The sequence below is a fragment of the Bufo bufo genome, chromosome 4, assembly GCF_905171765.1.
Source record: "Bufo bufo chromosome 4, aBufBuf1.1, whole genome shotgun sequence".
Lineage (NCBI taxonomy): Eukaryota > Metazoa > Chordata > Amphibia > Anura > Bufonidae > Bufo > Bufo bufo.
Window position 1 is genome coordinate 102,586,294 of NC_053392.1, and position 72,089 is coordinate 102,658,382.

Here is a 72,089-nt window from a genome sequence, read left to right on the forward strand (position 1 = left end):
CAACGGTCAAAGCTGAACTTCAATGAAAATTCAGTGTATGACATGATTTGCCTACAAATAATGAGCTCAGTATTTCTGTCCATATATGTTGTATAGTTATACCAAGTCCCTAAGTGAATGATTCATGAGTTGACTAGCGCCATCTAGTGTAAGGAAGCAAAAGAACATGCTTTGCTGATTGTAGCTTATGAAGTAGTATTGGAAATTGATTAAGAGTCATTCAATAATCGCATATTAGGAGTTTGCTATAATACAGTGATTGCCATAATACATGTGGAAAACATGTACACAATATCCTTTCAATTTAAACATGGCGTCCTGCACTGCCATAGTACTGAACAGTATCAGTGTTCTGAAGATGCAGATACAACTGAAAGTGGCAAGCCATATGTATCCAAAAATGGTACCAGTCAAAGCTATGTTCCTCAAAGATTATCCCCTTTATAGAGTTACACCAATGATGTAAGAAAAACATATTATGGCTTTTGGAATGTGACAACACAAAAGCAAATAATAAAAAAAAAAAAAAAAAGTAAAGTAGTAAAATGTTAAAGAAAGGACATAAATAAGTGACACCATAATCAAAAGGACCCACAGAATAAAGTTAGAGTAAGGGTCCATTCACACGTCCGTTGTTTCTTTCCTGATCTGTTCCGTTTTTTGCGGAACAGATCTGGACCAGATCTGGACCCATTCATTTTCAATGGGTCCTGAAAAAAATCGGACAGCTCAATGTCTGATTTTTTTTCAGGACCCATTGAAAATGAATGGGTCCAGATCTGGTCCAGATCTGTTCCGCAAAAAACGGAACAGATCAGGAAAGAAACAACGGACGTGTGAATGGTCCAGTTTTTTTCGAAGACTTCTAACATGTCATTGTGACACTTCAGAAGTTTTGATTGGTGTATGTACAGGTGCTGAAACCCCGACTGCTGAAATGAAGGGACCATAGCGCTGTGCCCCTTTGGCTGTGATCATATGTCAGACCTCCTTCAGCTGCATAGAATAGCTAGGTTTTCCAGGATGGTTTTTCAAGATGGGGCTGAGCTGTGATACCAAGCATGGCTACTATCAAATAGACATTGTTGTCCTTGGTAAGCTGAGAAGAGGCCGTGGTGCTCATCGGAGATCCGGTGAGCGCTGCGGCTTCTGTTAAATATGTGATATAATATTAATTGGTATTTAATATAAAGGATGTATTACACTACACACTGACACCATCTATAGTAATACACAAGGGTGACGGGAAGTCTGCATGGGAACGTCAAGACCTATATTTGAAGTCTCCATATATGACAATGTAGAAGCCATACATTAGTTAGACACGTCTGTATCTATAGTATTAATGACTGACAGAGACAGACAAGGGGGTCGTCTTCTTAAACTCAGAAGATGATGGAAGAAACAAATGGAGCCTTAGTTCTCATGCACACGACCGTTGTGTGCATCCGTGGCCGTTGTGCCGTTTTTTTTTTTTCGCGGACCCATTGACTTTCAATGGGTCCGTGGAAAAATCGGAAAATGCACCGTTTTGCAGCCGCATCCGTGATCAGTGTTTCCTGTCCGTCAAAAAAATAGGACCTGTCCTATTTTTTTGACGGACAACGGTTCACGGACCCATTCAAGTCAATGAGTCCGTGAAAGAACACGGATGCACACAAGATTGGCATCCGCGTCCGTGATCCGTGGCCGTAGGTTACTTTCATACAGACTGATCCGAAGATCCGTCTGTATGAAAGCTTTTTCAGAGCTGAGTTTTCACTTCGTGAAAACTCATATCCGACAGTATATTCTAACACTGAGGCGTTCCCATAGTGATGGGGACGCTTCAAGTTAGAATATACTGAGAACTGTGTACATGACTGCCCCCTGCTGCCTGGCAGCACCCGATCTCTTACAGGGGGCTGTGATCCGCACAATTAACCCCTCAGGTGCTGCCCCTGAGGGGTTAATTGTGCATATCATAGCCCCCTATAAGAGATCAGGGGCTGCCAGGCAGCAGGGGGCAGACTCCCCTCCCTCCCCAGTTTTAATTTCATTGGTGGCCAGTGCGGCCCCCCTCTCTCCCTCTATTGTATTATTTTCATTGGTGGCACAGTGTGCGGCCCCCCGGCCCCCCCTCCCTCCCTCTATTGTATTATTTTCATTGGTGGCACAGTGTGCGGCCCCCCCCTCCCTCCATTATATTATCATTGGTGGCCAGTGTGCGCCCCCCCCCCAGCCCCACATCCAGGTTCTAAAGAAATTTTTCTTTCAGAATAGATCAGTCGATTTAGGTCAAATCCAAAACAGTACATTAGAAGGAAAAACAAAACATGATTTAAGACAAATAAAAGGAATATAAAGATGCTCTAAGAAGTGTAGTTAACACAGCCATATCAGAACTTATTCACTCACAAATATGAATTCCACCAAAGCTGAGTAATGCTTAGTGCAGGAACTTGGGGTTTACAGTACATTGAGAAAGTCTTCAGACCTCTTCATTTTTTCACATTTTATTTTGTGGCCTTGTGCTAAAATAAAAAATAAAAAAATCACGTTTCCCTGCATCAATCTGTACCCAATACTCCATAATGAGAAAGTGAAAACAGAATTTTAGACATTTTTGCAAATGTATTAAAAGGGAAAAACTTAAATTTCACATGGATATATGTATTCAGACCCTTTCCTATGACACTTGAATTTTAGCTCTGGGGGCCTCCCATTTCTCTTGATCATATTTGAGATGATTCTCTACCTTGATTGGAGTACACCAGTGGCAAATTCAGTTAAATGGACATGGTTTGCAAAGACACAGACCTGTCTATATAAGGTCTCACAGCTGGCAGTGCATATAAGAGCAGAAACCAAGCCATGAGGAGGAAAGAACTGCCCGTAGAGTTCAGAGACAGGATTGTGTGGAGGCACAGATCTACAGAAGGGTACCAAAACATTATGCTGCACTGTAAGTTCCCAAGAGCACTGTGGCCTCCATAATTCTTAAACGGGAGACGTTTGGAAAAATCAGGACTCTTTCTAGAGCTGGCAGCCCCACCAAACTAAGTAATTTGGGGAGAAGGGCCTTGGTAAGAGAGGTAAGAAACCAATGGTCACTCCAGATGAGCTTCAAAGATCCTGTGCACAGACTGGAGAAATGTCCAGGTCAACCATTAATATAGCACTCCACCAATCTGGGCTTTTTGGCAGAGTGGTGTCACGACCGCTATCCCAGCAGCAGTCGTGTCGCACCAGACGGAGGGGAAGGGGGACCCTTATCTACGGATGGGAATAGTATGGCCACCCCTGACTAACCCTAAGCTGGCACCTGTCTGCCCTGATACCCTAGACGGGGTGTGAACCCGTGCGGCGAGCAGGATGCCTAAACCCTCAGTCACCCTAACAAGCCTAGAGTGGGGAAAGGCCGATGGGAGCACTAGTCACCATCACTCATGTCTAGGAGAACAGCAGGGGAAGACAGCAACAAACAAACTATAGCAGAGATAGACTTATCCAGTCACGAGCAGAGAAGGCGATCCCAATCACGACAGTCCACGCCGGACAAGAGCTCCACAGCAACACCATCAAACGATCTTCTTCAAAGGTCAGAATAGAACTGGAAGTAAGGACTATATCTGGCAATGACTGCAAGTGAAAGTGAAACTAATATAGTAGCTGGGAGTGGCAGACAGGACTCACCTGAGAAGGATGCCTACAAACTCCCAGTCAGGACAAAAAGGTTCACAAGGCAAAACCCGGATGACATACCCTGAACCATGGAGCAAACTCACAAGCTATCGCGAGTAGCAAGTCGCTGCGACCTTCTCCTCCCAGACCTGTCTGGATCAGTCACAGTCGTGACAGTACCCCCCTTTCTACGAGGGGCCCCCGGACCCTCAAGACCAGGCCTCTCCGAATGGGAGCTATGAAAAGCCCGAATGAGTCTGTCCGCTTTTATCTCTGAAGCTGGAACCCACATTCTCTCTTCGGAACCATAACCTCTCCAGTGCACCAGGTACTGAAGAGAGCGGCGAACATATCGTTAGTCAACAATCTTTTCTACCTGAAACTCAAGACTGCCATCAACAACCACCGGTGGAGGCGGTAGTGGCAATGGTTCAGGAGGTTCTACATATCTCTTAAGCAGAGATCTGTGGAAGACATTATGGATCCTTAGAGTCTGAGGTAGCTCCAGACGAAAAGCCACCGGGTTAATGATCTTAATTACCCTATAAGGACCAATAAATCTCGGACCTAATTTCCACGAAGGAACCTTCAACTTGATATTTCTGGTAGACAACCACACCAAGTCATTCACCCCAAGGTCCGGACCTTCAGAGCGCCTCCTATCAGCCACACGTTTGTATCTACCACCCATTCTCTTCAAACTTTCTTGCACACTCTGCCACACTGAAGAAAGTGAAGACGCAAATCGTTCCTCCTCGGGAATCCCAGACGGCCCCCCCCTCACTAAACGTACAAAACTGAGGATGGAAACCATACGCACCAAAAAATGGTGACTTATCGGTGGATTCTTGACGACGATTATTAATGGCAAACTCGGCTAACGGTAAATAAGATGACCATTCCTCCTGATTTTCGGAAACAAAGCATCTCAAATATGTCTCTAGGTTTTGATTGGTACGTTCAGTCTGACCGTTGGACTGTGGATGGAAAGATGAAGAAAACGACAGATGAACCCCTAAACGAGAACAAAAAGCTTTCCAAAATTTAGAAACGAATTGGGTACCACGATCCGAAACAATATCGGAAGGGACCCCGTGAAGCTTCACGATGTGGTCAATAAAAACCTGAGCCAGTGTGTTAGCATTAGGCAATGCGGCAAGAGCAATAAAGTGCACCATTTTACTGAATCTGTCAACAACTACAAGAATAACAGTTTTCCCCGCTGATACTGGTAGATCCGTAATGAAATCCATTGATAGGTGCGTCCAAGGCCTGTTGGGGATGGCTAGAGGTAAAAGACGCCCTGCCGGACGAGTATGATCTACCTTAGAACGAGCACAGGTAGCACATGCAGACACAAAATTCAACACCTCCTGGCGCCACTTAGGCCACCAGAACCGACGAGACACTAATTCAGAGGTTGCCCTACTACCTGGGTGTCCTGCCAGTGTGGAGTTATGGTTTTCTTTTAGTATCTCCAGGCGTAAATTTTCTGGCACAAACAGTTTACCCGATGGGCAGGAGGCCGGGGCGTCCCCCTGAGCTTCCAACACCCTCCCCTCTAAACCTGAGTGTAATGCAGAGACCACCACCCCCTTTTGCAAAATGGGCTCTGGTACCTCAACATCACCCCCTCCAGGAAAACTTTGAGACAATGCATCCGCCTTAGTATTTTTTGCCCCCGGGCGATAGGTTATTACAAAATTAAACCTAGTAAAAAATAACGACCACCGAGCCTGTCTAGGGGTGAGACGGGATGAACCGCCCCCTCCAAAAAATGACGCCACTCCTCAAAAGCCAACTTAATAGCCAAAAGTTCCCTGTTGCCAATATCATAGTTCCTTTCTGCAGTAGACAATTTCTTCGAAAAGAAAGCACACGGACGCCATTCACCAGGGGACGGACCCTGAGATAGTACCGCTCCCACCCCCACCTCTGAAGCGTCAACCTCTACAATAAAAGGAAGCGAGACATCTGGCTGTACGAGAATAGGGGCCGAGGTGAATCTCTCCTTCAGAGATGCAAAGGCAGTTTTGGCTGCATGTGACCATTTGGAAAAATCGGATCCCTTTCGGGTCATGTCCGTCAGTGGTTTGACCACCAAGGAATAGTTCTTTATAAACTTTCTATAAAAATTGGCAAACCCCAGGAAGCGTTGCAATGCCTTCAGGTTCTCAGGCAGATCCCAGTCTATAATCGCCCGGACTTTCTCTGGATCCATGCGGAAACCTGAATCTGACAACACATACCCCAGAAATGGCAGTTCTTTTACGGCAAACACACATTTTTCTAACTTAGCAAACAATTTGTTGGCCCTTAATATCTGCAGCACTTGTCTCACATGGATCTTATGTGTATCCAGATCCGGGGAATAGACCAGGATGTCATCAAGATATATCACAACAAATCTCCCGATAAGGTGACTAAAAATATCGTTGACAAAATGTTGGAATACCGCAGGCGCATTAGTAAGACCAAATGGCATGACCAGATTTTCATAATGCCCTTCCGGAGTATTAAAAGCCGTCTTCCACTCATCCCCCTCTTTGATGCGAACCAGGTTATAGGCTCCTCTGAGATCCATTTTGGAGAACCATTTAGCACCAGCAACCTGATTAAAGAGGTCGGGAATGAGAGGAAGAGGATAGGGATCTCGGATAGTTATCCGGTTTAATTCCCGGAAATCCAGGCAAGGACGTAGGCCCCCCACCTTTCTTTTTAACGAAAAAGAACCCTGCAGCCACAGGTGAAGAAGAGGGTCTGATGTGTCCCTTAGCCAAACTCTCCGAAATATAATCTTTCATAGCCTTCCTCTCCGGGCCGGAAAGATTGTATAACCGGGTTTTAGGTAGTTTTGCCCCAGGTAATAGATTAATCGGGCAATCATATGGACGATGAGGTGGTAACCCCTGACAACCCTTCTCAGAGAACACATCCATAAAATCTGACAGAAAGGCAGGTAAAGATGTTACAGAGAGTGTAGAGCACCTACTACTCAAGCAGTTGTCCTTACAATGTTCACTCCACTCCACAATCTCCCCGGCCTGCCAATCCACCACTGGATTGTGAGTCACCAGCCAGGGAAGCCCCAATACCATAGGAGCCGGAAGACCGTCCAGGACATAACAAGAGATATGCTCTTTATGGAGGTCCCCTACCTGCAGATGGATATTATGGATGATCTGAGTTAACTCTTTCTGAGTAAGAGGGGAGGAGTCGATGGCAAAAACAGGAATAGTTCTGCGTATCGGTTCCGGAGTAAAACCCAGAGCCTGAGCAAACCGTGAATCCACCAAGTTGACCCCCGCCCCACTGTCCAAAAAGACGGAACAGATCTCAGTCTTATTGCCCGCCTCAACGGTAGCGGACAACAAAAACTGAGACATGCGTATGGAGGAAACGAATACGCCCAGACTGTTATCCTCCGCACAATCTGGGGACTCTAGTTTTCCGGCGGCTCCTTTGTTTGTGGTCTCTTGGGTTCTGAGGGACAAACCTTTACAAAATGACCCCTCCCCCACAACGAAAACAAACCTCTGACCTACGGCGGAACTTAGGAGGATTCACCCGTCTAGTGGCGCCCCCTATTTGCATTGGTTCGACTGGATCATAACAAACCGATCCCTGCCCTATAGAGGCCTCCGTAAAATTGAATAGTCTCTCCCTGAGTCGTCTGTCGATTCTTATGGACAGAGACATAGCAGCCTCCAGAGACCCAGGGACCTCGTATACCGCCAGCGCGTCTTTTAATTTTTCAGACAACCCCTGGCAGAACTGACTCCTAAGGGCCGAGTCGTTCCATAACGTATCAGTAGCCCACCTACGGAATTCGGAACAATATAGTTCAGCAGACCGGTTCTCTTGCCGAAGTCTACGTAGCTTAGACTCAGCCAGTGAAACCCTGTCCGGGTCATCATATATGAGACCCAGGGCTTCAAAAAACTCCTCCACTGATCGTAAGGCCAGAGAGTCTGATGGTAGGGAGAAAGCCCAATCCTGCGGATCTCCTTGCAGGAGAGAAATTACAATGCCCACCCGTTGTTCCTCACCGCCGGAGGATCTAGGGCGTAACCTGAAGAACAATTTGCAAGCTTCTCTGAAGGTTACAAATTGGTCTCTCCCTCCTGAGAACCTATCAGGTAAAGCCACTTTTGGCTCAGGAGTACCTTGGTTTCCCGTAGCAACGGTGGAACCCAAGGATTGCTGCTGCTGCTGCTGCAGCACTGTTGCTTTTAATCCTGCCACTTCAAGGGATAATCCCTGTAATTGTTTCGCCAAAACCGTAACCGGATCCATAGTGGAACAGAAAAATACAAAGCAAAACAGCAAGCAAAAAAAAATAAAAAATGTCACTTTTTTATTTTTTAAAAGGCCAGATATACTGTCACGACCGCTATCCCAGCAGCAGTCGTGTCGCACCAGACGGAGGGGAAGGGGAACCTTATCTACGGATGGGAATAGTATGGCCACCCCTGACTAACCCTAAGCTGGCACCTGTCTGCCCTGATACCCTAGACGGGGTGTGAACCCGTGCGGCGAGCAGGATGCCTAAACCCTCAGTCACCCTAACAAGCCTTGAGTGGGGAAAGGCCGATGGGAGCACTAGTCACCATCACTCATGTCTAGGAGAACAGCAGGGGAAGACAGCAACAAACAAACTATAGCAGAGATAGACTTATCCAGTCACGAGCAGAGAAGGCGATCCCAATCACGACAGTCCACGCCGGACAAGAGCTCCACAGCAACACCATCAAACGATCTCCTTCAAAGGTCAGAATAGAACTGGAAGTAAGGACTATATCTGGCAATGACTGCAAGTGAAAGTGAAACTAATATAGTAGCTGGGAGTGGCAGACAGGACTCACCTGAGAAGGATGCCTACAAACTCCCAGTCAGGACAAAAAGGTTCACAAGGCAAAACCCGGATGACATACCCTGAACCATGGAGCAAACTCACAAGCTATCGCGAGTAGCAAGTCGCTGCGACCTTCTCCTCCCAGACCTGTCTGGATCAGTCACAGTCGTGACAAGTGGCCAGAAAAAAGCCTTTCCCCAGCAAAAGACACAAACATTTTCAAGAAAAAGAAACTAAAGAACTCTCAGACTGTGAGAAGCAAGATTCTCTAGTCTGAAGAAACCAAGATTGAACTTTTTGGCCTCAATTCTAAGCATCATGTTTGGAGGAAACTGCTCATCACCTGCCAAATACCACCCTACAGTGAAACATGTTGGTGGCAGCAAGTTCTCATATGGCCATGTTAACTCCACTTCATAGAGCATCTTTATCTTTATCTTTTTTCCTAATTCATGTATTATTTTTCCTTTTAATGTACTGCTTTGGATTTGACCTGAAGCAAACATTTCTTGTTCACCAGATTTGACCCCTTTCTCCTTCTCTTTCTTCAATGACATGGCAAGGCGAGTTGTTTATGCAGGAACCTTGCCCTGTTAATCAAGAAGCTGGGGCTGGCAGTGAAACTGAAATTAATTAATAAGAATTAAAACTATTTTTTTCTCCAGGATGAAGCAACAGATCGCTAAGTGAAAAGTATCATTAAATTCAGATGAGCAAGACCTACAATGCATTGTGCCTGGTTTATCAGTGGATTTTCTGGTGACAGTAAGTATCATTTTATCTTTAATCTTAAAGTGTATGCAGATAATTGAAGAAACTTTGGCACCATTTTCCACAATTCTTGAAATATTTGCATTCATATGTTCCTTTCTGTATTTCTTGCAGTTGGTCTTTACAGCGCTGCCACTTCTCAGGATTACGTCAAGATACATCATATGGACATAAGTATTGGGAAACCTACACATTACATCTACAGGAGTTTTTATGACATCCCATTCTAAATCTTTAGGTATTGATATGGAGATGTTCCCACCCCCCTTAAAGATAAAACAGCTTCCACTCTTCTGGGAAGGCTTTCTACAAGATTTTGGAACGTCTGTAGGAATTTTTGGTGATTCATCCAGAAGAGCTTTTTGTGAGGTCAGACACTGATGTTAGACAATAGGCCTGGCTCGCAGTCTTTGTTCTATTTCAAAGGTGTTTGATGGGGTTGAAGTTGGGCTCTGTGCGGGTTAGTCAAGTTATTCCCCAGCAAACTCACCCAACCATGCCCTTATGGACTTTACTTTGTACAGTGGGGCACAGTCATGCTGGAACATAAAAGAACCTTCCCCAAAATGTTCCCACAAAGTTGGAAGCATCCAATTGGCCAAAATGTCTTGGTATGCTGAAGCATTAAGATTTCCCTTCACTGGAACTAAAGTGCCTAGGCCAACACCTGAAAAACAAGTCTATAGCATTATCCCTCCTCCACCAAACTTTACAGTTGGCACAATGCAGTCAGGCTGGTAATTAGGAATGAGCGAATCGACTTTGGATGAAACATCCGAAGTAGATTTGCATAAAACTTTGTTGAATACTGTATGGAGCGAGTGCTCCGTACAGTATTAGAATCTATTGGCTCAGATGAGCCGAAGTTATTACTTCAAGAGGTCTCACAAGACTTTGGTAATAACGACAGAAATTAATTTCTACTGTTAAAAACCTCTTACCGAACTCGGGTTCGGTTCCCAGGTACCACTTGGAACCGAAAACATGTTTGGTAAAAGGTTTTTAACAGTAGAAATTAATTTCTACTTTGCATATTGCTTCTATTTGGTCCCAGAAGCATTATAGATCATATTATTGCCATTCTGGCAGATGATGACAGAACATACCACTAGGTGGCGATCCCATACTTCCCAAAACAGGTAAATGTGTTTAATCCTTTCTGCCCAGGCCATTTTTAGCAAATCCGACATGTGCCACTTTATGTGTTAATAACTTAAAAACACTTTTACTTATCCAGGCCATTCTGAGATTGTTTTCTCGTCACATATTGTACTTCATAACAGTGGTAAAATTGAGTCAAAAAATGTCATTTTTATTTATAAAAAAAATACCAAATCTACCCCAAAAATTTTAAATTTAGCAAATTTCAATTTCTCTACTTCTATAATAGATAGTAATACCTCCAAAAATAGTTACTACTTTACATTGCCCATATGTCTACTTCACATTTGGATAATTTTGTGAATGCCATTTTATTTTTTGGGGACGTTAGAAGGCTTAGAAGTTTAGAAAGTAAGTGAATACATCTAAGGTACTTTTTAGTAGTTAGTGATTGTATATAATTATTTAGATTATAATCAAATATCCACATGACAGGTTCCCTTTAAGGACCAGGCCATTTTTTGCAAATCTGACCAGTGTCACTTTAAGTGCTGATAACTTTAAAACGCTTTGACTTATCCAGGCCAATCTGAGATTTTTTTTCCGTCACATATTGTACTTCATGACACTGGTAAAATGAAGTCAAAATAATTCATTTTTATTTATAAAAAAATACCAAATTTACCAAAAAATGTAAAAAAATAGCAAATTTCCAAGTTTCAATTTCTCTACTTCTATAATACATAGTAATACCTCCAAAAATAGTTATTACTTTACATTCCCCATATGTCTACTTCATGTTTGGATCATTTTGGGAATGATATTTTATTTTTTGGGGATGTTACAAGGCTTAGAAGTTTAGAAGCAAATCTTAGAATTTTTCAAAAACCCAATTTTTAGGGACCAGTTCAGGTCTGAAGTCACTTTGCGAGGCTTACATAATAGAAACCACCGAAAAATGACCTCATTCTATAAACTACACCCCTCAAGGTATTCAAAACTGATTTTACAAGCTTTGTTAACCCTTTAGGTGTTCCACAAGAATTAATGGAAAATGGAGATGAAATTTCAGAATTTCCCTTTTTTAGCAGATTTTCCATTTTAATCAATTTTTTTTCCACTAACAAAGCAAGGGTTAACAGGCAAACAAAACTCAATATTTAATACCCTGATTCTGTAGTTTACAGAAACACCCCATATGTGGTCAAAAACTGCTGTACGGGCACACGGCAGGGCGCAGAAGGAAAGGAATGCCATACGGTTTTTGGAAGGCAGATTTCACTGGGATAATTTTAAGCTGCCATGTCACATTTGAAGACCCCCTGATGCACCCCTAGAGTAGAAACTCCAAAACAATGAACCTATTTTGGAAACTACGGGATAAGGTGGCAGTTTTGTTGGTACTATTTTAGGGTACATATGATTTTTGGTTGCTCTATATTACACTTTTTGAGGCAAGGTAACAAAAAATAGCTGTTTTGGCACCATTTTTATTTTTTGTTATTTGTTGTTTGTTTCAGTTTTAGATAATAAAGCATTTTTGAAAAAAAAATTTTTTTTGTGTCTCCATATTCTGAAAGTCTTATGTAGGGGCTAATTTTTTTCAGTATGAGATCACAGTTTGATTGGTACTATTTTAGGGTGCGTATAACTTTTTGATCGCTTGCTATTACACTTTTTGTGATGTAAGGTGACAAAAAATAGCTTTTTTGACACCGTTTTTTTTTTTTTTTTTTTTTTCTTACGGCATTCATCTGAGGGGTTAGGTCATGTGATATTTTTATAGAGCAGGTCGTTAGGGACGTGGCAATATCTAATATGTATACTTTTTTTTTTAATGTATTTTTAAACAAAAAAAATCATGTTTTAGTGTCTCCATAGTCTGAGAGCCATAGTTTTTTCAGTTTTTGGGCGATTGTCTTAGGTAGGATATCATTTTAGCGGGATGAGATGACGGTTTGATTGGTATGATTTTGGGGTGCATATGACTTTTTGATCGCTTGCTATTACACTTTTTGTGATGTAAGGTGACAAAAAATAGCTTTTTGACACCGTTTTTATTTTTTACGGTGTTCACCCAAAGGGGTTAGGTCATGTGGTACTTTTTATAGAGCAGGTTGTTACAGACGCGGCGATACTTCTAGACTTCTTCTAGCTACTTCTTGCCTCTGCAGTTTGCCAGACATCTTAGATTCCTCACATTTCTATCATTGTCCTCCTCACCCTGATACCCCCAATCCTGTGCCCGCTGTGCTCCCCAATACCCCCAAATGCTATGCTTACAAAATAACAGTACCATACAGATAGTTCCACCATAGGAATACAAAAGTCCCACCAATAGAAATCATTTTCTCCCAGAGTTCCCTCATTAGAAATAGATTCCCTCTAAAACGCCCCCAGTGGAAATGACTTTGGGGGCCCACCCTATATATGCAAATTCATTTTTTTCAGCCTTTAGAAAGCTGTTTGTTAGATTTTTCATCCTAGCATTTCAAGATCCATCTTTTTATTTTCCCACTTACTTTATTAGTGCCACAATGTGGGGGTACATATCTTTTATTCATTAGCCTTTATTATTTTTTATATTTTTTTGTTCAGGGGGGCGAGACAGTAAATCTGAAATAGTTTATTATCTTTTTAATGATATGAACTGTATAGTATAAATAACTATATAACTTGTGGCAATACCAAATATGCCTACGGTACTTTGTCACATTTTACCAATTTTGCGATGCAAAAGCATCCTTTATGGAAAAAAGTTAGATTTTGTGCATATCATTTTCATTTGTCCACCAATATTACCTAATGACGGCTTTTTGATTCCTTTGGTAATACTGCCGTATTGTGATAAGTTGGGTTACATGAGCACAACAGCAAAGCCAAGCCGCAGTGAATGGACGTCTATGTTACATGGACGGCCTGAGTCTTCCAGATTCACTCTTACAGGGCGGGTCTCCGCTCTTGCTGATGGAAAAATCACTTCCATATGCTCAAAAAGGGCATGTACAGAGATTGTTCCATTCCATTGTTTCTAATAGGCACGTGACATTTTGCTTTGTTTTTACACTATTTCCTGCTCACGTCCAAATTTCTTATAATTCTGCAGAATTTAGTTCCATGCTTGGCGTGCATGCTGTACCTGCGCTCCCTGGATTTTGTGTGGCTGTCATGGCCCATAACAGGTAGGAACTAGTGTTAGGGACCACTCAAATGGAGGCGACCTTGACGTGGTGAGTGGCTTATTACGCTTTGGCCAAAATGTACACCAATGCCTCATTCAACATCCAGCATAGAGGCAGGGCGGAGTGCTGGTTGCAGAGTGCGATTGCATTTGTGTTTTTGCATTTGTATATGTATTTCGCCATAGCGATGTGCACCTGCATACAGGGTTGTGCTGACTGAACCCCCCACATTAGTTCCTTATATTACCACTGGAAATTAACAGTATTTTTACATAAATTTCACAATAATCATAGCAAAAAAAAAAATGAATGTATGTTACTAAATTGGTCACTACGCTATAGTCGGTATTGCTATGTGTATTTAGTAACCTTTATTTAGTGTAAAAATTGAGGACTACTTTTTCATTAGGGTTGCCACTTTTCACAAAAAATAGCCAGGCTAAGGCCTCATGCGCACTACCGTATTTAGCATCTGGGTCCAATCTGCAGTTTTTACAGATTGAACGTTCTTTCCATTTATTTCTATGAGGGTCCACAAAAAAAAAAGGCAGCACACAGATGACATCCGTGTGCTGTCCATATCCATGTGGCTGTCCTGCAAATGATCTGTGGTTTGCAGACTGCAATATGGATGTGGCCTTGTGCGCGAGACCTTATACAGGATAAAAAAGCTGAATAAATGGTGGGCTTAATAACACCATGTTATTGCTCTCCTTGCTGTGTCACATACTGAAAGTAATGGCCTATAGGCCCAACCAGTGCACACAGAGGCCTCCCAGCTGTGGCTGAGACGTTCCATCTGCGATGAATGGGCCTGAATGCCGCTGCCATTTTATTGAATTATTTTAGCAGTGTCGCTCAGTTCAGCGCTGTATGTGACAAAGGGGAGGAGATCTTTTTCTTATTTTTATGTATTGTTACACCAGCTTCACATTTGCGTTCAAAAAGTCTGCAGGCTGTAGGAGATCTGCGGTGAACTGCCGGCATGTGCAACTTTTTGCCTGACTGAAAGCCAGCATCTCTGCCAGAAAGCAGCCGGATCCCGGTGGGATCCCATGAAATTCAATAGGGATCCAGTGGATCATGGTATTATCCATCTATGCCAGATATGGTAGATTTATGAACGTAATTTGAACTTAACTAAAACTCACATATTCTTCTCAAAAAGTAGGTCTAAATAAAGGAAACTCATCTCCAAAGACCAGGGAGGGGGCTGCTGTGTCAGTTCCAGGTCAGGGAGGTTATCTTCTATACAAGACGTTAAGGGGTGAAGAGACCCGGGGCTCAGGATCTATACTTTGTGCCCAGCCTGACTGACATCAGTGAGGACCTCAACTACTCGGAGTGCAAGCTCACTGATCTCCCTGCACCGGCAGAAAAAGAATCATGGAGCCCAGAGTCAGGAAGGTCTGGTAGTTTAACCTGTATAACATTAAAGGGACACTGACAGGCCCAAAAAGCATATTTAGGTATATATATGACAGTACAGGTCTTATAAAGTGTATTAGAATCATCTAAGTATCCCCCCTGTCCACCTTATAAATACAGTAATCTGAAGTTTTATAACCTGCTTGAATCGTGTTCAATCTGCCCAAGGGGCGGCGTTTCATCTCAACTTGCACCCAGCCAACCTCCCCCAACTACCGTTATAAGGTGGACAGGGGGGATACTTAGATGATTCTAATACACTTTATAAGACCTGTACTGTCATATATATACCTAAATATGCTTTTTGGGCCTGTCAGTGTCCCTTTAAGTTGTGTCTGTCCACCCAGGTAGGGACGCGTCTGCCTTTTCTTGACAGCGACTCCACCTGTGGGCAGCCGGCAGCAATTACAGCCACCCTTGTGCTGCCACCACCATCACACGCTGGGGCTGAACCATAATGGAAGCGCTCACTAGTCTGCAGGAGGAGGGGGAGAGAAAAGAGCTGCGAGCGCTGTAAAGTACTTACCCCTCCTCCTGCTCGCTCTTCTCAGGGCCCGCGCTGCTGTGTCCTGGCTGCCTGCAGCGTCAGGACGTACAGAGCGCACTCTGACCTGACGCTGCAGGAGGTCAGGTGACTGCAGCGCAGGCCCTGAGAAGAGAAGACAGTCAGGACAGGGAGAGTGGCGACAGGAGAGGTAAGGTACTTTATTATTTTACAGTCTGATATGGAGGTCTAATGGGGGGTCTGGAGAGGTCTAATGGGGGTCTGGAGTGGTCTAATGGGGGTCTGCAGGTCTGACTGGGGGTCTGGAGTGGTCTAATGGGGGGGCTGGAGGTCTGACTGGGGGGTCTGATTGGGGGTCTAGAGGTCTAATTGGGGGTCTGATTGGGGGTCTGGAGGTCTAATGGGGGTCTGATTGGGGGTCTAGAGATCTAATGGGGGTCAGATATGGTGGTCTGGAGGTCAGATATGGGGGTCTGGAGGTCTAGTGGGAGTCTGGAGGTCTAATGGGGGTCTAGAGGTCTGATATGGGGGTCTGGAGGTCTGATATGGGGGTATGGAGGTCTGATATGGGGGTATGGAGGTCTGATATGGGAGTCTGGAGGTCTGATATGGGGGTCTGGAGGTCTAATGGGGGTCTGGAGGTCTAATGGGGGTCTGATTGGGGGTCTAGAGATCTAATGGGGGTCTGATTGAGGGTCTGGAGGTCTAATGGGGGTCAGATATGGGGTCTGGAGGTCTAATGGGGGTCAGATATGGTGGTCTGGAGGTCTGATATGGGGGTCTGGAGGTCTAATGGGGTCTTATATGGGGGTCTGGAGGTCTAATGGGGGTCTTATCTGAGGTCTGAGGATAGGTCATCAGTAGTAAAAAGAGGACAACCCCTTTAACAGTAGGACTGGAGGGAAGGGGGAGGCCATTTCAATATTTGCCTTGGGCAGCAGAAAAGCTAGGTGCACCAGCGCTGAGTGAAGGGAGGGCCCAAGCTGAACTCTTGCACCAGGGCCCCTGGTGGTGATGCCTGCAGACCACCTGCTGCTTTATCAATGGCGTGTTTGATGCAACCCCGCTATGCTTCCTGGTGTGCCCCCCAATAATGATACTGCTTCCCAAGAGTGGGCCCATAGTAGTGCCCTCCATAGTGTGCCCAATAATAATGTCCACCATAGTGCACCCAGCACTAATAAGGCCTCTCTATAGTACCCCCAGTAGTAATAAAGCCCCCTCAGAGTACGCTTAGTAGATAAAGGGGTTGTCCGGGTTCAGAGCTGAACCAGGACGTCTCCACATTTTCCCCCAGGCAGTTCTCCTGATATTTCATGCTCTGATGCTCTCTTTTGCCCTGCTTTTTCTGGAGATCCAGTGAAGTACCGGGCTCTCCATGGGGACTGCTAGGCAGAGGCTTCTGCCTACCAGTGAGCCTGGTGACGTCACCGGCACTAATGGTCTGGATTTAGTGCTGCGATACAGCTCAGGGCAAGGGAGAGCATCGGATCAGCTCTGAACCCGGACAACCCCTTTAAGAACCCTCTACAGTGTCCTGAATAATAATAAAGCCCCATGTAGTGTCCCCCACTAGTTTAAATGCCCCTATAGTGCCCCAGTAGTTATACAGTCCCTGACTCCCATACTGCCCCAAGTTATAGAGCCCCTAACCCCTATAGCAGCCCATTAGTCATGAAGCCCCAATAGCAGCCCAGTAGTTATGCAGCCTAAAGCCTATAGTGCCCCCGGTAGCCATGCAGCCACAGTGACAAAACAAAAAATAAAATACTTACCTCACGTCCCTCCACGGCGCCATCATCTGCGATGACACACAGACCTCTTCCAGCAGCAGCATGTGTCCGGATGCAGGCGGCGCGATGACATCATTGCGCCGCCTGCTGATATGTCCTCTAATAGGCTTCAAGCCGAGTAGCCTATTAGAGGATACGATAGGGCGGGGCAGGGCTGCATGCAATATTCAGCTATATCGCTGTCTTGAGGATGGCAATACAGTGGAATGTGCCACACTGCCGCAGTCGCGATATCCAGGGCTCTGGGCAAAACATCTGGGGCCCGAGCCCCTGACCACTACACTGGGTATATAAATACATTAACTAAGGACAATATTACACGTGGTATATGAATACTACACTGGATATTATAATAAACAAGGTATAACACACTGGAGTACACGTATCAAACTGGTGTAAAGGAAAACTGGCTTAGTTGCCCATAGCAACCAATCAGATTCCACCTTTCATTTTTCAAAGGAGCTCTAAAAAAAATGACAGGTGGAATCTGATTGGTTGCTTTGGGTAACTAAGCCAGTTTTCCTTTTATTCCAGTCTGATATATCTCCCCCCGACCGTTGCAGAAAGACGTTTGCATTGAGCAGTAAAGACACCGGCAAAATGAAAACATACCCATGTGGTAAACGTCACATGACCAGCAGCCAATAACAGCACGTGTAGAGGCGGTCTCCGGGTCCGAGAGTCAGCCAATAATCTGGCTAGTGGGCGGGGCCGATGGCGCTATTTCCATATATAGAGAGATTTGCGAAGACTTCCGTCAACAAGCGCTCTCTCCGCCGTGTAGAGCGGATAACGGAGTCTCCGGTAAGAGGCTGAGACAGGGTGTGGGGGAGGGCCGGCGTATTGTGCTAACGTACTGGGAGTAGTAGTTCCCCAGCGGAAGAGAGGCGCAGCATAGGTGTCAGTGTGTAGTATTATGCAGGTTTCTTATTGTGGCTGTTATGTAATTATGTTTATATATATATATATATTCTTTGTTACTAGATCCTGAGTCCATAATATTTACTACTATCAGAGCGCCTCCTCTGCAGTGCCGTCTGGGGCCAGCCTCCGCAGCGCCTCCCCTCTGCCGTCTGGGGCCAGCCTCCGCAGCGCCTCCCCTCTGCCGTCTGGGGCCAGCCTCTGCAGCGCCTCCCTTCCGCTGTCTGGGGCCAGCCTCTGCAGCGCCTCCCTTCCGCTGTCTGGGGCCAGCCTCTGCAGCGCCTCCCTTCCGCCGTCTGGGGCCAGCCTCCGCGGCGCCCCCCCTCTGCCGTCTGGGGCCAGCCTCTGCAGCGCCGTCTGGGGCCAGCCTCTGCAGCGCCGTCTGGGGCCAGCCTCTGCAGCGCCGTCTGGGGCCAGCCTCTGCAGCGCCGTCTGGGGCCAGCCTCCGCGGTGCCTCCCCTCCGCCGTCTGGGGGCAGCCTCCGCGGCGCCCCCCCTCCGCAGCGCCTCCCCTCCGCCGTCTGGGGCCAGCCTCTGCAGCGCCTTCCCCTAGGATGACATGACCCATGAACATGCATATCTATCCTCCAGAAAAACAAGTGCACGTCAGCTATGAGCAGGCATTGATTTTTGCCATTGGTTTCTGGTGTAAGTAATGGTAAATCTGTCCCACAACAAGAGGTCGCTCTCCTCCCTCTAAACCCAAAGCAAAATGTCAGAATAGTCTGCTTAGAATTGCTCAAAGAGCAAGAGCAATGCCACAAAGAGCAGCGGTAATATTGTGGTTTGGGCCCGATCCTGGGGGGAGCTTTTTTAGGATTGTAGGTGACCTCAGAGGTGCCCTATTACACTAGACCAGGCATGCTCAACCTGGGGCCCTTCAGCTGTTGTAAAACTACAACTCCCATCATGCCTGGCTGATAGCTGTAGTCTGTCTCGGCATACTGGGAGTTGTGGTTTTGCAACATCTGGAGGGCCTCAGGTTGGGCATCCCTGCACTAGACCTTGGATCAGGTCCTGCTATCTTGTAGATCTCTACCTCTCTCCTATGGTTGTATCACACGAGGTCTCTGTCAGGTCCCACGGTCTTGTAGAGCTCTGCATTGTCTGAATACACAGCACAGCCTGATGGTAGACCTGGGGACCATTCTTGGAGATGTTCTGATGCCATATGGTCAGAAAACAAAAACGTGCACGCTAGACTCTGAAACCAGATTGCACATAAGAAGAGAATTGTCTATCGCCCTACTTGTCTGAATAACCCAGTGCTGGTCGGACTTGATACGTCAACAAGTTGAAGGCAAAATTGTGGTTACTGCACGGCTTGAAGTATTGCAGAAATTTCAGCCCCCTCAGGATTTTCCACCATAGTTGCTCAGTGTTCTTCAAACATAATGGAACAAAAGGAGCATGAAAACCGTTGGAACCCTAATTTATGATATTTGCTCTTTTAGTTTTTCTCCAGTAATGTAACGGATACACACGTTGGTGCTCCTCAGAAAGCTGCCCTAACGACAGGGCAGTCAGTAAAAAATAATCGCAGCGCTGCATTGACTGAAATACATCGGTTATGAGCAGTGGAGTAAATGAGATTTGAAAAATGGTCTAGTCCCAGGCCTGGTCTATAAAGAGTTAATGTGTGTGGCAATATCGGGCAAGTCTATTACGTTTTATAACCAGAGAAGGACTAGCCTAGCAACCAGTGTAATTCATACTGAGCTGGTGCAAAGTCCAGTGCTGCCTGTAGCACCTGTTATGTAACCTCAAAGGGGTTCTCCAGGAATTATTTAAAATGGCCGCCAGCACCCTGTCCTGGAATGTGAGGAGGAGTGGTTACCACCACTTTCAGAGCTGCCTAGGAGGGGTGAGGCGGTGGGTCCTCTCTACAATAGATGGTAATGATTTGATCCTGCCATCATGGCTGAGCAGCCTGACAGGGGCGCTCACCTATATGTGGTATTACAGAAGGACCCGGCTTCGCACGGGTATATTTCATTTAATGTTTGTGTGTCCTTTAAAAGATATTGACAGTATCCCCCACAACAGTGACCTCCACAGCGCCCGCCCCTTTAATGCTAGGGCTACCAATGACATGTTTTGCGCAACATTTTGTCTCTTTATAATGATAGTGTCGCGCTGCGACACGACAGTCGGGAAAAATCCATCCAAGATGGATGCGTGTAGCAGGATAGTTGTGCGACTTAGGCTAGGTCTACACAACGACGTTTTGTCTCGCCAATGTCGCGCGACAATTTTTATAATAGTCTATGGAGTCGCACAGTTGAAAAAAATCCATTCAAGATGGGTTTTTGCTATCATTCGTCACAGCGCGACACCATAGACTATGATTATAAAAATTGTCGTGGCGACAAAATATCACGCAACAAATGTTGCAGTGTAGTTGTGCCGTATCTGTCGCGTGACACATGTCGTCGTGTAGACCTAGCCTAAAACTGACCTACAGCAGTTAAGAAAAATGGCTGGGTTGTTATGGAAACCTGGAGTAAAACTGTGTGTATGGCAGTTGGGATTTGAAGAGAGAGACTTGCAGGCTTGTATTGGCTAATGTGGGTCATTTTTTGGGAATATCTCTTAGAGACCTGGGACCCGGTCTAAAACCTTTTCGGACACCTGATGTGCCAAATTTGGTGAAGATCGGTTGATCCGCACATAAAGGACAGACTCCTTTTTATATAGGGAGGCCCTGTCACCTCACCCCTCTATGCAGCTCTGCAAGTGGAGGCAAATTCGAGGACATGTTGCTGGTGGCCATTTTGAATCATTCCTAGAGAAACCCTTTAACTACATGTAGACCGCCAGATAACTTATGACAAAGATATCTCTGTATGTCCAAGAGCAGGAAGTCACAGCCGGGCTCCCCATAGAGAACACAGATGTGTATCCTTGGCTTTCTGATCAGTGTATACTGCTTCTGAAAGAACACTGTGTATACAGTTCAGAAAGGGACCATGGTGCTTCCTGCCCCCATCCTAGAAACTGCACGGCCGGGTCGTATTGTGGTCCGCAAACAGTGGGTCCGCAATATGCGGGCACTTGCCGTGTGCTCCCCCGCATCATGGATGCGGACACATTCACTTAAACATGTTCTATATTTATTTTTACGGTGCGGAGGGATCACGGACGCACAGATGTTGCTCATGCAATTTGCGGTCCCCAGTGCACGGAACATTCGCACAACAGCTGTGTGCATGAGGCCTAACTGGGAGTAATGTGTCACACCAGTTAGAGGAAAGCAGCAAGAAGAGAGAGGGGAAGGGGGAGAGTAATGTTAAAGGGCTTCTGTCACCCCCCCCCCCCCCCCCCCCCAAACTCATTTTTCATTTTCGGGCATATTAAAATCCTTATTGGACGACTATTCCCTATATAGGGCTCTTACCTTGTTCTGTTGCTTCGTTTCATAAAAAAAAAAAAAATCGAGCTTTTTAACCACCTCTGGACCGCCTAACGCAGGATCGCGTTCCGGAGGTGGCAGCGCTGCGCACAGTCACGCATATATGCGTCATCTCGCGAGACTTCCTGTGAACGCGCGCACACAGGAACGGAAGGTAAGAGAGTTGATCTCCAGCCTGCCAGCGGCGATCGTTCGCTGGCAGGCTGGAGATGTGTTTTTTTTTTAACCCCTAACAGGTATATTAGACGCTGTTTTGATAACAGCGTCTAATATACCTGCTACCTGGTCCTCTGGTGGTCCCCTTTGTTTGGATCGACCACCAGAGGACACAGGTAGCTCAGTAAAGTACCACCAAGCACCACTACACTACACTACACCCCCCCCCCCCCCCCGTCACTTATTAACCCCTTATTAGCCCCTGATCACCCCTGATCACCCCATATAGACTCCCTGATCACCCCCCTGTCATTGATTACCCCCTGTCATTGATCAACCCCCTGTAAAGCTCCATTCAGACGTCCGCATGATTTTTACGGATCCACTGATAGATGGATCGGATCCGCAAAACGCATCCGGACGTCTGAATGAAGCCTTACAGGGGCATGATCAATGACTGTGGTGATCACCCCATATAGACTCCCTGATCACCCCCCTGTAAAGCTCCATTCAGATGTCCGCATGATTTTTACGGATGCACTGATAGATGGATCGGATCCGCAAAACGCATCCGGACGTCTGAATGAAGCCTTACAGGGGCGTGATCAATGACTGTGGTGATCACCCCATATAGACTCCCTGATCACCCCCCTGTCATTGATTACCCCCCTGTAAAGCTCCATTCAGATGTCCGCATGATTTTTACGGATCCACTGATAGATGGATCGGATCCGCAAAACGCATCCGGACGTCTGAATGAAGCCTTACAGGGGCGTGATCAATGACTGTGGTGATCACCCCATATAGACTCCCTGATCACCCCCCTGTCATTGATTACCCCCCTGTAAAGCTCCATTCAGATGTCCGCATGATTTTTACGGATGCACTGATAGATGGATCGGATCCGCAAAACGCATCCGGACGTCTGAATGAAGCCTTACAGGGGCATGATCAATGACTGTGGTTATCACCCCATATAGACTCCCTGATCACCCCCCCTGTCATTGATCACCCCCCCTGTCATTGATCACCCCCCCTGTCATTGATCACCCCCCCGTCATTGATCACCCCTCTGTAAGGCTCCATTCAGACTTTTTTTTGGCCCAAGTTAGCGGAATTATTATTTTTTTTTCTTACAAAGTCTCATATTCCACTAACTTGTGTCAAAAAATAAAATCTCACATGAACTCACCATACCCCTCACGGAATCCAAATGCGTAAAATTTTTTAGACATTTATATTCCAGACTCGGAAAGAAGACACCCCCAGGTATTCCGTGAGGGGCATATTGAAATTTTTGTCCAAAGTTAGCGGAAAGGGAGACTTTGTGAGAAAAAAATTTAAAATATCAATTTCCGCTAACTTGTGCCAAAAAAAAAAAAATTCTATGAACTCGCCATGCCCCTCATTGAATACCTTGGGGTGTCTTCTTTCCAAAATGGGGTCACATGTGGGGTATTTATACTGCCCTGGCATTCTAGGGGCCCCAAAGCGTGAGAAGAAGTCTGGTATCCAAATGTCTAAAAATGCCCTCCTAAAAGGAATTTGGGCACCTTTGCGCATCTAGGCTGCAAAAAAGTGTCACACATCTGGTATCTCCGTACTCAGGAGAAGTTGGGGAATGTGTTTTGGGGTGTCATTTTACATATACCCATGCTGGGTGAGAGAAATATCTTGGTCAAATGCCAACTTTGTATAAAAAAATGGGAAAAGTTGTCTTTTGCCAAGATATTTCTCTCACCCAGCAAGGGTATATGTAAAATGACACCCCAAAACACATTCCCCACCTTCTCCTGAATACGGCGATACCACATGTGTGACACTTTTTTGCAGCCTAGGTGGGCAAAGGGGCCCATATTCCAAAGAGCACCTTTAGGATTTCACAGGTCATTTACCTACTTACCACACATTAGGGCCCCTGGAAAATGCCAGGGCAGTATAACTACCCCACAAGTGACCCCATTTTGGAAAGAAGACACCCCAAGGTATTCCGTGAGGGGCATGGCGAGTTCCTAGAATTTTTTATTTTTTGTCACAAGTTAGTGGAAAATGCTGATTTTTTTTTTTTTTTTTTTCATACAAAGTCTCATATTCCAATAACTTGTGACAAAAAATAAAAACTTCCATGAACTCACTATGCCCATCAGCGAATACCTTGGGGTCTCTTCTTTCCAAAATGGGGTCACTTGTGGGGTAGTTATACTGCCCTGGCATTCTAGGGGCCCAAATGTGTGGTAAGGAGTTTGAAATCAAATTCTGTAAAAAATGACCTGTGAAATCCGAAAGGTGCTCTTTGGAATATGGGCCCCTTTGCCCACCTAGGCTGCAAAAAAGTGTCACACATGTGGTATCGCCGTACTCAGGAGAAGTTGGGGAATGTGTTTTGGGGTGTCATTTTACATATACCCATGCTGGGTGAGAGAAATATCTTGGCAAAAGACAACTTTTCCCATTTTTTTTTTTATACAAAGTTGGCATTTGACCAAGATATTTATCTCACCCAGCATGGGTATATGTAAAAAGACACCCCAAAACACATTCCTCAACTTCTCCTGAATACAGAGATACCAGATGTGTGACACTTTTTTGCAGCCTAGGTGGGCAAAGGGGCCCATATTCCAAAGAGCACCTTTCGGATTTCACAGGTCATTTTTTACAGAATTTGATTTCAAACTCCTTATCACACATTTGGGCCCCTAGAATGCCAGGGCAGTATAACTACCCCACAAGTGACCCCATTTTGGAAAGAAGAGACCCCAAGGTATTTCGTGATGGGCATAGTGAGTTCATAGAAGTTTTTATTTTTTGTCACAAGTTAGTGGAATATGAGACTTTGTAAGAAAAGAAAAAAAAAAAATCATCATTTTCCGCTAACTTGTGATAAAAAATAAAAAGTTCGATGAACTCACTATGCCCATCAGCGAATACCTTAGGGTGTGTACTTTCCGAAATGGGGTCATTTGTGGGGTGTTTGTACTGTCTGGCCATTGTAGAACCTCAGGAAACATGACAGGTGCTCAGAAAGTCAGAGCTGCTTCAAAAAGCGGAAATTCACATTTTTGTACCATAGTTTGTAAATGCTATAACTTTTACCCAAACCATTTTTTTTTTTTACCCAAACATTTTTTTTTTATCAAAGACATGTAGAACAATAAATTTATAGCAAAATTTCTATATGGATCTCGTTTTTTTTGCAAAATTTTACAACTGAAAGTGAAAAACGTCATTTTTTTGCAAAAAAATCGTTAAATTTCGATTAATAACAAAAAAAGTAAAAATGTCAGCAGCAATGAAATACCACCAAATGAAAGCTCTATTAGTGAGAAGAAAAGGAGGTAAAATTCATTTGGGTGGTAAGTTGCATGACCGAGCAATAAACGGTGAAAGTAGTGTAGGTCAGAAGTGTAAAAAGTGGCCTGGTCTTTCAGGGTGTTTAAGCACTGGGGGCTGAGGTGGTTAAAATATGCAAATGACTTAACTACCAGCAAGTAGGGCGTCTACTTGCTGGTAGCTGCCGCATCCTCCTTTTTAAAAAAAACACCCCCTCCTCCAGTTGATTGACAGGGCCAGCGAGCGCTCTCCTCCTCTGGCTGGCCCTGTCTGCAATTCAAATCCTGCGCCTTACATGTCTTCATTCGGCGCAGGCACTCTGAGAGGAGGCTCGCTTCCTCAGCACTCCCTCAGTGCGCCTGCGCCGATGACGTCACCTCTAAACCTGAAAGAGAAGACGTCCTCGGCGCAAGCGCACTGAGGAAGCGAGCGTCCTTCTCTCAGAGCGCCTGCGCCAAATGAAGACACGTAAGGCGCAGGCGCTGGATTTGAATTGCAGATAGGGCCAGCCGGAAGACAAGAGCGCTCGCTGGCCCTGTCAATCAACTGGAGGAGGGGCTGGTTTTTTAAAAGGAGGATGTGGCGGCTACCAGCAAGTAGACGCCCGACTTGCTGGTAGTGAACTAATTTGCATATTTTAAAAGCTTTTTTTTTTTTTTTATGAAACGAAGCCACAGAACAAGGTAAGAGCCCTATATATGGAATAGTCGTCCAATAAGTATTTTAATATGCCCAAAAATGAGTTTTGGGGGGTGACAGAAGCCCTTTAAAATTCCTCTATGACCTTTATGGAGGGGGGTGGGGGGTGGAATATGAACTGTAAATTAAAAACATAGTAACAAAGGAAAAAAAAGAGAAGCACTACCACTAGCCCACACCGCAGGTTCTAACCCTAACCTGTCCACCATTAACTATTTATCCCCTACATGTAAATGACAATAATAGAATGTAATGCAGTTTAAGAAACTATTCTAATTTCAATTTGTGCTATTTAAGTAAAAAGTGAGACACTACGGTAACCCTAAATTTTTTTTATATATATATATATTAGTGGGGTTTCGCTCTTGTAGACAGGATTAGTGGATGCAGTATAGAGGCAACAAGAAGTTCTTTGGATCATGCCTCATGCACACGACCGTTGTTTTATTCTGTGTCCGTTGTTCCGTTTTTCGTGATTTTCTGCGGACCCATTGACTTTCAATGGGTCCGTTGAAAACTCGGCTAATGCACCGTTTGTCATCCGCGTCCGTGGTTCCAGTCCGTCAAAAAAATATAACCTGTCCTATTATTTTTGCGGAAAACGGTTCGCAGACCCATTCAAGTCAATGGGACCGCTAAAAAACACTGAGGCACACAAGATTGTCGTCCGCGTCCATTTTTTTTTTTTCTTATCATTTGCATTGCAAACCTGTCTTGGATTATTATTTTTTTTTTACTTTCCTTTTATGTCTGGTGATCCTCCAAAAATAAAGGAAGACACACGGAAACGGAACAACGGAACCCCATTTTGCGGAACGGAACACAACAACGGTCGTGTGCATGAGGCCTCAAACAGTCGAGTGTTTTATTCACACTTTAGACAAGTGACAAAACAAGAAGTCATAATCAAGCAAAAAGTCACCTTGCAGTGTTGGTGTTAATTCACAGCATTCAGCAATTCTGCCTTAGAGTCCTTGCTGATAGCAGCACCAACCTGTTTTCACACCAAACAGGAAGCAAGCCTTCATCCAGACACACAGACTACTGAGCTCCACTGCCAGAGGGAGGTAAATCCACCACACATGGTAATGCTGGCTGTTTTTTTTTTTTTTTTGGCCTGGCAAAACCCGGCCTGGAACATGGGGAGTAGTCACCCACCCAACACTTTGACTACTCCCAGTAAGAGCCATCCCGGATCAATTAGCAATAGCTGCTGCTGACACACAAAATACCGGCTCTTAATTCACCAAAATGCCCCTGCGTCTTATGTGGTGAATGCTAATGAGCGCTTCCATTATGGAAGCGCTCATTAGTACCGGAGGACCAGGAAGCGGTGAAGGCTCTGTACTCGCTGCTTTCTGGTCGTCGGCTGCGCACTGCGTGAGGGCCCTCTGTGACCGCCAGTTCACAGCACAACCGACAGCAGCAGGAGGAAGAGGAGCTGCGGCGTCCAGGAGCAGGAGAGGTGAGTGGTTTATTTATTTTGTGATCTGAGGCTGGGGGGCTGCTGAATAATGACTGGGGGCTGATTATTTTTATATATTTTACATATGGCTGGGGGCTGATATGAGGCATGGAGGACTGTGAGCTGAGGTCTGATTAATATTGTGGGTCTGATTGGTGGTCTGACCTGAGGTCTAATGAGAAATATATTTTTTTCTTATTATCCTCTAAAACCTAGGTGCGTCTTATAAGGCAAAAAATACGATTCCCAGGTATAAAAATAAAAGCTAAAATTGTCATGATAACTGTAAAGCATCATATATTTTCTAGTTCACCCTGTCTGAATCTTAGACCGGATTAGTAAATCTGTTTTATGTAGGGTGCTGTTCACATTAGAGCTATGGCTACTACCAAATGGGTTCTCCGGGAGTTCCATATGGATTAACCCGTCCTCTGGATAGGTCATCAGTGGGCAGAACCCCGACAATCAGCTGCTTGAAGAGGCTGTGGTGCGTTAGTGAGCCCTGCAGCCTCTTCCTCTGGCAGTGATGTCACATGGCCTGTTTGCAGTTCTGGGCTGCAGTACCAAGCACGGCCACTATACAGTGTACAGCGCTGTCCTGGCTGAGAGGCAGTGCTCATTCAAACAGCTGATCAGTGCTGGAAGTCTGGTCCTCACCAGAGAATCGGCCTTCAGTATTGAGCTCTTGGAAAACCCCTTTAATAAGCCTGTTCCGAGCCATGTATCCTGACCTACCCCATTGACCTTAAATCTGCAAAGACCAAGGGTTCCCTGAACGCGTATGTGATTAAAGCCTTATACAGTATTGAATGAGTAACCTGAACTAACAGGAGTACAATCCCCACAGGTCAGACATGCCTTTTCTCGGTCAAGATTGGCGTTCCCCAGGGTGGAGCTGGATAAAAACAGAGGATGGATGGAAAAGGTGTGAATACCCCTGTGATGACGCTGAAAGCAACAACCTTAATCTCCACCTGTGAGTACAGCATTATTACCGCCACTCATTCATGGCGAACCTGGCTACAAACGGGTGTTCTCTCTGTGTCCAGGCAAATCAGCATCTTAAAGGGAATGTGTCATCAGAAAAACATCTGCTGTTTTAAATCAGTTTTATTTTTAAATTTTTGATATTTTTAATGTGTCACTTTTTTTTTATATTTAACCTAAAATTATAAAATCCTGCAGTTTTCGCTCTAGCCACTGTCTAGAAATTGGGGCCATTTTCTTGGTCTATACAGATCACTTTACTGCAGTTATATACATTCTAGACCTGCCTGTAAAGGATCCACCCTTTACAACAGGTGATTGTCAGATCTCATCTATTCTTTCCTTGTACAATGACCTCTGCATGGTGTCAATGAGGTCCCCTCCTGACCATTGTGTCTATGGCCCAGAGGGCTGCCATAAAGCTATTTTTATATATGTTTTTAAATTATTATTATTGCTTTGTGAACTGAGGCAAGATGGCCGCCCCCATTCTAATTTTAACTTTATTCCCTTTATAATATCATAATGCATGATTTTTACCGTCAAGGATTTTCTCAAATTCTGTTCATCTTTTCTTCTCCTAGATTAAATATCAATGATGGCGAAAGCTTTGAGGATGAAAACTGCTCTCTACCCCCTACCAAAAGTGAAAAGGATCAATTCAACAACACTACAAAGTCGCAGTGTAAGAAGAGTATGCGTGCGTCTCGTGGTGTGGGGTGGAAGTCTCTTGTGAGCTCTACGTTGGAGCTGTCAGTAGGACAGGCTTTGACCAATTCTATCCAAATCTAGGAGCTGCCTACTAAAAGTTACCACCTTGTCCACACACAAATGCAGACCATATTACAGTTTAAAGGGTGTCCTCTAAATAGGTCAGAGGATCAAACAGTTGATCAGCAGGGGTCCCGCTAGTCAGACCTCCAGCAATCGGATACTGATGACCTATCCATCACCAATATTAAGATCTCTGAAACCCGTTTTAACAGCGCCTATCCTCTGGACAGGTCATTAGTATCTGATCAGTGGGGGTCTGACACCCGGGACCCCTGCTGATCAGTTGTTTGAGGAGGCAGCGGCGCTCACAATAGCACTGTGTCCTTTTTCACAGCTTTCCCTAGGCAAGTGACGACACATTCATCGATCAAATTTCCTGGCGCAGCTCAGTCCCATAGACATGAATGGGGCTGAGGGCGATAACGAGCACAGCTGTTATCCAATGTACAGCGCAGTGCTTAATGAGCGCGGAGAAGCCCACAGCGCTGACAGGAGCGATGCTGCCTTCAAAAACAGCTGATCGTCAGGTATCCATGGTGTCAGACCCCCACCAATCTGATACTGATGACCTATCCAGAGGACTGGTTATCAGTATTAAAATCTCGGAAAATCTCTGTAGATAGCAGCTGGAGCTGTATTTTTCTGTTACCTCTTCTTCCCTTCACAGTCAAATGACACAACTGATCAGTCCATCTGCACAACCCTTTGTCTCAGGGAGGATCCGCTGATTGCAGTGGTCTATACCTTTTTAAAGCTAGGATGTTATTGGTGACCTGTGAAAAAGAATTGTGGTATTACATAGCGCCCCCATATAATGTGCAACCATGCAATACACGGTCAAACTGTGTTTACCAGAGCCGCAGCTGTATTTTACAGCAGAGGGACCCCTTTCTATGGCATACAGGATCGTCCTAATAGTTAAGGCTACTTTCACACTAGCGTTTTTTTCCTGATCTGGCAGGGATCAGCAAAAACGCTTCCGTTACTGATAATACAACCATCTGCATCAGTTATGAACGGATCCGGTTGTATTACAGTTGCAAGAAAAAGTATGTGAACCCCTTGGAATGATATGGATTTCTGCACAAATTGGTCATAAAATGTGATCTGATCTTCATCTAAGTCACAACAATAGACAATCACAGTCTGCTTAAACTAATAAAACACAAAGAATTAAATGTTACCATGTTTTTATTGAACACACCATGTAAAGATTCACAGTGCAGGTGGAAAAAGTATGTGAACCCCTAGACTAATGACATCTCCAAGAGCTAATTGGAGTGAGGTGTCAGCCAACTGGAGTCCAATCAATGAGATGAGATTGGAGGTGTTGGTTACAGCTGCCCTGCCCTATAAAAACACACACCAGTTCTGGTTTGCTTTTCACAAGAAGCATTGCCTGATGTGAATGATGCCTCGCACAAAAGAGCTCTCAGAAGACTTATGATTAAGAATTGTTTACTTGCATAAAGCTGGAAAGGGTTATAAAAGTATCTCCAAAAGCCTTGCTGTTCATCAGTCCACGGTAAGATAAATAGTCTATAAATGGAGAAAGTTCAGCACTGCTGCTACTCTCCCTAGGAGTGGCCGTCCTGTAAAGATAACTGCAAGAGTACAGCGCAGACTGCTCAGTGAGGTGAAGAAGAATCCTAGAGTGTCAGCTAAAGACTTACAAAAGTCTCTGGCATATGCTAACATCCCTGTTAGCGAATCTACGATACGTAAAACACTAAACAAGAATGGATTTCACGGGAGGATACCACGGAGGAAGCCACTGCTGTCCAAAAAAAATAAACATTGCTGCACGTTTACAGTTTGCACAAGAGCACCTGAATGTTCCACAGCAATACTGGCAAAATATTCTGTGGACAGGTGAAACCAAAGTTGAGTTGTTTGGAAGAAACACACAACACGATGTGTGGAGAAAAAGAGGCACAGCACACCAACATCAAAACCTCATCCCAACTGTGAAGTATGGTGGTGGGGGCATCATGGTTTGGGGCTGCTTTGCTGCGTCAGGGCCTGGACGGATTGCTATCATCGAAGGAAAAATGAATTCCCAAGTTTATCAAGACATTTTGAAGGCGAACTTAAGGCCATCTGTTCACCAGCTGAAGCTCAACAGAAGATGGGTGTTGCAACAGGACAACGACCCAAAGCATAGAAGTAAATCAACAACAGAATGGCTTAAACAGAAGAAAATATGCCTTCTGGAGTGGCCCAGTCAGAGTCCTGACCTCAACCCGATTTGAGATGCTGTGGCATGATCTCAAGAACGCGATTCACACCAGACATCCCAAGAATATTGCTGAACTGAAACAGTTCTGTAAAGAGGAATGGTCAAGAATTACTCCTGACCGTTGTGCACGTCTGATCTGCAACTACAGGAAACGTTTGGTTGAAGGTATTGCTGCCAAAGGAGGTTCAACCAGTTATTAAATCCAAGGGTTCACATACTTTTTCCACCTGCACTGTGAATGTTTACATGGTGTGTTCAATAAAAACATGGTAACATTTAATTCTTTGTGTTATTAGTTGTGACTTAGATGAAGATCAGATCACATTTTATGACCAATTTGTGCAGAAATCCATATAATTCCAAAGGGTTCACATACTTTTTCTTGCAACTGTATCTTTAACATTGCCAAGAAGGATCTGTCATGAACTCCATTGAAAGTCAACGGGGGACGGGTCCGTTTTCTATTGTCAGAGTTAAACTGATCTGTCCCCATTGACTTGCATTGGAGGTCGCGCCAGATCCGTCTTGCTCCACATCCCAGGACGGAAAGCATGCTGCGGTTTGCTCTCCGGTATGAGAACAGAATGCATTTTGAAGCGTTCCCTTCTGTTCAGTTACGTTTTGTCCCCATTTGACAATGAGTGGGGACAAAACGGAAGCGTTTTTCTCGGGTATTGAGATCCTATGACGGATCTCAATACTAGAAAATAGAAATGCTAGTGTGAAGGTAGCCTTAATGATAAAATTCAGATGGTCTGCATGATATCCTGCTCCCCAGCTGTGATGTTCTGGTCTGCTGCAGATCAGGATTTGTCCCTGAAATAGTATTTCTATCTTGATTCCCGATCACTGAGATCCTCCACTCAGAAATGCTCCCATATGAAGTAACAGGGCTTACTGCTACAGGTTCACAAATCTCCAGTGGCCCATTAGCCGTCTACAGTCTTCTGTAGGACGATGCAGCCTGTTATCTGTAATAAGTGGGCAATGCTCAAAATCCGTATACGTAATCCCTATAGACTGGGGGAGAGCAAAGTGCCAAATGACTCTTAAACTTAACCCTGTGCAGCAGGTTAGAGGCTCTGCTGCGCTCGCTGAGGGACTGTAAATTGTGAGCATCCTATTAATGTTGAACGCCATATGTAATTTATTTTTTTTCCTTGATGCAGACTTTTACCAAGAGAAGTGGATTTATGTGCACAAAGAAAGTACAAGAGAAGTAAGTATCGTTACCTGAAGCATAAGGAGGGCCCTGTGTCAGCCAAAGTCAGGATTATATGGTGCAAAAGGCCAAACCTATCCATAGGGCTTCATTGTCCTGAAGAAAACCAAACAAGTTTCATTTTGGCCTTCTTTGGGCGGTTCTACATCACTATGTTGTTCTACACAGAGGCATACCTTTTAAAGGGAACATGTCGCCCAAAATCTTGCATGTGCGCTGTGTCTTCATTCCCAGGAATGACAAGGACACAGTGCATCCGTGAGATTTCTGGCTCGAATCCGACCTGAAAAGAATACAAGGTCGATCAATCAAACGGTAAGGGGCGGGAAAGGGGGCGCGGGGAGCTTGACATCAACCGAGAAATCCGCTGCCTGCTTGACTTCAAAACCCTAAGTTACATACCGCCTGCAGGGGATCAGACAGCAAGAACAAAACCAACGTTAGAATCAAGCTAAAGACTTCTGGTAATGCTGACGGTTTAATATGCGTTTTGTAGGTGACAGGTTCCCATTAAAAAAATATAATAAATTGCCGCCTATATACATTTTTTACAGTAAGGCCCTATGTATTGAACTGTGTGCATATGAAAGGAGACTTATCACTTTGGCGCCTGGATCGGTGGAGATCTAATTTCTGGGACCCCCAGTAATTATGAGAACAGGGGTCCTGTCTCCGACACATAAATGGAACAGATCAGGCACTCTATCTATTCAGATCTATGAGGATGACGGAGATAGCGGAGTGCTGTCCCATAGAGATAAGTGGAGTGGCAGTGTGTGTGCCCCACCAGTGCGAGACCCCTTTAATACTGTACAGTCGGTGATAAAAACCCTCTTGTTTTACCACAGAGACATGGGTATTGTACCTTGGGTGAAGCCTTCAATCGTTTAGACTTTTCAAGTGCAATCCAGGACATCCGAAGATTCAATTATGTTGCTAAAGTAAGTTGCAGGAGACGGCCATCCCTTCTTACTCCAGGTTAGGTTGCGATTTGTTATGTACCTCCTCATAGGCAAAATGTCTTATTTTATGTGATTCTTTTTTTATTTTTATTTAGGTATGCTTGAAATACCGCTCCCCCCCTCCCCCTTGGAATTCATAAGAGTAAAATTATTGTGTCCACCACTGTAGAGTCCAAGCACATGAAGCTATTGCACGGCACCGTATTCCACAACTATACCGCACATCTGTACTTGGGGAAGTTTAAAGGGGTTGTCCAGGATTAGAAAAACATGTCTGCTTTCTTCCAGAAACAGCGCCACACCTGTCCGTGGGTTGTGTCTGGTATTACTGTCCAGCTCTTTGAAGTGACTTGAGCTGCAATAACACACACAGCCTGTGGACAGGCGTGGTGCTGTTTTTGGAAGAAAGTAGCCATATTTGTCATGGAAAACCCCTTTAAGTGGCCCTCCTGGACTTTGAAGAGGAGCTGTCCCCTCTCCTGACACGTCTGTTTTAGGCCCCTTTCACACGGGCGAGTATTCCGCGCGGATGCGATGCGTGAGTTGAACGCATTGCACCCGCACTGAATCCCGACCCATTAATTTCTATGGGGCTGTTCACATGAGCGGTGATTTTCACGCATCACTTGTGCGTTGCGTGAAAATCACAGCATGTTCTATTTGGTGCGTTTTTCACGTAACGCAGGCCCCATAGAAATGAATGGGGTTTGCGTGAAAATCGCAAGCATCCGCAAGCAAGTGCGGATGCAGTGCGATTTTTCACGCACGGTTGCTAGGAGACGATCGGGATGGGGACCCGATCATTATTATTTTCCCTTTATAACATGGTTATAAGGGAAAATAATAGCATTCTGAATACAGAATGCTAAGTAAAATAGGGCTGGAGGGGTTAAAAAATAACTAAAAAATAATTTAACTCTCCTTAATCCACTTGATAGCGCAGCCCGGCATCTCCTGTCTCCTTTGCTGAACAGGACCTGTGGTGACGTCACTCCGGTCATCACATGATCCATCACATGATCTTTTACCATGGTGATGGATCATGTGATGACCGGAGTGACGTCACCACAGGTCCTGTTCAGCAAAGGAGACAGGAGATGCCGGGCTGCGCGAGCAAGTGGATTAAGGCGAGTTAAATTATTTTTTAGTTATTTTTTAACCCCTCCAGCCCTATTTTACTTAGCATTCTGTATTCAGAATGCTATTATTTTCCCTTATAACATAGTTATAAGGGAAAATAATACAATCTACAGAACACCGATCCCAAGCCAAAACTTCTGTGAAGAAGTTCGGGTTTGGGTACCAAACATGCCGATTTTTCTCACGCGAGTGCAAAACGCATTACTATGTTTTGCACTCGCGCAGAAAAATCGCGCATGTTCCCGCAACGCACCCGCACCTTTTCACGCCACGCCTGTGTGAAAGAGGCCTTAGTAATTACTTGCATTTCCCATGTAAGCCTCTGTTATGATTGAGTTCTGCTATTCTTTTATTATTCCTGCTAGAAGTTATGAATGAATTGCTAGTAGTTGGCAAGGTTGAAGGTCCAGATGGGTGATACCAGTTGGGGGGATTGGGTTGGCCCTGCACAGGCTGACACTGGCAGCACTGAAAGGATAATGTCAGACTATGCAGGGTGGACAACCCCCAATTGGTAACATCCATCTGGATATTTATTGCGAACTGCTAATAATTGATAACTTCTAACAGGATAATAAAGGAATGTTACAACATAGTCCTAAGAATAGAGGCTCTAAAATGGTTATTACATGGGGAATGCAAGTAGTTACCACGGTGACGGCTCATCTTTAAGGCTAGGTTCTCTAGGTGACTTCTTTTTTTTTTGTTCTGGAAAAATAATTGAAGTGCCGGATCCTGCATGTGCTGAACACCAAAAGTGCCCGAAGGACCCCATTGACTATAATGGGGTCTGTCACGTTTCCCTTCTAGTTTACATTATGCTGCCAGCCAAAATACTACTGCATACAGGGGCAGATGGGAAATGAAAGTGGCCCTGGACAAAGAAAAACTAAAAGTGGCCCATGTTGTAGGCGGGTTCAGTTGACCGACAGGGCAACACAAGTAGGCAGGGTCAGCAATACCATGGTGCAAAATACCATCCCAGCAGAACCAAATGCCACAGTGCAGCACAATATACCGCCCCAAAAGCTGTTCCTCTGTGGTGGCCATCAATAGCTGTCATTTTCTGCCCTCCATCAGTTGTCTCTGATTAAGATATGGAGCAGGGGGGTTAGGAGGTGAGATGTGGTCCACAGCAGTTAAATCCAGGAGGGCATGTGTGGTGGCTGACCAAGTGCCTGATTCTCATGGCATTACCGCCGGGAACTCATTATGTACCCGGCCAGTGGCAGTGAAGAGGGCTTGGGCGGTCCCCAGGGCATCGGTCCACCAGTATATTTACCTGTAAGGTGTATGGCCACCCTGGCTGCATACAGTGGAATTTTGTTATGCCTTTATACCAAAATCTGCTAAAAGAACCTCCGCCACAGATGTGAACCTAGCGACAATCGCTTACTCGTCGTTGAAGGTGACCACTGCACGTAAATGTATGGGAAGTAGCGATCATTAACGCCATCACTCATCCCCATACAGAATCCTTGTTTGCCAGCAGCAGATACCTGTTTACACCACACGATCTTCTGCCGGCGAACAATGATTTGGGACACTGCACCAACGATCCTACCACCTCTGCGGCACATTTCCACAGGCAGATTATTGCTAATGAGTGTCCCTATGAGCTCCTGTTAGCAATAATCTGCCTGAACATTGGGCAATTTAAAGAGGTCTTAACAGGTTCCTTTCGTTCTGTGTTTTTTCTCCAGCTGAAATGTATGCTGGATCCCATTACAGTGAATAGGGACCCGGTGGTGTACAGTGGTATCTGACTATGCTGGAAATGGTTAACATCGGCAGTCTGTTCCTCTGCCGGAACAGACTGCCATAGTTTACAGCGCAGATGTGAACCCATCCTAAGGGTCCATTCACACGTCCGCAAAATGGGTCCGCATCCGTTCCGCAATCTTGCAGGACAGGTGCAGTCCCATTCATTTTCAATAGAGCCGGAATGTGCTGTCCGCACTTCCACATCCGTGCTTCCGTTTTCGCCAAAAAATTTAATATGTCCTATTAGGCATTTTCTATTATAGTGCCAGCGATGTGCGTTCCGCAAATTGCGGAATGCACATTGCCAGTGTCTGTGTTTTGCGGATCTGCAGAACACTTACGGACGTATGAATGGATCCTTACACTGTACCTCTGCTGCAAGCTAGATGGTGTGCAGGTAAACGCTGACCAGGACGGGGGTTACCAGGTGATGGACCTGGCAATCTCGTATTGATGACCTATCCTGAGGATAGGTAATTGGTGTCTGACACTGCACAATCCCCTTTCATTACATATGCAGGCTTGGCTTGTATGGGCAGATTGGGAGAGAGCGTTACTGTACGGGATCAGTGTCATGGAAGGAAGAATTGTAAGGCCCCTTTCACACGAGCGATTTTTCCGCGCGGATGCGTTGCGGGAGGTGAACGCATTGCATCCGCACGGAATCCTGACCCATTCATTTCTATGGGGCTGTTCACATGAGCGGTGATTTTCACGCATCACTTGTGCGTTGCGTGAAAATCGCAGCATGCTCCTCTTTGTGCGTTTTTCACGTAACGCAAGCCCCATAGAAATGAATGGGGTTGCGTGAAAATCGCAAGCATCCACAAGCTAGTGTGGATGCGGTGCGATTTTCACGCATGGTTGCTAGGAGACTATCGGGATGGAGACCCGATCATTATTATTTTCCCTTATAACATGGTTATAAGGGAAAATAATAGCATTCTGAATACAGAATGCATAGTAAAACAGCGCTGGAGGGGTTAAAAAAAAAAAAAAAAAAATCATTTAACTCCCCTTAATCCACTTGATCGCGTAGCCCGGCATCTCCTTCTGTACCCTTTACTGAACAGGACCTGTGGTAAGCATTAATTATAGGTCAAGGACCTTTGATGACGTCACTCCGGGCCGCGATCAATTGGACTAAGGTGAGTTAAATGATTTTTTTATTTATTTTTTAACCCCTCCAGCGCTGTTTTACTATGCATTCTGTATTCAAAATGCTATTATTTTCCCTTATAACCATGTTATAAGGGAAAATAATACAATCTACAGAACACCGATCCCAAGCCCGAACTTCTGTGAAGAAGTTCGGGTTTGGGTACCAAACATGTGCGATTTTTCTCACGCGAGTGCAAAACGCATTACAATGTTTTGCACTCGCGCGGAAAAATCGCGGGTGTTCCCGCAACGCACCTGCACATTTTCCCGCAACGCCTGTGTGAAAGGGGCCTAAGTGTAGGCCAGCGATCGGCAACCTTCAGCACGCCAACTGCTGTGAAACTCTCAGCATGCACACTTGCTTGGCTGTTCTGGTAACTCCCATAGAAGTGAAAGGAGGATTCTGGGAGTTGTAGTTTCAGAACAGCTGGAGGTTGCTGATCCCTGGTGTAAGGTAACCTTAGTCGTCTGTGTGTTTTGCCTACATCTGAACAAGAGCTGACTATTTGCATCTGTAATCTGTTTGTCTTGCAGTTGCTGCAGCTGATTGCAAAATCTCAGCTCACATCCCTGAGTGGGGCGGCACAGAAGAATTATTTTAACATTTTGGAAATTATTGTAAGAAAAGGTAATGTTTTTAATTTCAAATATAGAAAAATGATCTGAAGTCTTCAGTCTGCAGAAATGGGATCAGACCGGTGTGGTTTTCAGCAGTCGATTCTGTTTTTGTTTTTTTTTTCCATTTTGTGCAGTTTGATCTTAAGGGCATATTACCTTCCATCTGATTAGGGGCCCGATAAAAGGTAATCTACCTACAGCATCAGATTACTTGCCCATTACCATGTAAAGGGCGAGGCCTGTTTATCAGCAATAATACGGAACATTGGTCGCTAACAAGAACAATGGCTATTAAACAAGTTTATTATATTTATATTTTTCACTTTTGTTATGTGCTGTAACTTGCATATCAAATCCTGCCAGTTTCAACATCTCTGCTTGTAGACAGTGCTCTGTCTGTGAGCGTTATTTTGTTTCCCCCCTAAACACCCCCTCCCCCCGTTATGGACACTGCTTGTTTCTCAGGAGCACAAGGAATTATACTGATTTATAATGCTGTGTGTCTCTGTATGACCCTATGCTCTGAATTGCACACTGACAGTGATTCCTGCACAGGACACACTTGTCTGAAAGAGCCTGTAAGGGAAATCTGTCAGCAGATTTGTATCTATGACACTGGCCAAACTATTACATGTGCACTTGGCAGCTGAAGACATCTGTGTTGGACCCATGTTCATATATTCCCGCATTGCTGAGAAAAATGTCTTAATATATGTAAATTAGCCTCTAGGATTAACAAGGGCGTTGCCATTACACCTAGAGGCTCCGCTCTCTCTGCAACTGCTGCGCCCTATGCACTTTGACAGGGCCGGAGGGTGAAAACGTCATCACATCTGGCCTTATCAATCAAAGTGGAGAGGGCGCAGCAGTTGCAGAGAGAGTGGAGCCTCTAGGTGTAATGGCAACGCCCCCGTTGCTCCTAGAGGCTCTTTTGCATATAAAAAAACATAATTTTTCTTAGCAATGCGGACACACATGACCATGTGACCAACATTGGTGTCTTCACTGCCAAGCGCACATATAACAGGTAAAATCTCTTCCGGTCATGTGATGGTCTTACAAGTACACCCCATTCACATGTAGCAAAAACAATCTGCATGGAAAAACGAGCACACTGTGGATTTTCAAATCCTCGACATGTTCGTTCTAATTTGCAAATGCTTCCGATTTTCATGTGTGTATTTTACACCTTCAATGTATGGAGGTGTAGTCCGCGTGAACGTGTTCTCAGCCTAATTGCTTCTTATCTACTGGAAGGAAACTGTGAAGATTTCTATTGAATGACTGCAAGCAATGATATTTAAATTGATTCATAAGAAATTACATTCTGTAATTATCATTCAAGATTGGACGTGGATGACACATGCTCCTTCAACACATTAACTGATAAGGAGAACTCCGGAAACTTGTATAGACTTGGGGTGAATTAAATTGACTCTGAAGGTGGGTTTACACGGGCTGATATTCGGGCAGATTATCCTGAACGCTCGTTCCCAAACAATTGCCCATCTGAACGTGCCGCCAATCGCCTGATGAACGAGCAGAATACTCATTCTTCGGGTGATCCTGTCGTTCGTGCAGACACGTAAATGATCATTTCTGGGCAGCAGTGCCGTCTTCTGCTGAGAGACAATGCAGCAGTATGAGGATGAGATCGCATTAGCGGAGGAGATCGCTGCATGGAAATACCGCTTTCTCCTTCACTGAATGAGCAGCAGGAACGCTTCCTTCCTGACAATCGGCTGCTCTTCAGCCCATGTTAACCCACCCTAAGTAGTGGTCAGAGTGACTAAGTGACTGTCGCACAGTATATAAGCCTGCGGCTGCGTTTAATTATACCTTTGTCTGACTGGGCGATCTTCGTGCAGCATCAGCAGTTCTACAGGAATTATAGACTGCAGTAGACTGGTGTGAATGGATAACTGTAACATACAGTGCTGTGAAGTATTTGCCCCTCACCCAATTTGTCAAATTTTATATGGTCACTGTCGTTTCATTAAACTTTGCATACATATGCATGATGGTCCGTGAAATTGCGGCACGGGCAGCCTTTAATATAACTGCCTATTCTTGTCCGCAAAGCGCGGACAAGAATACGACAAGTTATATAATTTATTTTTTATTTTTTGGACCACGGAACGGAGCAACGGATGCGGACAGCACACTGAGTGCTGTCCTCTTTTTTTGCGGCCCCATTGAAGTGAATAGGTTCGCATCCGAGCTGCCAAAACTGCGGGTTGGATGCGGACCTAAACAACGGCCGTGTCCATGAGGTCTTTTTAGGCCATTCAGATGTGGACTTAATTGTGTGCTTTTGGATAAAGTTTTGTAAAAAGTTCCATCTTTTTGATTCATCAGTCCATAGAAAATTGGCCCAAAAGTCTTCGGTCATCTTGTTCGTATTTATTTTTGAATTATTATTATTTTTTTTTAATCAAATATGAGATGATCCTTTGTGTTTTCTTTTTGGTCAGCAGTGGTTTGTAGCTTGCAGCTGTCCCATTGATGCCATTTTTGTTATGGGTCAAATTTATTGTGACCTCATGTACATTGACCTTAAATGTTTTTTAGATGTTCTTCTGGCTTCTCTTGTGACCTCCTGGATGAGTAGTCAATGTGCCCTTGGTGAAATTTTGGTATGCTGGCCATTCCTGTGAAGGTTTACCACTGTTTTCTCTATTTGTGGATAGTAGCTTTTACTATGGTTTCAGTGGCATCTGGATTTGAGTTTCTTAAGAACGTGGCATCATGTGCTTCTTGAGATGTTCTAGCCTGCTTCACATTCCCAAACAGGTTACATTTAAAGGGGTTGTCCCTTCTCGCTAGGATATGCCCCCCTTGTCTAATAGATGTGGGTCTCCCCTCTGGGACCCGCACCTACAAGGAGAACTGAGCGGGGAAGGTGTGGTGGCCGGAGGACCCCGGGTTGTCCGGGGTCCGGCCACCAGCCAAGCGCTCTCCCCATAGTATTGAATGGGAGCGCACCTCTCTTGAGCAGCCACCGCTCCTATTCATTTCAATGGGGCCGACGGAAATAGCGCTGGCTCGGCTATTTTTGGCGGCCCTATAGAAATGAATGGAGGGTGCATGTGCAGTTCGCCCTCCACAATCTTTAGGGGTCTGTTCTCGATCTAGGTGCGGGTCCCAGAGGTGGGAATACCCCTTTAAGTTGTTTTAGATTCAACAGGTCTGGCAGTAATGATGCCTGGGTGGAGCTCTTTGCCAGAGAAGGTGGTGATGGTGACCTCGGACCACACTAGTGTTCCTACACACTTAAATTTTGCACTGGCAATTTTTTTTCCAGTAAGAAAATTCCACAATAACCCCCAAAACAATTTTTTACTTTTTTTTTCTTATTGCAGATTGTTTTCGCTAGCACTTTCTTAATGCTGTTTCCACCTAAAGAGAAGGTGTCAAAATTGCATAAAGCAGTACAGCAGAAGTCAGAGACCAATGTCTCCTAATGAACAATATTTGCAAATGGCAAAAAAAAAAAATCTTCTGTCCTGCGTTAATATTTTACATAGACCATAGGTATTCATGTTTTTTTTTTTTTGGGTTGTGTTCACATGATCATTTGTGATGTACACGTAGCTCATACTTTGACAAAGCACCCAGTGTACACTCTCTAATATGTATTTTATTTTATCTTTATCCAGTTCTTGAAGATCAGTACAATCCACAGTTAATTCGAGACCTTCTCCATGACCTGAGCTCCACCCTGATCAGGGAAGTCGGCCGATGTGTATTGATAGGCAACATCAACATCTGGATTTCTCGGCTGGAGACTATTCTTTCATGGCAAGAGCAGCTCATGAACCTGCAGATCAGTCCGGTATGGCTGTGTTTAGTCTTCTCTTGCTTGTCTACATTCATTATCTCCCTCAGTCTTTAGAGACATTATATATAATATTCCAAAAAATAGAGCAGCACTCCAGGATAATGTGGAAAATAGTGGTTTATTCACCCATTGGTGACGCAACGTTTCCGCTCCAACATGAATCCATCTCAAGGCTTGAGATGGATTCATGTTGGAGCCGAAACGTTGCGTCACCAATGGGTGAATAAACCACTATTTTCCACATTATCCTGGAGTGCTGCTCTATTTTTGGGACTGGATTTTTGGGTAAGCTTGCACCTGCAGTATTGTTTAAGGTGGTGCTGCCTTACTTTTTACTTTTTCTATGTGTGTAAAATATATATTTATTATATATTTTTTATTTTATTTCAGATACTTGGCAATGGTCTAACCCTATGCGATCTACCACAACAAATGAAAAGCAATATCCTCTTCAGATTTTCTGATGCCTGGGATATAATCAAGCTGGGTCAAATGACCCCTTCATGGCATATGCTTAGCGAAGACCACTATCTCTGGAAAGAACTCTGCAAATACCACTTTTCGGAGAAAATGGTAACTGTTGTAGTCACTGCAATTGTCTTGCAGTTTTAAGGATTTTACAGGAAGAAATGATGATGTAGCCTTTCTCTGAACAAAAACGCATGTTGAGTAATACCAAGCCGCCTTGAGCCTTATCTGATTTAAACTGAGTGTCCCGTAAGCTGAGACAGATTGGTTGCAATGGACCTATTGTTTTCTAACAGCACAATAGCCTCCCCCCCCCACCCATCTAATACCCCAAAATAAAGATGTCTGTCTCCTTCCTAGATCCAAGACCATATGTAGTGCCCGGCATGTGGCAAGACAAGCCTGTGATGTGGTGGAAAGCCCTGCTTTCAGGGGCGGACAGGCCATAGACCCTACAGGGAAATTTCCCAGTGGGCCGATGCCCAGGGGCCCACCTCCTTGCAGCCGGCCAGTGGCTGTTTTTTGAGATGTATTTTGTGCTACTGAGGCAGCATTTTGTAATGCACTGTGGTATCTGGCTCTGAGGCGGTATCATGTGCCGCAATATGGTATTGCTGACCCTGCCGACTTGTGTTGGGTTCCTATTGACAGAAGGCAGGGCCAACTACATAATGGGGCCACTTTTATATATTTTTCCAGGGCCACTTTAAGTTTCCAGTCCGTCCTTGTCTGCTGTCATGTGGTGTCACTGTAAATTGACACAGCTTTCAGATTGTTTGCTAAAAGTTGTGATCTTATCAATATACCATAAACGTACATATCGGAAATGTCGTCATAAATGTCCAATAGGAGCAGATCTGTCTCAAGAACAGATCCCTGCCGTGGATGGAGAACAGTCCACTCCGTTCACTTATGTGGGACATCTGAAAATAGCCCAGTGCCGGCCTGGCAATATTAGGAAGTCCCATAGCCGTGAATGGAGTGGAGGCAGTGCGTGCATCTCACAGCAGGTCCCAGAGTTTGGCACCTATTAGTCATTTATGACATATCCTATTGATATGCCATGAATGTCCAGATGGAAATGCGTTTTTTATGACTGTACCTTTTTGATGGCTAAAACTGCTGTGTACCAGCATGCAGGTTCAGTTTTCGGTGATCTGGCGGCTGCTTTGTGTCAGGTTTGTTATGCAGTGCAATCTGCAGGCATATTATAGAGCAGGAGGAGCTGAGCAGATTGACATCATGTGGGTAAAGAGTCTGTATAAGGCTGTGTTTGATCAATGATTTCCATCAGTGATAATGAGCCAAAACCAGGAGGGGAGCCTCCACAGACATAAGGTATAATGGAAATATCTGCTCCTCTGTTTTCGCGCTGTTTATCATTATCACTAAAGGCCTTATTCACGCCGTCAGTGTTTGGTCAGTGATTCGTGAACCAGGTGTGGGTCTAGAAGACAGAACATTCATTATACCTTATCTCTGTGTAACCTCCACTGCTGGTTTTGGCTCACAATCGCTGATCGGATACACTGACCAAACGCTGAGCGTGTGGAAAAGATCTTCCATGTCATTTGTTGATTTGAAATCTCTGCTCTCTAGGATCCCTATTAGAGGGATAGGGATCCTATTTGGTAACCTTTTTGGCAGACAGTCACAAACCCTAGTAGCCCAACAGTTATGATTGTAGTAAAGAACTTGTTTTGTCTAGTCCTAAATACGCTGACGATGCTTGTAAATATTTAAAATAAGTAGGGGTGCACCGAAATTCCGGCGGCCGAAAATATCGGCCGAAAATGGGCCTAATCCATTTCGGCCGATATTGGTACATATCGGCAGAAAATATGGGGTTTGTGATTTGTGGGATTTGTCACCCGCGCCGGGCGGGCGGTTTACTTTAAGTCACTGCATCTTTATTTTACCTTACAATCGTGACGCTCCAGTAAGAACTCTGCAGGCAGAGCGGAGGGCGGCGTAACGTCACTTACTCATGTGACGCGCCTGCTCCGCCTCCTTCATTCATAAAGTGGGCGGAGCAGGTGCGTCACGTGAGAAAGTGACGTTACGCCGCCCTCCGCTCTGCCTGCAGAGTTGTTACTGGAGCGTCACGATTGTAAGGTAAAATAAAGATGTAGCGAGTGTTTATTACGTGTTTATTACGTGTTCACATTCCAGCAATCGCGTGACTGCTTATCACCTTAACAAGGGGTTTCCACGCTAACCTGAAAAAATTGACATATAAGTTATGGCATTTTGTATGGTTTTTACATTTTATTACCATAGTCAGTGTCATTTTATGTTTGTCCTTGATTTATTAATAATCTTGTTTTTTTATTTCTCCTAGTTTTGTAAAGATTTGATCTTCACAGAAAATGGTCATATTGACTGGAAATTAATGTTCTTCACACTGGAGAAGTACTACCCAAAAAGAGAACAATACGGGGATACACTGCACTTCTGCCGTCATTGCAGCATTCTCTTTTGGAAGGTACTTTTTTTTTATATTTTTATTTTTCACAATTTTTCCATATGTATTATGGTGAAATAGTTCTGTGCTTGGGGAAGGGGTGTGATGGCTGCATTTCCCAGACTGAACACATAGCATCATCATGATGCTATTGATTCCTGACTGACCACACATACTTCCAAGACTACAGTCAGGGCCGATTCTAGCTCTTCTGCTGTCTGAGGCAAAAAAAATAGTATAAAAGCCAAATAGCCACGAACTCCGAGACTGTCCTGCCAGATCTGGGGTGGTACAAGTACAGATAATGTTGTTGATATCACCTGCAGTCCTATGTAACACCACAGGTGATACAGTGATAAATCTGAGTACAGATACTATAGTAGATGTTACTTGCAGTCCTATGTAACAGCACAGATAACAGTGATGGCTATATGAGTACAAAAAATGTAGTGGTGTTACCTGCAGTCCTATGTAAAACCACAGATAACACTAGTGTCGATCATGTGGTAGTGTTACCTACATCCTTAGTGTGTCTCTCCCATGGGACTCCATGCTGGCGGCGCTGCCTCCTCTTCCTGTATCTTGCTCCGCACAGAACGTCCTGATGCAGATGTGTCAAGTCGTAGGAACACTGTGGGCATGGTGATGGTGACAGATGCACACAGTGACACACATCTGTGCCCCTTTCACAGTGGTAATACCCTCTTTGTGCTCCCTTCACATTAGTAATGACCTCTGTGCACCCTTATGGTAGTAATTCCCTCTGTGTCCCCTTTGTAGTAGTAGTAATGCCCTCTCCTCTGTGCCCCTTTTGTAGTAGTAATGCCCTCTGTGTTAAAAAACAAACAAAAAAACACAGTACCTACTCACCTTGTCCCGTTCCTGAAGCTTTTAGTCCCCTCTCTCTCCCCTGCATAAACAGATCGCTCTGCAGCACGGTGTGGGTGGAGGTTATGCAGATTTCCAGGCTGCAGACTCCGCCCACACTGGCTGGCAGCGTGATCCGTGCCTGCATTCATGCTGAATGGTGGAAAATGGAGATGTCTCCCTGCTCCACCATTCTGTGTGCTGCCAGCCAGCGGTTGGTGATTGACAGGACCGCAGCTTCCAGCACTCTGGGGGGGGGTGCAGTGTTTAACTGCTGTGTGGATGCCGCCCCCTCAAAGATACTGAAAACTGCCGCCTGAGGCGAGATTCTCATCTCTCCTCATGGCAGAAACTGCCCTGACTATAGTACAGTAGACTCATGGTCAGGCAGAAACTGACAGTATTGAGAGCCATGTTCAGTCCGGGAAATTCGACCATCACTTGGAGCGTTTTTCCCAGACCATGCTCCATGTAAAACTGGCCTTATTCAGATATAGTTAGTGAGGTCTCATGGAAAAAAAAGCTGTGAACAGTTTGCAGTATTTTGCTGATTTTCTTGTTAGGGCTACTTTCACACTTGTGTTTTCCAGTATTGAGATCCTCATGCATTCTGAATGGAAAGAGACTCGGTCAGGATGTCTTCTGTTCCGTCAGCATTCAGTTTTGTGACCGGACACAAAACTGCTGCAAGCTCCGGTCATAAAAACAGAAAAAAAATTAATCCAGCACTGAAAACAATGTACCGGATTTTTCGCCTCATAAGACGCATCCAATGTCCCAGCGTCTTATGGGGTGAATACTAATGAGCGCTTCCATTATGGAAGCACTCATTAGTACCGTAGGACCAGGAAGCGGTGAAGGCTCTGTACTCGCTGCTTCCTGGTTTTCGCCTGTCTGCTGCGCACAGCGTGCGGGTGCTCTGTGACCTCATGCTGTGCACGCCAGTTCACAGCCGACGGCAGGAGGAAGAAGATCGCGGGCGGTGAGGAGGGGTTTATTTATTTCATAAAGCATGAGGATGCTGTGGGCTGATTTGAGGCATAGGGGCTTATATGGGGGCTGACCAGAAACTTGGGGGCTGATATGGGGCTGTTGAGAGGCTTGGGGTCTGATTGGGGGTTCTGATCTGAGCTCTGATTAACATAGGGGGTCTGATAGGTAGTCAGACCTGAGGTCTAATGAAAAATAATTTTTCTTATTTCCACCTCTAAAACCTAGGTGCGTCTTATAGGGCGAAAAATATGGTAGGTCAATGGTGACAGAGCGTAAAAAAATACGGACAAGTCATCCATTGACTTTCAATGTATTTAGTGGCGGATCAGTTTTGATTTCACACAACCGCATCCTAATGGAACGGATGCATCCTGATGTGCAAAATCAAAAGGGATCCGTTTAATTCCGGATCTCGATATTGGAATAAACAACGCAAGTGTGAAAGTAGCCTAACTCCCACTTAATGGAAGCTATGATGTTTTGCACATCCATTGTACAACTTAGGCTACTTTCACACTAGCTGTAAAAGAGAAATAAGGGACGGCTCACCTCTGATTTTATGATGGAAAGGTGCACCAAACTGATGTTGTACCCAATCACCAAAAAACGAATGTATAGAAAATAGAATAGGCACTCTTATATCTGGTTCAGTAGGTAGGCAATGCGACTCAAACAATATAATAATACTGGGTGGGTTTATTGATAGCAGTATATAGCAATATGCAATTGATAATGAAAACCTAATACTTCAATACTCAAATTAAATAAATAAAACACACTTAAAATTGATATATAAAATACACATAAAACCATCCACTGTTATAGCTAGTGGACAGCTAGAGGTCCAGTCCAATGATAGGAGGGGCACGGTGTTAGTCCACTATCTAAAGCAGCGGCTAGCAGCAAGTAAACTACCAGAGAACCATGTGAATAAATATTTGTGCAAATACATATAAATAAAAAAATTCCTAAAGTGACGTGTTGAAACTGGTGACTAAGTAGCCAGTGTATAAAGGTGACAAGGTATATAAAACATATGATGAAAACACTAAAAATGAATTGATATATAATAAATATAAATAAATAGGTAAGTATCTCTGGTAAATCAATATAATTGCTGACTCCCGCTTATAATGGTGTTCCACAAAGATGTCACTATCAGTTAGAAAGTGTGTGGTCTGGATCACTCTTTCATCCACATAGTTGTCCGCAAATAGAATATGTTCAAGCAGGTAGGCTGTATCTATAAACGGCCACGGCAATAGTATAGATGTATCCAATGGTATGGCAATTCAAATAGAGCAATAATGTCAATGTGGCAAACAATGTAACGGAATACCTGGACAACAGTGCGTATATATCCAGCTATATTGTATCAATCCACATATGTCGGAGCTGCTAGCTTTTACTCACATATGTTCCCACCGTGGCGTCCCACGAGGTATAAGTTCGGGTAAGCTTGTTTCTCTATAGCGCAACTGCGCTTAGACGCTTGTAGTGCTGTCTCTCTCCGGCTGTGAATGCAAATGCTGGTTATGTCGCAATATCAGTCCACGTCCGGTTTCCTTGGTTGAAATCAGTGTTCCACCTGTCTAGGTCAATGCTAGTGCCGGAACATCAGATGCATCAATCAATTTCTGATGGCTCCAAGTAATTTCGCAGCTCAATTTTCTTTCAGAGCTGCATTCCTGGCATCCTTAAGAAAGCGCTTTCTCAATATCATATAAGATTATTACCGGTATGTTGTCAGGTCCAAATGTCCTTTGCCAGACGCGTTTCAAAGGCTTCCTGCCTTCTTCCTCACTGAGGAAGAAGGCAGGAAGCCTTTGAAACGCGTCTGGCAAAGGACATTTGGACCTGACAACATACCGGTAATAATCTTATATGATATTGAGAAAGCGCTTTCTTAAGGATGCCAGGAATGCAGCTCTGAAAGAAAATTGAGCTGCGAAATTACTTGGAGCCATCAGAAATTGATTGATGCATCTGATGTTCCGGCACTAGCATTGACCTAGACAGGTGGAACACTGATTTCAACCAAGGAAACCGGACGTGGACTGATATTGCGACATAACCAGCATTTGCATTCACAGCCGGAGAGAGACAGCACTACAAGCGTCTAAGCGCAGTTGCGCTATAGAGAAACAAGCTTACCCGAACTTATACCTCGTGGGACGCCACGGTGGGAACATATGTGAGTAAAAGCTAGCAGCTCCGACATATGTGGATTGATACAATATAGCTGGATATATACGCACTGTTGTCCAGGTATTCCGTTACATTGTTTGCCACATTGACATTATTGCTCTATTTGAATTGCCATACCATTGGATACATCTATACTATTGCCGTGGCCGTTTATAGATACAGCCTACCTGCTTGAACATATTCTATTTGCGGACAACTATGTGGATGAAAGAGTGATCCAGACCACACACTTTCTAACTGATAGTGACATCTTTGTGGAACACCATTATAAGCGGGAGTCAGCAATTATATTGATTTACCAGAGATACTTACCTATTTATTTATATTTATTATATATCAATTCATTTTTAGTGTTTTCATCATATGTTTTATATACCTTGTCACCTTTATACACTGGCTACTTAGTCACCAGTTTCAACACGTCACTTTAGGAATTTTTTTATTTATATGTATTTGCACAAATATTTATTCACATGGTTCTCTGGTAGTTTACTTGCTGCTAGCCGCTGCTTTAGATAGTGGACTAACACCGTGCCCCTCCTATCATTGGACTGGACCTCTAGCTGTCCACTAGCTATAACAGTGGATGGTTTTATGTGTATTTTATATATCAATTTTAAGTGTGTTTTATTTATTTAATTTGAGTATTGAAGTATTAGGTTTTCATTATCAATTGCATATTGCTATATACTGCTATCAATAAATCCACCCAGTATTATTATATTGTTTGAGTCGCATTGCCTACCTACTGAACCAGATATAAGAGTGCCTATTCTATTTTCTATACTTTCACACTAGCGTTTGGGGTTCCGCTTGTGAGTTCAGTTTGAAGGCTCTCACAAGCGGCCCCGAACGGATCCGTCCAGCCCTAATGCATTCTGAGTGGATGCGGATCCGCTCAGAATGCATCAGTCTGGCACCGTTTGTCCTCCGCTCCTCTCAGCAGGCGGACACCCGAACACTGCTTGCAGCGTTTGGGTGTCCGCCTGGCCGTGCGGAGGCAAACGGATCCGTCCAGACTTACAATGTAAGTCAATGGGGACGGATCCGTTTGAAGATGACACAGTATGGCTCAATTTTCAAACGGATCCGTCCCCCATTGACTTTCAATGTAAAGTCAAAACTGATCCGTTTGCATTATCATGAACAAAAAAAAAAAAAAAAATTATTATTATTTTTTTTTTGTTCATGGTAATGCAAACTGATCCGTTCTGAACGGATCTAAGCGTTTGCATTATAGGTGCGGATCCGTCTGTGCAGATACCAGACGGATCCGCACCTAACGCAGGTGTGAAAGTAGCCTTACAGTGGTGTCAGTCACTTTGACTGTAAGAATAGCCCTGGATGTGGAGCTCTTCCTCCTTCCAGGTCCGATGGGATTGGCAATAAAAGACACAACTTATTTCTCTAGTAGCAGGGATAGCCTTGTCTGACCATTCATTTCCCATGCAGGCTATTAACCCTTATCTGGCAGCTTCTGTTCATGGACGGCAGAGGTCGGTCAGATCTTTAAAGATGCCCCCCCCCCCCATCCTATGCTTTGCTCAAAATGTCATACACACTCCAGAATGGTATGAATAAGCCACCCCCCCCCCCCCCCCCCCCCACACACACACACACACACACACAGCTCTGTAGACTGAACTATCAAAGTTTTTTTATTTGTTTTTAAAACACAAAAACAAAATAAATGTGGTATCGTTGTAATTGTACTGGCCCAGAGAGTGAAGGGAACTGGTCAGTTTTACCTCACATGGAATTCCATAAAAACAAAACCCATAAAACTCCCGGCAGTTTTACAAGCTCCGCTGCATACATTTTCTAGCGGCAGTGCTCAGTATTGCTGCTCCGCTCCATGGACTTGAAAGGAACTGAGCTGCAACTAGGCCACGTGAGCGCCCAGCCTAACCTCTTCTAACAGGGTCGGACCCCTGCAGATCTGATATTGACGGCCTAGCCTGAAGCTAGGTTATCAATATATTTTCTCAGAAACCCCTTCAAACATGGAAGTGTACGTACAATAATTTTTGTAACAGAAAGCAGTTTTTTTTTTTTTTTAAACCACTAGGTATTTGTCAAGAGGGGGCGTCACAATACATAAGCAGTGAAAGGAACATTTCCACCTCCCCACCAGCTCCACAGGTCGATCAGTCAGGTCTGTGCATGGCACTGAATAGAGGAAAAATTAGCACCACCACAAATTGTAGACCAAATTTCCTCCATACAGCAGAATTCGGGTGCTGACATGCCTTCCGATTTTCTTCATCAGGGGGTGACATGTCTTAAGTTTTCTGTAGTAACTGTTTTGTAATGCTCAGTAGTCTGATACCTTGGACTTGACCTATGAAGGTTCTTATTGGTCTGCTTGTCTTCTTCTTCATTCCTCTTGTGAAGGATTATCAGCTTGCCCTTTTATTTAAGGTAATTGGTGCATGCTTTATATCTGGATAATGTCCCCTATGTGAGGACTTTTATATTGTGTTTATGTTCAGTCATTACATGATTTCCCATAATGCTTGTCTTAATCAGCTGCATGTCCATCCTCTGCTATGTGTACACCCATCTCACTGCTTTGTGTGTGTGTGTGTGTGTGTGTGTGTGTGTGTGTATATGTACAGTACAGACCAAAAGTTTGGACACACCTTCGCATCTCTGGGAACTCCTTCAAGGAAGACCATTCAAGAGAATGCCAAGAGTGTGCAAAGCAGTAATCAAAGCAAAAGGTGGCTACTTTGAAGAACCTAGAATATGACATATTTTCAGTTGTTTCACACTTGTTTGTTATGTATATAATTCCACATGTGTTAATTCATAGTTTTGATGCCTTCAGTGTGAATCTACAATTTTCATAGTCATGAAAACAAAGAAAACTCTTTGAATGAGAAGGTGTGTCCAAACTTTTGGTCTGTACTCTGTGTATGTATGTATATAGATAGATAATCTCAAACAAATAAAGTAGCAGCACACCACTAAATGCACTAAGACTGGGTGAACAGGGTCAAATACATGACGCCAATACTTACTGATAAGCAGTGAAGAAGCTCTTAGCGCATATTATTGATCAAAAATATGTCGGGCCCACCTACCAGACGACAAGGTAGCTTTTTATCAGGTGGGACCTACTCTAACACGGAGGGTCCAGCTCCATTCTTACTCTGATTAAAAACACCAAGGGGTGGGGGATGGGCGGGGAGTGCTAAGTTCCAAAGAGGATGCCTAGTCCTCTATAATATACATATAACCAAAAAACGGAACAGCACCTCCAGAGACAAATCGCAGGTGCAAGCTACCAGGCAACAATACAGCAAACAAATAAAGTGTTTGGAGGTGCTGTTCCGTTTTTTTGGATATATATATATATATATAGTGGAAATTTCTTTAACGGCTGCAGTACACCTTCTAGATATATGTACCTGCTGTGTCTTACCACGTTCTGTGTGCGTCTATCCTCGCTAACATATCTTACCGGGACGACTATGTTCAGAATGGACTAACTGCCTTAACTGATGCCATATTTATTTTTACTTCTGATAATGACCAGTTGTTTTAACACCAAGTATTTTGTGATCTAACAGAGGTTGCATCTGACACCGATCCTTTTAACTGATATTTAAAACTTTAAAAAAAAGAAAAAGTCCTCCGCCTACACATCCCTTGCCCAAAACAAATAAGCACACAATTTTTGCTATGTTTTGCATTGTTTCCAGGTAAGGGTTATATAAGATGCACAGATCTTCAAGGCAATTGTCGGGAAGCAAGCTTTCCTTCTCGCCAATCACTTGCTCGCTAGCGGAGGAGACTGATACTATGACATGCAGCGATCTCCTCCACAGTATGAGGAGGAGCGATCACTAATGCCGTTGCTCGCCCCCATACTGAATCACGGTTTGCCGGCAGCAGATTGTGATTACACGACACGATCTGCCGCCATAAGACGTTCATTATTTTTTAAACACCCTCTGAAAGATTCCAATTTGCTCATTCATAGGGTAATTGCTGGCAGTATTACACTGCCAGATCAATACTAACTAGTGTTCATACGAACGCTTGTTATTGATGATATGAACAATTATCTGTGCATGTAACATAACCTTAAGAATGAGAAACTGATCAGAAAAGTGGTGTGAAAGCGCAAAAAAGCCTTCTTAATGTGGAAGCGTGAATATTTGTATTTTCATTAAAAAAAACCATTGCAAATACAGTATATGGGTTTTACTCACATTTCCATTTTTCTTATATAAATACACCAATTTTTTTAAATATAGTGTACGGTTTTGTTTTTCGCTATGCAGCACGTTCCATCGGATTCATATTGGTACCGGTTTCACTGTATTACCGGCAATGGGCTGACTGTAAAAATGCATGTTGCATGTAGCATAATTCACTTGTGCATATTCAGTTTTCTTTACATCTGTATTTCGGCAACATTACAAGAACAAAAAAAAAAGTTAGCTTTTGTTAAATCAAAATCGGGATTAAATAAATAGGACAACTTGTAGCAAAATACGGGGGGAAAAAAATCTAATACAATACAGAACTAAAAACCCCTCATTTTTAACATCTGTATTTGATCAGAACTTTTATAACCAGGTGGGAGGAGCCTAACTCATTTGAAGCAAGAGCCACCTCTAGGCAGCTACCCTTCAAACATGACTAGGGGTATCAGCCATACCAGAGACGCTCACACCTAGTAGTGATTTCCTGAGACCATATGATTGCATTGTTCCCCTATAGACGGCCACAGAAACAAGCTGTTACTGCGAGGGGCTCTCCTTACAGGGACCCCACTGGAGTAAATGTCCCTAATAAATGATTGCAGTGCCTCCAGGGCACTGGCAGGAGTGGAACCAGAATATAATGTCCTATTCGCACTATGGATGATAAAAAGGGATTTTTGTACTGTTCTCCTCAGCCTCTTTCTAGTTCTGTCAGCAGTTTCCCATGGTCGAAACTGCTGACAGCCTCCTTTTAGGCTTCTTTCACACGGGTGAGATTTCTGCGCGGGTGCAATGCGTGTGGTGAACGCATTGCACCCTCACTGAATCCGGACCCATTCATTTCTATGGGGTTGTGCACATGAGCGGTGATTTTCACGCAGTACTTGTGCGTTGCGTGAAAATCGCAGAATGCTCTATATTGTGCGTTTTTCCCCGCAACACAGGCCCCATAGAATGGGGCTGCATGAAAATCACAAGCAATGGTTGCTAGGAGACTATCTGGATGGGGACCTGATCATTATTATTTTTCCCTTATAACATGGTTATAAGGGAAAATAATAGCATTCTTCATACAGAATGCTTAGTAAAATAGGGCTGGAGGGGGTTAAAAAAAATAAAAAAAATTTAACTCCCCTTAATCCACTTGTTCAAGCAGCCCGGCTTCTCTTCTTTCTTATTCTTTTAGGAAAAGGACCTGTGGTAATGTCACTGCGCTCATCACATGGTCCGTCACACGATCCATCACCATGGTGACGGATTATGTGACAGACCATGTGATGAGTGCAGTGACGTCACCACAGGTCCTTTTCCTAAAAGAATAAGAAAGAAGAGAAGCCGGGCTGCGCGAACAACTGGATTAGGGGAGTTCAATATATTTATTTTTATTTTTATTTTTTTTTATTTTTTTTACCCCTCCAGCCCTATTGTACTATGCATTCTGTATTCAGAATGCTATTATTTTCCCTTATAACCATGTTACAAGGGAAAATAAGAAAATCTACAGAACACTTCTTTTGTGAAGAAGTTCGGGTCTGGGTACCAAACATGCCGATTTTTCTCACTCGCGTGCAAAACACATTAAAACGCTTTGCACCTGCGGGGGAAAATTGCGCATGTTCCCGCAACGCACCCGTATCTTTTCCCGCAACGCCGGTGTGAAACCAGCTTTAATGTTTCAATTGATTACAGAGCCCTGTAATTTTATTGTGCCATTGGAAGTGTTACTTTTCTTTTGGCGACATCTTGCATAGCCGCTTCCAGTGCGGGATGGCTGTAACACCAGTGTTTGTTTCTTGTCAGGACTCGGGCCACCCCTGCACGGCCAACGATCCCCGGAGCTGCCTTACACCCATCTCCCCGCAGCACTTTATTGACCTCTTCAGATTCTGAGGGCACCAGTTCACGGGAACTTTCTTTGTTTTAATGAGGCAAATATTGAATTGTTTTAAAGCACTTGTTAAGAAAGAGATAAAAAAAAAATATATATTAATGTGTATGAAATGTATTATGGTACAAATAGGAGAGACCAAATCTTTTACTGTTTTTATATGATAATGTCATTGTATGTTTTATCTTGTGTCCTGATTGCTTGGTCCACACTAAGGGGTTTAATGAGCAGGTCCCTCAGGATTAGAAAATCCCTCCTAAGAGTCCTTGTCCCTAGCCAATACTTTTGATTCTGGGCAAGCTAAGTGACACCTAGTATACCTGATTCTGCAGCTCCTGTCAGTTGTTAGGCTAGTCCTGCCAGCATGAATCCTCCTCTCCTGCAGTATTGCCATTCAGAACTGTACTGAGCGGCGAGCCCCATAGGAACATAATCATCCAGCTCGCCCAGAGCCTGACTCAAGGTAGGTGTAGACACTCCACTTTTGTGAGGCTCTAGCTTGTGTGCAAATTATTTTGTCTATTGCACTTTTATGTTTCACGCACAGCATTTGGCCTGACTGACTGCAGAAATGTTAGATTTTTTTTTCTTCCCCTTCCCCATTGTGATGGCAATGAGCCTTCAAACACGTACAGCGGGTTATTTACACAAGGAAGGATTGTTAGATGCAATTGAAATTAGTTTAGTTAGCCATAGTCATAATTGTGTAAACCTACCTTAAGAAATGGCATAATAAAAACCCTTGACATGGGAATTTATATCTGGCATGGAGTTACATGAGGTGACAAACACTCCTATACATGCACCAGTTACTATAAATAAATATATACAGTTGTGTTCAAAATAATAGCAGTCAGACATCACTAACCTGATCAATCACTGTTTTTGGTAGAAATGATATTTCTACGTGGCAAATAATTTACTAGCAGGTGTAGTAGAGTAATAGAAACCCAACAGTCATGACATGCATGCTGCTGATTCTGTGTAATTGAATCACTTATTGAAAGGGGCATGTTCAAAATAATAGCAGTGTGGAGTTCAATGAGTGAGGTCATTCATTCTTTGAAAAATAGTTGCCAATTAATGCCCTTATTTAAGGAAGGCAGCAAATGTACATGCTGGTTACAGTACATTTCTGTCTGAAATTCTGAGGAAAATGGGTTGTTCCAGACATTGTTCAGAAGAACAGCGTACCTGGATTAAAAAGTTGATTGGAGAGGGGAAAACATGTAAAGAAGTGCAGAAAATGATAGGCTGCTCAGCAGAAATGATCGCAAGTGCTTTAAAATGGCAACCAAAACCTGAAAGACGTGGAAGAAAGCAAAAAACTACCATTCAAATGGATAGAAGAATAGCCAAAATGGCAAGGACTCGGCCAACAATCAGCTCCAGGAAGATCAAAGAAGGTCTAAAGTTACCTGTGAGAACTGTTACAATTAGAAGACGCTTATGTGAAGCCAGGCTATCGGCAAGAAGCCCCCGCAAAGTCCCACTGTTGAAAAAAAAGACATGTGCTGAAGAGGTTACAATTTGCCATAGAGCACATTGACGGCCTAAAGAGACATTTTGTGGACTGATGAAAGTAAGATTGTTCTTTTTGGGTCTAGTGGCCGGAGACAGTTTATCAGAGGACCCCCAAACACTGAATTCGGGCCACAGTACACTGTGAAGACAGTGAAGCATGGTGGCGAAAGCATCATGATATGGGGATGTTTCTCATACTAAGGTGTTGGGCCTATTTATCGCATACCAGGGATCATGAATCAGTGTGAATACATCAGAATACTTGAAGAGGTCATGCTGAAGAGGAAATGGCCTTAAAATAGGTGTTCCAACAAGACAACGACCCCAAACACCAGTAAACGTGCTGCATCTTGGTTCCAGACCAACAAGATTGACGTTATGGAGTGGTCAGCCCAATCTCCGGATCTTAATACAATAGAAAACTTGTGGGTGACATAAAAAAATGCAGTTTCTGAGACAAAACCAAGAAATAGAGAAGAACTGTGGAATGTAGTCCAATCATCCTGGGCTGGAATACCTGTTCACAGGTGCCAGAAGGTGGTTGTCTCCATGCAACACAGATGTACAGCAGTTCTCAGAAACAGCGGTTATACAACTAAATATTAAAGGGGTTGGCAACTATATAAGTACTTTCAACTATATAGTGGGAGGTAGGGTAAAAAAGAGTTTCCTAATATACTTTATTTTAAAAAATCCGAATGGTAATGGTTTTATAATGAGCTCAGCCCTGCTCTGCTTGCAGCCAGTTCGTCCAAGGCTTTATTCTAACTGCACATGCGCTGCTTTTCCTAATAAGAGCCGCGCATGGCAAGTCTGCCCCTGTCACTGGCGCGCTCCCTGCTCCGACTCTGTCTCTACAACCGGCTTATTCCTGTCAGAGTTCAGAGCGGGAAGAAAAGTAAGGCTCCATTCACACGTCCGCAACGTGTTTTGCAGATCCGCAAAACACGGACAGCGGCAAAGTGCTTTCCACATTCTGCGGACCGCACATTTCCGGCACTAATAGAATATGCCTGTTTTCTTGTCCGCAATTGCGGACAAGAATAGGACATGTTCTAGTTTTTTGCGGAACGGAAGTGCGGATCCGCAATTCCGTGTCCGGGCAGCACATTCCCCATAGAAATGAATGGGTCCGCAATTCCGATCCGCAAAATTGCGGACGTGTGAATGGAGCCTAAGAGTGCGTGATCCCCGTTTTGTAATAGAGGAACAAAACAAAACTTGATATATTTGTTTCTTCATTTGGAATAGAATGGGTAGTGTTCCCAATGCATTTGTGTGTATGGAAATAAAAGCTATTAGAAGGATTTTGAGCTTTATTCACTTTATTAAACACACTGCTATTATTTTGAACACAACTGTATGTTAAATTATTATTTATTTTTACGGCAGATTTAGCGTTTTATTTGCGGTTTATGAAAACCAAGGCTGTGTGTAAATACATCGGAGAACTAGAATTGCACATACATTTATTTTGCACTTTCCTAATTTCATTTATATGCTGCTGATACTGTACTTTTTATATGTGAATGTGCTATGGTTTAACTATTTGAAGCCCACATTCTCAATGCATGTCAATGTCATAACTCAGTCTAAAAGACAAAACCGGGTTTTTACCTCCCAGGCTGATTACTTAGTGGGGCCGTCAGTGCATCATGTAAGTACGTAGCCCTATGGAAGGAATGCATGACGACACTGCACCTCCTGCATGCTTCCACTTGCAATGGATGTCCCAAGATGCAAACTTCTTTCCTACCCACAGGATAGGGACCTTATTGGTGGGGGTCCATCCTCTGTGACCTCTCATGAGATGGGCAGTCTGAGTTCTTGCCAGGACTGTTGCAGATAGCTGAGTATAACCCTTGGCTACCTGAAGGGTCAGTGTGCTACTCCATTCAAGTGGGGGCGCAGAGGACCCCCGTTTCTTGTGATTAGACCCCACCAACTAATTAGATACTTATCCCCTATTCTGTGGATAGGGGAGGAGTATGGTTCTTGGGACAACCCCTTTAAGACCTTCTTGTACTTTACATGGAGACCGTATGGCAGCACATTGAATGGTAACGCTGTGTGTTCTCTTTGCACCACAATGTACAGTGTTGCAGAAATATTACTGCAGTACTTTTATAGGAGAATACCGAGGTATTATACTACAATTCAGGAGGCCTCTGGAAGGACAGTGGGACTATGGACGTCTGTGAAGTTAGAAGACGCACATGTAAATGGGTTAACTTGCTGATAATTTACTTTATCTCCCCTTCTCCCGACAATTTACGTAAAGGGCTTGTCTCACTTCAGTAAGGGGCATTTATCATGTAGAGAAAGTTAATACAAGGCACTTACTAATGTATTGTGATTCTCCATATTGCCTCCTTTGCTGGCTGGATTCATTTTTCCATGGTTACAACCACCTTGTACTCAAGCAGCGGTGGTCATGCTTGCACACTATAGAAAGAAGTGCTGGGCTATGCCCACTCTCGCAGTCCCAGCCACCAGAGAGCCTGGCACTTTTTCCTATGGTGTGCAATAGGATTGCAGGGTGGTCGTAATACCTGGATACAAACGGTGTATAATGTGATGGGAAAATGAATCCAGCCAATATGGACAATCGCAATACATTAGCAAGTGCCTTGTATTAAACTACATGATAAATGCCATTTGCGGAAGTTTGACAACCACTTTAACTTCGAACAGGGGTAATCCATACCAGGCAGCATCTTTTACTGTCCATAATTTCTCCCCCAGTTTGTTCCAGAGCCAAGGACAAGGAAAGGACCAGATTACTACACTTTTCTCTTTTTTTAAAGGCAAGTTTTTTTTTTTTTTTTAGTGTGTAAAGTTCCAGCCCCTCCTTCTCAGTAGTTTGAGAAACTGTAATATAGAAAATATCTGTGGAAAATTTGGAGGCCTGCAGATCACACCCGATCACAATGCAAAAGTTAATGGACCAATCGATGTGATGCTAATTACTACCATCTAGTGGACAGAGGTGGTAGTGTTACGATAAATTATATGTTATTCTGGAGCATGCATTGCTCCAGTTGTGCTGGTATTCTTAAGTTCGTATTGTTATTTTGTTTATTGATTTGAGTTAAAAGGATTTTCCACAATAAATATTGATGGCCTATCCCTTTTGATATACCATGAATGAGCACTACGGGGAGTGAACGTGGAAAAAAAAGAGCAGAAGATGTCACAGCATTCAGACTTTCGCTAATAAAGAGGTGATGATATATGATGATATATCAGACCCATATGCCATGATTTCCTATTGTGTGGAAGCTTTTTTTTTTTTTTTTATCATCTATACTATAGTGGGAACAAATATGTTTGTTTGTTACGTAATATCTTGATAATTCAATGTATCAATGTGATTGACTCATGAACTGCATTTCTGGAGGTTATTCAAGTAAATGTTCAGGGGAGTTCCAGGTCAAAGTTTAACGTTATACAGGGTAAAAGTGCTTGTCTTGTATCTTAATCTGTGATTCAGGAATGTACTAAATGAGACTCAGTCTCTCCAAGGAAAAATTTATAAAAAAAAAAGTAATAAAGCATCCAAATGTGTTTTAATTATTATCCTATGACCACACGTAATCCAATCTATTCTGATACAGCCGGCAGGGGGGGGGGGGGGGGGGGGGGGTTTGGGTCACATGGCATAACAATGCTTTATATTAGGCCTCTTTTTATTTTTTTATTTTTTTGTGGGCATGATGCTGGCCACCAAAGAGGGGCAGTTTTTGGGGAGGTATTTTATGCTGCAGGGGCATTATTTTGTCATGAACTGGGGTATTTGGCTCTGCCAAGGTGGTATAATGTGTTGCCATATACCACCTCAGGTATAATGTGTTGCAATCTAGTATTGCTGGCCCCACCTACTTGTGTTGGCCCTGACTTCTGTCAATATGAACCCAACTATAAAATGGGGACACTTTTTTAACTTCCTCGTCCGCCCCTGTTTTCTGCCATTCTACTCTGCAGATTCTCTCAAATGATTGGATGAGGGCTTTCAGTGGACAGCCATTTTCAGGTCTCTCCAGATGCACAAGTCAGGGCTGTGGCTGGGCCACTCAAGGACATTCACAGAGTTGTCCCTAAGCCACTCCTGTGTGGTCTTGGCTGGATGCTTAGGGTCATTGTCTTGTACGGTAAACCCAGTTAGAGGTCCCGAGCACTCTGGATCAGGTTTCCATTAAGAATATCTGTAGCTTTCTCTTAACCCTATCCCAGCCACTGAAAACATAAAAACATCCCCATAACATGCTGCTACCACCACCACGTTTATCTGTATGGATGGTTTTGGGCAGTGCCTGGTTTTCTCCATACATGACTAAATTGACCAAAAAGTTTCATCTTTATTCTATCAGACCAAATAATCTTGTTTCTCAGAATCTGAGTCCTTTTTTATTTTTTTTTAAAAAAAAGTTACGTGTTTTTTTATTTTTTATTACTGAGGAAAGGCTTCTTTCTGGCATAAAACCCAGATTAGTGGAGCGTTGCAGTGATGGTTGACCTGGAAATTTCTCAAATCTGCACACAGGATCTTTAGACCTCCGGTCAACCTCTCTCACCAAGGCCTTTTTTTCCCCCTGATTACTTTGGAGGAGCAGCAGCCAGCTCTAGGAAGAGTCCTGGTTGTTCCAGATGTCTTCCATTGAGGAATTATGGAGGCCACTGTGCTGGGGAATACTATATATCCTTGTGGAGAGAGCCTACACAGTGTGAGGAGTCTTATAGGCTCCTCTGGAATTCTGTGAAGAGGGTATGTAAATGAGCTCTTTGCAAGCTCTGCCTCTAATGCCAGCAGATGTAAGATATTCAACCTTTTAAACGGGCATTGAGATATGACTTGAATAATAAGCCAGGATCTCATCTGCAGACAGCTGTTTTGGGGTGATTGCCTCTCATCGGATCAGAGAGAACTGGCTTAACTGGGTGAGAGGCCTAGGTAAGGAATTGGGGAATACTATAATCACCTTTATGGAGAGTGCCTAAACAGTACGAGGAGTCTTATAGGCCAGGCAATGCTCTTCTGGGAAGAGGGCATGGAAATGAGCAATTGGGAAGCTCTGTCTGTAAAGCCACCAGATGTAAGGTAGCTATCCTATAAGTCAATGTTTGACATTTTAAAGAGGCCTTGGGACATGACTTGGATAATAATTAAGACAGCATCTCATCTGCAGACTCCTTATTGGTGCAGAGAAAACTGGCTTAAATGGGTGAGAGGCCTAGGTCAGGATTAGGGGATACTACATCTGCTTATGGAGAGCACCTAAACGACATGAGGATTCTTATAGGTCAGGCAACCTATTCTGACCTAGGCCTCTTACAAATCAATTCGCTCATCTCTAGCCAGGACATATAGACTACAAGTCACATGCGCTTGTATGCATGGTCTCTCTGGGACCACAGAGGAAATTATTCTTCCAACCCAATCCCAGTATCATCAGTAAAGTCTAAGGCTGGGTTCAGACCTGAGCGTTCGCGATGGAGCGCTCTGTGTGCGCGATTGTACCGGCGTTTACAATCGCGCATACAGAGACAAGCGAACGCCCATTGTCGCGCGTTCCCGAAAGTCTATGTATGGGAACGCGCGACAAAACGCCCCAAAGAAGCTCAAGAACTTTTTTGAGCGTCGGGCGTTTTACAGCGCGATCGTACGCGCTGTAAAACGCTCAGGTGAGAACCCTTCCCATAGGGAAACATTGGTTCTTGCCTGTTGAGCGTTTTACAGTGCGTAGGAACGCGCTGTAAAACGCTCAGGTCTGAACCCAGCCTTATAGATTTGGATTAAAAGAAATAGACCCTAGTGGCAAGTTATTGGTTCCAAATTCAGCTCCAAATGTTTTTTGTTTCATCTGGATCTTTGGGGCCCACTGCAGGATCCTCTGGTACTCTTGTGGGCAAGTCTGAGTCTTCTGCATTGACATTCATGCAAAGATACATTGACACATGCATAGGATATAACCAAAATCATCAGGATTACTTTTCTTCCTACAGTACCCTATTATGTGGGGGGGAGGAATCTGCGCAGATTTGTTTACATGCAGTGGAATATTTGAGTTATTTAATCTGTAGTACCAAATCTAACCAGTGGAGGGCAGTCCTAATTCATAAAGCGGAGTTGTATTAGAGATGTATATACATACAGTTGTGCATCTACTATTTCCTTATAAAATCTGTAAGAAAATTATCTCATCCAACCATTAGACCCAACATATTTGAAAGGGATTCTCCGTGCTATAAATATGGATGACTTTTCTCAGGATAGGTCATCAATAAAAGAATGGTTAGTGTCTGATACCCGGCAGACTTCCCCCCTCCACTGATCAGCTGTTTCGGGCTGCTGCAGTGCCGGATAATATACAGCTCTGTAGACTGTAGTGGTCATGCCAGGGTACTACAGCTCAGCTCCCATTCAAATGAATGGAGTCTGAGTTGCAGTGCGCCTACACTGAAAACTACAGTGTACAGAGCCGTCTACTTCCGTTCTATACACTGTTAGCTTCCGGCACCACTGCAGCCCAAAACAGCTGATCAGTGGGGGTGCCGGGCATCAGACTCCCTGATCTGATATTGATGACCTAGCCTGAGGATAGATCATCAATATCTGTAGCCCAGAGAACCCTTTTAAAGGTGTTGTCCAACTTTATTTTAATAATAATTCACCAAAATGATAAAATAATCTATGCTCACCTATTTTATCTCCTGCAGCTTAGGCTACTTTCACACCTGCGATCGGGTGTCCGCTCGTGAGCTCCGTCCAGCCCCAATGCATTCTGAGTGGATGCGGATCCGCTGAGAATGCATCAGTCTGCCAGCGTTCAGCCTCCGCTCCGCTCAGTGAGCGGACACCTGAACGCTGCTTGCAGCGTTCGGGTGTCCGCCTGGCCGTGCGGAGGCAAGCGGATCCGTCCAGACTTACAATGTAAGTCAATGGGGACGGATCCGTTTGAAGATGACACCATATGGCTCAATCTTCAAACGGATCCGTCCCCTATTGACTTTCAATGTAAAGTCTGGACGGATCCGCTCAAGCTACTTTCAGACTTAGAAATTTTTCAAACTATAATGCAGACGGATCCGTTCTGAACGCATCCAAACGTCTGCATTATAGGAGCGGATCCGTCTGTGCAGACATCAGACGGATCCGCTCTGAACGCTAGTGTGAAAGTAGCCTTAGGGGTCCATTCACACGTCCGTTTTTTCTTTCCTGATCTGTTCCGTTTTTTCAGGAACAGATCAGGACCAGATCTGGACCCATTCATTTTCAATGGGTCCTGGAAAAAATCGGACAGCACAATGTGTGCTGTCCGTTTCCGTTGTTCCGTTCCGCATGTCCGTTTAAATATAAAACATGTCCTATTCTTGTCCTGAAAAATCGGATCCTGGACCAATACAAAGTCAATGGATCCGCAAAAAACGGAAGACATTCGTATGTCATTACGTATGTCATCCGTTTTATGCGGATTCCGTTCCTGGAAATTAGGCTTCCTCCCCAGTATTAAATGTGCCCCCCTCCCTCTATATTCATTGGTGGCCAGTGCGGCAGTGCGGATTCCCAGTAAGTTTTCTACAGATCTGATTTTTCACTTCGTGAAAAACTCAGATCCGACAGTATATTCTAACACAGAGGCGTTCCCATGGTGATGGGGACGCTTCTAGTTAGAATATACTGAGAACGGTGTACATGACTGCCCCCTGCTGTCTGGCAGCACCCGATCTCTTACAGGGGGCTGTGATCTGCACAATTAACCCCTCAGGTGCTGCGCCTGAGGGGTTAATTGTGCATATCATAGCCCCCTATAAGAGATCAGGGGCTGCCAGGCAGCAGGGGGCAGACCCCCCTCCCTCCCCAGTATTAAATGTGCCCAGTGCGGCCTCACCTCTCCCCCCCCCCCCCCCCATCATCGGTGGCAGTGCGGATTCCCAGTATTAATAAATGTGCCCATTGCGGTCTCACCTCCCCCCCCCCCCCCCCCCCATCATCGGTGGCAGTGCGGATTCCCAGTAATAATAAATGTGCCCAGTGCGGTCTCACCTCTTCCCCCCCCCCCCCCCATCATTGGTGGCAGCGGAGAGTACCGATCGGAGTCCCAGTTTAAATCGCTGGGGCTCCGATCGGTTACCATGGCAGCAAAGACGCTATTGCAGTCTTGGCTGCCATGGTTACTTAGCAATAAATACAAGCATTATACTTACCTGCGACTGCGAGCTGCGATGTGTGTCCGGCCGGGAGCTCCTCCTACTTGTAAGTGAAAGGTCTGTGCGGCGCATTGCCTATAGACCTGTCACTTACCAGTAGGAGGAGCTCCCGGCCGGACACACATCGCAGCTCGCAGTCGCAGGTAAGTATAATGCTTGTATTTATTGCTAAGTAACCATGGCAGCCAAGACTGCAATAGCGTCTTTGCTGCCATGGTAACCGATCGGAGCCCCAGCGATTTAAACTGGGACTCCGATCGGTACTCTCCGCTGCCACCAATGATGGGGGGGCGGGGGGGGAGGTGAGACCGCAATGGGCACATTTATTAATACTGGGAATCCGCACTGCCACCGATGATGGGGGGGGGGGGGGGGGGGGGGGGGAGAGGTGAGACCGCACTGGGCACATTTATTAATACTAGGAATCCGCACTGGCCACCGATGATGGGGGGGGGGGGGGGAGAGGTGAGGCCGCACTGGGCACATTTAATACTGGGGAGGGAGGGGGGTCTGCCCCCTCCTGCCTGGCAGCACCTGATCTCTCACAGGGGGCTATGATTCGCACAATAATTGTGCGGATCACAGCCCCCTGTAAGAGATCGGGTGCTGCCAGGCAGCAGGGGGCAGTCATGGACACCGTTCTCAGTATATTCTAACTAGAAGCGTCCCCATCACCATGGGAACGCCTCTGTGTTAGAATATACTGTCGGATTTGAGTTTTCACATGTTTCCGTTTTTTGCGGATCCGCAAAAAACGGATGACATACGGAAACATTTTCAGGAACAACGGATCCGCAAAAAACGGACCGAAAATCGGGATGTAGAAAAAAACGGACGTGTGAATGTAGCCTTACAGTGCCACTGCTCCGATCCTCCCCCCTCTGCAATCACCATCTTCTTGGCTGCAGTAATGATATGTACATATGCACCAGACACCTTTGCAACCAATCACTGTCCTTCGCAGTATATGGGACATGACCAGGGGTGAGATTCAAATTTTTAACAACAGGGTCCCTACGCAACGGTGGACATGCGGTGTCACAACACGTTTACATATAAAAATACTATATATATATATACACACACAACATACATACTCCTAAATACACCATATATACTACACACACATACCACCCAACTAAGGAGCTAAACTAGCAGCGGAGCACGAAGCAATGGAAGCGAACATCGGCAGCTGCCCTGCCGTCGCCAGAGCACCGGATCGGGACTCAGCCGGTAACACGGTTCTCCGATCCAGTTGTAATTTTAACAACCGGATCTGGATGACTGGAGGGAACTGGTTGAATCCCATGCCTGGACATGACCACTGAGGCCAGTGATTGGCGGTCACATGGAGTATACAAACAAAGCCCAGAGGGAAGGATCAGCACAAAATGCTGGAGTGGCAATAATCAACGGCATGCAAAAACTATTACATAAAAGAGCACACACTGACACTTATTATTAAAAATAATACCAGACAATAAGGGGAAAAACAACAGAACCATAGCATGTTGTGATCTTGAAAAAAAAATTCATTAAGCCAAAAAACGCAACCCAAGAGTTAATAGTCTGTTTGCTCCCTGTTTAATAACTCCTCTAGACATTCATGTAACATCTGGAACTGGTGTTTTTTGACTGGCTAACAGCTACAGGTCAACGTGCAGAAGAAGCAGAATTTCTATGCAGATTTCTGCACTCAAAATCACAATTTCTATCAGCAGTTTTTGGTGCAGATTTGATGTGAATTTGCTGCACCTTTCTCACCTTTTTTCCGCACCTTTCATTTAGATTTCTAAAGTCTGCACAGCAGGCCAATTTCTGCATGGAAAACATCTGCAAAGTGTACATGAGAGTTATATGACGTCATACACTTTGCTGGTACTGTACCACACTGCAGTTTTTCTGCATAGGAATCTGGGCTGAAAAAACGCCTCTATTCCACTATATGTTTAGGTACCCATAGATCTGTCTAGGAGGAGGGGTGCAGTGAAACCCCTGAGGAGCCAGTGCAGAGGATGGGAGTGGTAGTGGCCCTAATGAGAGGTGTCACGGTGTACTCCCTCAGGCCCTCGTGCCCTGGGGTTCGTGCAGTGAAAAGGTGGTGTGAAGGAGTTGGGCAAACGTAGGAGAACATCAAACCGCTTTCTTTACTGCATGCAAAGAATAACTTGCTGTACATCCAGCAGTATAAAGTACAAGATTAAAGTGTCTGTCACCAGATGATGAAATATGGTGGCTGGTTAGATGGCACTTGATGGTACTCAGAAGTATGCCAGGTGACAAAGTCTCTCTCTCCTAATTCCACTTCACTACACCTATAAAGCTGCCACCTGTGGTTGTAGGTGTCCACTACATAATGCAGGCTTTAGGCCCCTTTCACACGAGCCAGTTTTCCGCGCGGGTGCAATGTGTGACGTGAATGCATTGCACCCACACTGAATCCTGACCAATGGGTCTGTGTACATAAGCGTTTTTTTTTCATGCATCAGTTCTGCATTGCGTGAAAAACGCTGCATGTTCTATATTCAGCGTTTTTCACGCAGCCCTGGCCCCAAAGAAGTGAAAAACGCATTGCATCCAGAAGCAGGTGCGGATGCAATGCGTTTTTCACTGATGGTTGCTAAGAGATGTTTGTAAACCTTCAGTTTTTTATCACGCGCGTGAAAAACGCATCAAAACGCATTGCACTCGTGTGGAAAAAACTGAACAACCGAACGCAATTGCAGACAAAACTGACTGAACTTGTTTGCAAAATGGTGAGAGTTTCACTGAACGCATCAGGAGCCAATCCATCATGCTTGTGGGAAAGAGGCCTTAGGCCTCTTTCACACGGGCGTGTCCGGATGCGTCCTGGTGCATTGCGGCAAACCCGCGCGAGTAGGAACGCAATTGCAGTCAGTTTTGACTGCGATTGCGTTCCGATGTTCAGTTTTTATTGCGCGGGTGCAATGTGTTCTGCACGCGCGTGATAAAAAACCGACTGTGGTACCCAGACCCGAACTTCTTTACAGAAGTTCAGGTTTGGGTTCGGTGTTGTGTAGATTGTATTATTTCCCCTTATAACATGGTTATAAGGGAAAATACAGAATGCATATTACAATAGCGCTGGAGGGGGTTAAAAAAAATAATATATAATTTAACTCACCTTAATCCACTTGTTCGCGCAGCCGGCATCTTCATCTGTGAGCAATAGGACCTTTGATTACGTCACTGCGTTCATCACATGGTCCATCACATGATCCATCACCATGGTGATGGATCATGTGATGAGCGTAGTGACGTCATCAAAGGTCCTATTGCTCACAGATAAAGACAGAAGAGATGCCGGCTGCGCGAACAAGTGGATTAAGGTGAGTTAAATTTTTTTTTTTTATTTTTTAACCCCTCCAGCCATATTTTACTATGCATTCTGTATTCAGAATGCTATTATTTTCCCTTATAACCATGATATAAGGGGAAATAATAATGATCGGGTTCCCATCCCGATCGTCACCTAGCAACCGTGCGTTTTCATGCAACCCCATTCATTTCTATGGGGCCTGCGTTACGTGAAAAATGCACAAAGAGGAGCATGCTGCGATTTTCACGCAACGCACAAGTGATGCGTTAAAATCACCGCTCGTGTGCACAGCCCCATAGAAATAAATGGGTCAGGATTCAGTGCGGGTGCAATGCGTTCAACTCGTGCATCGCATCCGCGTGGAATACTCGCCCGTGTGAAAGGGGCCTTAGGGTTTGCATGTACTGAACTGTGGTGATGGGTGTCTTAACTAGTTATCCCCTTGCAGCAGAGTCTGTAAAGCTGTGGTAGCTGGTCACTCTGCTGTCTGTAACGCTTTGATGGGTTTCTGCAGCCCTTGGATCTTCCCTTCTCTCTGGAGCAGTGTTCTTCACAGACGAGCTGGATTTCTGATCCTAAGGCCCTATGGAGCTGGAGCTGATGGACTTGCTCACTGTCTGGTCACTAGCCTAGCCTACAGAATACAGCCAAGAAGCAGGTGCTTTAACGGGTGGTAGTATATCAGCCACATTTACAGGAGAAATCAGCAATAAAAAATGCAATGTTAAATGCCCCCCAAGGTCTTGTACAACCTTTATGGGGGGCAGGCGGTGTTTGGGGGTAAAATAAAAATAAAATAAGCACAAAATAAAAAAAAAGTAAATAAAATATCCCTTATGGAGGATGGAAAGAAAGAAAATATTTAAAAGAAAAATTAGAAAAACTGGCTATTTTTGCCTTTTTCTAACATTTTCTTGGGTATAAAAACGCTGAAGCAAATGTGACATAAAAATAAATCCCTATATCACAAAAAAAAAAGGCATAAAAAGTATTTACATAACCGACTGGATACAAAATGGCTTTCAAAGATGCATGTACTTAAAAAAAAAAAACTGAAAATGTGGCTGGTCAGTAGGGTAGGTAAATGGCCGGTCTTGAACTGGTTAAAGGGGTTTTCTGTTTTCTCATATTGATGACCTATCCTCAGCATAGGTCATTAATATCAAATGGGCGGGGCCCGATTCCCAGCATAGGGAGGTCATTAATATGGGGAAAGCAGAAAATTCCTTTAACCAGGACCACATATGCCTGGTGTAATGGAGCATGGGAAAAGTGGGGCTCCATATACAGTAAGTCCTGTGGTTATAAGTTACATGAACTTGTAGTTCACCAGCGACTAGAGGTCTTTGATTGCCTGACCAAATAAAAACAGGATATTCGAAGCACCATATGTGAATTGTAGCATAGGGGACATGCCGAGCAGAACAAAGCAACTTGCTTATTAAGTAAATTAAGTGACTTCCATCCAGGAAAAGTCTGGCTGACACTTGCACCTATTAAATTGTGGTTTTTGGCTGGATGGTTTAGAGAGCATTGTACCGCCAGCAGGAGACACATAAATCTCTGAATAAATTCCATATCCTTTGTAAACACGTCAATAAACAGCACAAAATGTCTCTTCTGCTGGGGCTGTGCAGTCGGGCGCACGGAAAGGGGTCCCTTAAAGTACATGTTTGTCGTGACGCCAGTTGCAGTGAAGCAACAAGGGCACTGGGCCCCTTTTAGTGATGTAGTAGATGTTACCCAGGTGTAGGAATGGTGTAGGGTAGCCTAAATGTCCCTTAAGGTGTTGTGCACGTGTCATGGTGCTCCTACATGGATACGCTGGACCCCAGGCATTATCCCCCGAAAGCAGAAAAACAGGGGGAATAATTGAGGGATTTGAAGAAATAACTTGAGTTCAGACCTTGTGAGGAAATTCAATAACAGCTTTACTTGAGTAAACATTTTTCCAAACAATTTCAGGCTTTATCTTGTTTCCAGCAGGCTTTGACATTAACTGTGGCAGGCAAACTCCTCTCTGCTACGTCTGTTGCTCTCCTGCTCTGCTGTGCTGCCAGGATAGCTGTATAACTTAGTTTTAGCTGAAGTCTGCAACTTCTTTCTGTAGTCTGACTCTGAATTATGCCCAGGGAATCTCTCTCTCCTGGCTCCTGAGGCTTCTAGCTTCTGCCTTCATATCCAGCTGAGCTGAAGGTGCTCCAGCTGGCCTAGGCAAGGCCATGCCCAACAGGGACGTGCACCTGCTTCCTTCCCCTAGCAGGGGGTAAGCTAGACTGACTTCTAAACTAAACTCCTCCCTCCCTGCAGCAAGTGGGGAAAACGCCCACCACACCACAGAGGGGGGTTAGAATGGAAAGGTAGGTTCCACTCTATGTCCCTGTAGCTCTGCCATTTATGCTGCCTCCTGCTGGTGTACCAGGCATATTACACGTGAACATAACAGTTACAAATTAGGAAATATAAATACACATCTTTCAGGACCCAGAAATTAATACATAGGATGACACGTGGTTAACCATAGGAGACAGTAGCAAGGTGCAGAAGTGGTAATGCACCTCTGGGGTGTTACAGCTGGAGAGCTGAGGCTTCTGGAAATATCCACTTTGGAGATAAATGGGGAGATTTATCAAATAGCAACCAATCAGATTCCACCTTTCATTTTTAAGAGCTTTGTTGGAAAATGAAAGGTGGAATCTGATTGGTTGATATGGTTTCCTTTACACCAGTTTTGATAAATCTCTCCCAAAAAAATTATGACTTTACTTCATCTGCCACTGTCCCGGCTACTGTCTTTAAAGGGCTAACACAGTGTCATCTTATGTATTTTTGTCCAGGTCCTCTACACTGTGCATTCCTCATCTTTTTGCAACTGTTATGTTCATGTAATATGCCTGGTTCACCAGCAGGTGGCAGCAAACACGGCAGAGCTATCTTAGATAGATTGGAACCTTACATTTTACAACCTTTTGAAGAAACGTTTATTCAAAGTAAAGCTGCCATTGATCTTCATCTCAAGGTCTAGACTCAAGTTATTCTTTCAAATCCCTCAATTATTCCCCCTATTATTGCTTCGGAGCCAAAGCCTGGGGTCCAGCTGTATCCAGGTAGGAGCACCGTGACACACATAAAGAGACATTTTAGGCCACAACCTACCACTCTGCATTTCCTACACCTGGGTCACGCGATAGGAGGGCCCTGGGGTGAAGCCGCCCGTTGTATATGTAATGTGAAGGTTCAAGTGTATACTGCAAGTTAAGGTTGACCTGTGTAAATTTATCTTTGCTATCACTGCTGAAGGCAGTGGTGCAGGACCCACAGAAGTGCCTGGCAAATTCACACAGTGACTGGTGCAACACTATGTGAAATGCATGGCAGGCTACGGAAGGGAGAAGCCTCTCAGAGATTCTTGGCAGCACGGTAGGATGGGTAAAAGATATGTACTTTAGAAGCAGCCTGACTCTGGTGGACCTGATAGTGTACCACAGGGTCCCACTCAGAAAATAGTTGTGCCCTTGTACACAAGGTTTGCATAGAGAAGATACCACTCATGTCTGGTAGCCATCTTCTGCTCCTGCGTACAGTTTTAATTGGCCACCCCTTCCTGGGCAGATTCCAGGTCCATGCTGTGTACTCATGTCTTGCTAGCAATATTCCAGACTAAATGACATTCCTGCACATAGCCATCTCTGGGCATATTCTTCTATGGCGCGTCTGACAAGCCTTAGCACATTTCCAAAGCAGTTGTTGTGAAATGCCAGCGGGCAAAGCCAGCTGCGGTTTATAGTCTTCTACCAGTCAGCTCCTCACAAACAATGAATAGAGTCACGTTCCTCAGGTTACCAAAGGGCAGTAACTGAATCTTTGTAACCACAGATCAGGGTGTGGAATGATGAGGAAGTAAATCTGTAGATAACTCCTATC

General features: G+C 44.4%; 1 protein-coding gene across 1 annotated transcript; it reads left to right on the plus strand.

Moving 5' to 3' along the window:
• The first annotated feature begins 18,036 nt into the window (after window positions 1-18,036).
• FBXO25 (F-box protein 25) lies at window positions 18,037-56,023 on the plus strand. The gene is made up of 10 exons (XM_040427588.1): window positions 18,037-18,102; window positions 28,128-28,256; window positions 28,852-28,952; window positions 32,450-32,499; window positions 33,351-33,443; window positions 38,064-38,157; window positions 41,807-41,982; window positions 42,379-42,561; window positions 44,798-44,941; window positions 55,006-56,023. The coding sequence occupies exons 2-10, from the start codon at window positions 28,135-28,137 to the stop codon at window positions 55,093-55,095; spliced, it is 1,053 nt and encodes a 350-aa protein (XP_040283522.1). The 5' UTR covers window positions 18,037-18,102; window positions 28,128-28,134; the 3' UTR covers window positions 55,096-56,023.
• The last annotated feature ends 16,066 nt before the right edge of the window (window positions 56,024-72,089 follow it).

Bases quoted from the DNA above. Each gene is read 5' to 3' on its own strand.
- FBXO25 (XM_040427588.1), top strand. From the start codon at position 28,135: ATGCCTTTTCTCGGTCAAGATTGGCGTTCCCCAGGGTGGAGCTGGATA. The intron at 28,257-28,851 runs GTGAGTACAGCA...TTCTTCTCCTAG, and splicing joins AACAACCTTAATCTCCACCT to ATTAAATATCAATGATGGCG. The intron at 33,444-38,063 runs GTAAGTTGCAGG...TTTGTCTTGCAG, and splicing joins GATTCAATTATGTTGCTAAA to TTGCTGCAGCTGATTGCAAA.